Source organism: Brachyistius frenatus, unplaced genomic scaffold, assembly GCF_029030835.1.
Source record: "Brachyistius frenatus isolate BFR_SWC_R1_liver_20210118 unplaced genomic scaffold, ASM2903083v1 Contig_334, whole genome shotgun sequence".
Taxonomy (NCBI): Eukaryota; Metazoa; Chordata; class Actinopteri; family Embiotocidae; genus Brachyistius; species Brachyistius frenatus.
In genome coordinates this window covers 173,330-240,000 of record NW_027210933.1, presented here as the reverse complement: position 1 = coordinate 240,000, position 66,671 = coordinate 173,330, and the positions used below count along the sequence as shown (strand labels likewise).

At 41.9% G+C, this 66,671-nt stretch overlaps 3 protein-coding genes and 1 long non-coding RNA gene across 10 annotated transcripts in view; 1 reads left to right on the top strand and 3 right to left on the bottom strand.

Moving 5' to 3' along the window:
• The window catches only part of LOC138635873 (uncharacterized), a 3,374-nt gene extending 3,070 nt beyond the window's left edge, over positions 1–304 (bottom strand). The window contains exon 1 of the long non-coding RNA XR_011312187.1: positions 25–304. This is a non-coding gene — a long non-coding RNA (uncharacterized lncRNA). The remainder of the gene's footprint in view (positions 1–24) is intronic.
• Positions 305–7,035: 6,731 nt separating this feature from the next.
• Positions 7,036–12,100, bottom strand: aldh8a1 (aldehyde dehydrogenase 8 family, member A1). Its single transcript, XM_069723569.1, has 7 exons — positions 11,811–12,100; positions 10,883–11,030; positions 9,847–10,002; positions 9,595–9,744; positions 9,114–9,370; positions 8,336–8,497; positions 7,036–8,251 (listed from the first exon to the last, which is right to left on the bottom strand). The coding sequence occupies exons 1-7, from the start codon at positions 11,955–11,957 to the stop codon at positions 7,799–7,801; spliced, it is 1,473 nt and encodes a 490-aa protein (XP_069579670.1). The 5' UTR covers positions 11,958–12,100; the 3' UTR covers positions 7,036–7,798.
• A 1,557-nt stretch (positions 12,101–13,657) lies between these two features.
• hbs1l (HBS1-like translational GTPase) lies at positions 13,658–38,840 on the bottom strand. Of its 5 annotated transcripts, none has more exons than XM_069723550.1 (18): positions 38,674–38,840; positions 38,201–38,269; positions 37,776–37,907; positions 37,328–37,579; positions 26,610–26,721; positions 26,083–26,333; positions 25,001–25,166; positions 23,830–23,947; positions 20,636–20,782; positions 18,423–18,497; positions 18,175–18,292; positions 16,700–16,768; positions 16,487–16,591; positions 15,852–15,942; positions 15,492–15,600; positions 15,248–15,345; positions 14,584–14,728; positions 13,658–14,458 (listed from the first exon to the last, which is right to left on the bottom strand). In XM_069723550.1, exons 1-18 carry the CDS (start codon positions 38,714–38,716, stop codon positions 14,447–14,449), a joined length of 2,112 nt encoding a protein of 703 aa, XP_069579651.1. In that variant the 5' UTR covers positions 38,717–38,840; the 3' UTR covers positions 13,658–14,446. The 5 variants fall into 5 exon arrangements, with proteins under 5 accessions (XP_069579651.1, XP_069579655.1, XP_069579654.1 ...); XM_069723554.1 differs by lacking the exon at positions 38,674–38,840 and adding an exon at positions 38,345–38,425; XM_069723553.1 differs by lacking the exons at positions 37,328–37,579; positions 37,776–37,907; positions 38,201–38,269; positions 38,674–38,840 and adding an exon at positions 34,534–35,339.
• A 6,022-nt stretch (positions 38,841–44,862) lies between these two features.
• myb (v-myb avian myeloblastosis viral oncogene homolog) lies at positions 44,863–54,289 on the top strand. 3 transcript variants are annotated; one of them, XM_069723568.1, is made up of 16 exons: positions 44,892–44,975; positions 47,093–47,210; positions 47,467–47,538; positions 47,781–47,873; positions 48,747–48,967; positions 49,498–49,726; positions 49,824–49,889; positions 50,026–50,130; positions 50,658–50,921; positions 51,100–51,276; positions 51,516–51,634; positions 51,723–51,837; positions 51,945–52,040; positions 52,347–52,445; positions 52,685–52,768; positions 52,873–54,289. In XM_069723568.1, exons 1-16 carry the CDS (start codon positions 44,953–44,955, stop codon positions 52,984–52,986), a joined length of 1,995 nt encoding a protein of 664 aa, XP_069579669.1. In that variant the 5' UTR covers positions 44,892–44,952; the 3' UTR covers positions 52,987–54,289. The 3 variants fall into 3 exon arrangements, with proteins under 3 accessions (XP_069579667.1, XP_069579669.1, XP_069579668.1); XM_069723566.1 differs by lacking the exon at positions 51,100–51,276 and having other exon boundaries at positions 44,863–44,975; positions 52,876–54,289; XM_069723567.1 differs by lacking the exon at positions 51,100–51,276.
• The last annotated feature ends 12,382 nt before the right edge of the window (positions 54,290–66,671 follow it).

Below are 66,671 nucleotides of genomic sequence, written 5' to 3'. Positions count from 1 at the left end.
CCAAAACATCAGATCAAACTTAACTGCTGATGCAGAAACAACTTTGCTTCAGAGCCACTGCTCCTTCGCGTTGCAAGGAGCCAGTTGAGGTGGTGCAGACATCTGATTAAGATGCCTTCTGCGCGAATTCCATTGGAGGTTTTTCGGGCATGTCCAGCTGGTAGGAGACCCAAAACATGCTGGAGGGATTATATGTCTCATCTGGTCTGGGAACGCCTCGGGAAGGAGGAGCAGGAAAACATTGCTGGGGAGAGGAATGTCTGGGCTAACTTGCTCAGCCTGCTGCCACTGCCCGACTCCAGATAAGCGATAGAAAACAGTGAGATGGATTTAGTTTCAGAGTGAATAGCATTCATGAGTCAGAGGGAAATCAAAATGGAATGCTATGCTGACCTGACCGACGATGGTCCCGCTATTGGCATATTGTTTTGTACATTTTGGGGAAATCTTTATTAAAATCACTGCAACACTGAATCTTAATTGTGTTTTAGATCAGATCATGCTGACCAACACCTCTTTTACTCGTCGGTCTGAACAACTTCAAGATTTACAAGCCGTTTCGTAAGTACGATTAAGAGAAGGTAACCATGATACATACCTTCAAAAATTAATGCAATGAATCCAAAAACAAGCGATAGCATCCTGAGGCAGACAGAGTGAAAGTAAACATGACAAATGATTGATCAGTATTGATGTCTTCCAGATAAAGTATTGAAAAAAATTGTTAGCTTCTGCTTACCTGTTTTGCAATGTTGTCCTCATCTCTCTCTCTATCCTCATCGTCTTCACTGTCCCGGTCTGGCCACCACCATCATCATCATCATCATCAGCCACAGGAGCTGAAAAAGGTCTGAGCAAACACGTCAGTGATTTTTACGCAGCATCTGCCTGAAGAGCCCGTCTTTTTTGGCCCATAATTTCACTGTGCCCCCCATGCGTGTAGTTTAATACATTTTGTATTCATATATTTCTTAGATGTGCTGTTGAACATTAGTTGATTAATTACTGTTAATGTCCACACAATTATTGCAGTAATTTGAGTAATGATTTATCATGATTTATAATTTTTACAATGTGTAGAGAGTATAAAGCACATCGTTTTCATCTTCACTCAGTATCGGCATATCATGTCCGTGTAACCTGTACTCTGTGGCCTAAAAGCTGTGTCACACAAATACTTAAAGAACAAGGTACACTTCCTGACCCAGTTAACGCCACATCACTAAAAGCCAAAGAGAAGAAAAAAAAACTCTCAAACCTCCCGGCACTATTGGTGACACATTTGCAAGATTCAATAGGATTTTAAAAATCATTTAGTCCACTTCTTACTAACGCACAGTTATTAAAACACCCCCCAAAAAGCCAATACTGTGTAGAACAGGTTAGTTACAACATGTTTCAGCGTGCATTATAAGAAAGTGAAGCGTGGGATTATGTAAAAGACATTCAACAGGTCAAATATTGGAAGAGAAATTTAGGCCGGATCGTCCCACACTTTGCACACACATAGTTCCACTCCAAAATCAGTGATTACATGCAGGGCCTACATACTGTATAAGTGACAACATGTTCGGGTTTTTTTGCTCCCTGTTTGTGTCGAGAGCTATTAGGTAACTGAATGGAGAGGCAGCATGAGGCCTGTTGGCACGGATGACCTCTCACTCTGCTGCCTACCTTGTGCCGCTGTCCTTCAGCTGGAGAGCTGCACACGAAAACAAACACTGGGTAAACATGTTGATGTTGATATGACAACCTGAAGAGGCTATTTTAATTGCTTTTTTTTGGTGAAAAACGGTTTGTTTTTACCCGTCCTTCACCTCATCAGCAGGACAACTAGCACAACAGCCACTTGGGTTTGCCTCCTAAACCACCCCACAAATATTCAACATCCTCTCATCATCTCCACATGCATGTACACAACATAAATATACATCAGTACAAATACATAACTACTCAAATGTTTTGTGTGTACTGTCTCTAACAAATACTCTATTTTTGTAATCCTAGCACAACAAGTAAAGGCTGAAATCAGATATTATAACTGCATATCGAATGTATTCAAACCCAAAGCAACAATAGTATCTTAACTATAAGATTTTCTAAGTTTTCCCTGTGTTTCATAAAGGTTATCGTGTCTCTTCTTTTTATTACTCTTCTAGTATTTCAGGTAGTACATACAACAAACACCCTTGTGTAAACATATAGTGTTGCCGTGCTGACCTGGTTTCCTTTTATTGTTTGTTCTGCTTTGGTTGACCAAAACTGTTGTGTCCAAAATACTGGAAAGATAATGAGCAGGGAACTCCTTGAGGATAGTGAAACTAATCACTGTTGCCTGGGGACTTGAAATGCAGTGCCTAAAAGGTGCCAGCATTCGATGAGCATGTTTAGACATTTGTAATGCAAATTTCACACCCTGGATTAGTATTTTTTTTTTTTTTTCTGCCTATTTTTCCAATTTGTTCCGCCAAAGCCAAACTATGCCGTGATTCTTTTATTAACCTGTCAAGTTTTTTGGTGGGTGCCGTTTCATAGCTTTTTCTTGTTTCACTCTTCCTCAGCTATATTCCAGATGCAACACCACATTTGTAACATGATCCTCTTTAGCATTGCAAAATGTAACGCATTTATATAATTTGGCACCAAATACGCAGGCTGAGGAGCATTAACTGAAAAAGGAAGAGGGTTGCCTCACTGTAACAGTTTGTAGAGTGGAAGTAAAAAAGAGTCAAAGTCCTGCCCTACTTCTGAGCTTCTGTGTAAATGGCTTCCAATGAGTCTTTGGCAGACATACACTGCCAAACCCTTCCAGTGTTATCAAATATAATCCTGATTGTACCTGTGCTATAAATAACAAAGTGATCTAATTTAAGTATTTAAGCCAGTAGATACAAACCCATATCACTTTTCAACAAGATCAATGGAAAAACCTTGTGTCCCATGATGTATTTACACAATATGGTAAAGTGCATTGTTGAAGACTGGCCAGAGGTTAAATGAGACTCTGGCTCTCTGTTACCTCATTAGTGATTAAATATACAGTCCAGTTGGTGTAAATCATAATGCTGTAATTCGTTTCTAATCAGGAAAAACACATCATTCACTCCATTTGTCAGGAAGAATAGATCTAGGCCACTGTGTTCTGACAACTACAGTGTGGCAGTGTTGCTCAATATTACTCTGCAAGTGAAAAATGTATTGACATTATGGAAATCAAAGCACAACACGGAAAAGCAAAAGGACAAACTTCGTCCACTAGATTCAAAGACAGCACTCCATAGCATGTATTTCAAACCATACTGGGTGGTAGATACAGGTGAGTTACAGGTGATGATGTTTTAGCCAAAAGAAGTCTTTATGTCTGTCAGTTCTTGCAAATAACATTTAAAACTAGAAGGGTTCTCGGAGAGCATGGCCAGCCAATAGTCCACATTATGTAAATCTGCAACTGCAACCACTTCATACGTCTTGATATATTCCCAAAACTGTTGTCAAAATATGCATGTGCCTCGCTGCAGCCTCCTGTCAACTGTTGTACTGATATAAGTTCTCCCAAATGAAACCACCGAATGCTCCGTAAGAACTACTTGGTGTATTAAATTTGATCAAGTATATGTTGATTCCAAGGATTGCTGGTAACCGGTGAATGTGAACTTTATATTTCTAGGATGGCCAATGTTTTGTCACAGTTGCACTTTACTACCATCTAGTGGATTCTAAGATGTATGGTATTCAGCTGGCCAAATGCTGTATCTCACAATGTTGTAAAATGAAAATAAAAACATCATTCGAAGAGTCGCCCAAATATTTTCCTTGGTCCACGTGTCACCCTGGCATTATATAAAATAAAGTCTGTAGTTTTTCTGTAATCCAGCTGACAAACCGGCAAACAAACCACTCCAAAAACTTCAGCTCCTCAGCACAGGTACTGAATGCTACTTTCCAGAGGCAAACAAAGGTTTATTTATTAATATAATTTAGTATTAGAATCTATCTCGCTTAATAGTACATGATATTGTCTCTTGCACAAATGGCAGTGTTACATCGGTCAGGGGGACAATGAGTGTTGTTTTTTCCGCACAATTACAACCTCCTCAGTCAATGTCAAAGAAAATGTTTGCTTTATTTAAAAAAAGTTAATTTAAGAAGGTACATGTTTTTTAACTCAGGAATTGCTGCTCTTTTTAAATGAGTTCTTGGTAGGTACTGTAGGTGGTTCCAGTATGGGCTGTCATTTAACTTTTTCAGACTGGGGAATATGTTGCACCTCACAGAGATTGACATGCGGCTGCTAACATTTTGTCTTCTGTAGCCAAGTAACACTCTCCCACTCACCCCCCCTCCCCTCCCCCTCCGCACACACTCTAGGTTAGTTGGCCGAGTTTGCTTAACCTGCTTGAACCGCAGCATTTTCTCAGGACCCTGCTTGAACTATGGGCTTATCTACCACAAAACCCATGCTGCCCCACGGTGGAAAATTCCCTGAACCCAAATGTGACAGAAGGCCCTTGAGAGACGGGAGTGTGGTGAGAGAAGAAGAGGCTGGTGGTGCGAATGAGATCACTGTGTGTGACACATGACATTCAAAGTCAGGAGGGGAGAAAAGAAAATGCCACAGACAGGAAACAAAAAGGAGATAGGGGGACAGGAAACCACTGATCGCTGGTTTTGTCATTACTGTTTCGGAAGACCTGAGGCTGCAATTCAAAACTCAGATTTCACGTGTCATGAGGTTGTGTTGGTTTAAGTAACAAATGTAAACACAGCTTTCAATCTGCAAAATTTGGGACACAAGGAAAACTTATAATTCCAGGTCAAGTCAGGATTTGATTTCTCTCAACCTTTGTCTGTTGCTTTTTTTCTCGTGTTATCTGTCTCTATTTTTCAGCCTCTCTCTCACACACTCACACATTCAAATACCCCTCTCCAAATAGTGATTTGAATGTTCCTGTGTGCACATGCACAATGAAGACACAGAAAAATAACATTAATATATAATTTCACAGACTTATTGCATTCGGTTTATGCCAAAAGAAGCAATAATGCAGCTCTTGGCTATGACTGCTATTCCACTTACATACAATATCAATGAGAAGAGCTTCTGCAGGAGGCCTATCACATCCCTGCAGCCAGCATGGAAGCACATTGTTTATACACTCCCCCGGGCAAACTATTCCAGTTTCCTTGTAGATATAAAATGGTACGATGCTCTGCCTTCATTCCTCCGAGGGGCCAATAAGTAAGGTGAAAGTTACATGCTTGGTTTGGCTGAAGTCATGGGAGTGTCCTGAAAGTCACGTACAGCGGGGCGAGTCCTCCTTCAGTGAGGCTTTTCCTTCTCAATGAAACATCCACAAGAGAGGAGATGAAAGATAAATCGAGAAAAAGGGAGGAAATGAAGGAAAATGAAATCAAGTCTGAGTGTTTCCTTTCTGTTTTTATGACTATATCTTGGTGTGTGTGTGTGTGTGCGTGTGTGCTGGTGCAACAAAACACGTAGCCTAACCTCCCTACCTGATTTTTGGGTGGTATCCATTTCATCACGCTATGTTCTAGGTAGGCATATGTTTGTTTGTGTGTGTGTGTGTGTGTGTGTGTGTGTGTGTGTGTGTGTGTGTGTGTGTGTGTGTGTGTGTGTGTGTGTGTGTGTGTGTGTGTGTGTGTGTGTGTGTGTGTGTGTGTGTGCAGCCATGCAGCGTGACATAGCACAATACTTATTCCTGACAAACACAGCGGGTGGAACGCACACCTACCACGCTCTGTGGTAAATGTCACATACAATTCACTAGGGGACGTGCACTTTCCGCTCGGTGTGCCCTCTTTTTCGAAACATCTCATCTGCATGCATTGATGCACCGCTTACGTCAGTCTCATGTCACACTACATTAAGTAGTTCAGATGTTTAGCGAGGAGAGGAGACACGTTTAACACGGGGAAACAAAGCAGTGTGCCGAGAAAGAAACCAAAAAACTAGGTAAAAGTGATTGGAGGAAGATGAAATAAGCGGCCCAGGTGGTGGATCCGTTGTAGTGTAAACACTTTGATCGATATGTTAAATATTATTTCATAATTTTGCATGTATTGGATTAGATTCATGACCACCATTTTTAAGACAATGTTTTAAGTTTGTATTTTTGTTTTAAAGAGAAAGCCCTACATTATGCAATGCATGCAACAGATTTAACAGGCTTCAGATGGTAGCATACAGGCACATGTGGTTTTCATTTGTGAACTGGAAATTACTTACAGTATTTTCTTTGATTTGATTTCTTGTTGTTTATGTTTGTATTTCTTTTGGTTATTTTGGTGAGAGACAAATTTTACTTATATAATGGTTATGTCAAGTCTGTCGAAATAATGAAGCCATCTGACTTTGATAAACCTGACTTATCCTCTAATGTCCACTGGCATCCCCTTTTTGTCATTGATGGCATGTTAACATGCTGAAGTTAGCGCTTAGCTCAGAGCCCTGCTGTGCTTATATACAGGCTCAAAGAGTCACTGGCATGGTTGTAGACTCTTAGTGTTGCAACACATTCGCCACGTGATACATGCATTACCTTTACACGACATTGGCATGTTATCTTCCTCGATCAATCATGCTTACAACTTACTGTAGAGCACCAAGCTTTTTCTCAGAGAGTTTGTGTCACAAGGTTCACTTCTTTCCCTAAACATGTTGTCCAATCACAGTGCATCACTTATTCACCTTTCGTACGTCAGAGATGTCAAACAGTTACCCGAGTACATACTGCAAGGTTTACATGACGTAAAGAAACAAGGCAGACTTTGAACATGTGTCATCCTCTACTGTATAAAGGATTAGTGCATAACAGTAAAACAGTTACAAAGGGTGCTGATAGAAATTTAAAATTTTGACTTCTCTATTTTCAAATTGATTGTTAACCTGTAGGCAGAACTCATAACAGACGCAGAATTAACCACATCTCTCTCCTAAGATGCTATCAGGATTTGTTGCATTCCACAGATGACTATGACATAACCCAGACTCTGAAACATAAAAAACACATTGAATTGAAGCAATTTGTAGGTGTTTTAATTTAGGAGCAACAGTTGTGTTACAAAACAACTGAACATTTCCAATCACAATGTGTTGTTCTGAAGGAACTCAGCTACAGTGATTCAGTCCTTGGTCTGTTGAGCCTAAAATGGGCAAATTGTCTTTGCATTTACCTGCTTCACAAGAAACTTTTTTTTCACTTTTCTATTAGTATTACCAGAGTTGTCTGAACTGCCATGCAGGACACGTACATGCGCTATAAACTTTTCAAGGACGTTGGATTAAATTGCTGTTCCTAAAAATCACAAATTGGACTCTTGACATCTTCTCTTGAGGTGGGCAATGAGTCAGCTTTATCTGGTTTTACCTTGTCTGGTCTGTACTTGTTTAAATTTATAAACTCTAGCACACACTACTCCGACTGCTCAAGGATGATGGTACAAAATATTCAGCAAAGGAGGACTAAAAAAGGTGTAAAATTTACTGTGTTACGCATCATGGTATAATCCTCCTCACTAAACATTTATATTGGATCTCTGTGTGCTCCTCTGCGTTGTTCCAATGTGACTTTCTCTGACTTTTGTATTCTGCAAATGTGATTTAATTACAGGCTCCAATAATCTGAGTGAGGGAGGGAGGAAATTTGTTGTTTAAATTCCTAAAAGTTGCCAAAACGCGCTGATAAATGTCGAGATCAACTACAAAACTTGCCTGTGTACATTAAAATATCCATTTGATTAAGATTAAGACCACTATTACCATCTGGCTTTTACTACCTCAGTGCTTGATGGTGATACTCTTCACCTCCGTGAAGAAGTGATAGGAATCCTTCCCTCCCTCTCTGCCAACACCAGAGTTCTTCATCCCCCCAAATGGCAGGTTCAGATCTCTCACCAGCCAGCAGTTGGACCACACCATACCTGCTTGTAACCGCCTGGCCACCCGGTGAACCTTCCCCACGTCCCGCGACCACACGGTGGCCGCCAGCCCGTACCGCACGCCATTACCCTTGGAAACAGCTTCATCCTCGTTGTCAAAGGGGCTGACACACGTGACGGGGCCGAAGATCTCCTCCTGCATGACGCGGGAGCTGTCGGATATGCCCGAGATGACGGTTACCGGCATGAAGTAGCCAGACTTGTTGCGCTCGGGGAGGTCCAGCTGGTCGACACCCTCACCGCAGTGGATTATGCCGCCTTCTGATTTGGCGAGGGCTACAAAGCTACGAACCTATTGATAGAAACGGAGATATGCTTTCAGCACACGAGAAACTAAATGCACAGCTGCTCGTTCAGACCATTTGACGGTAACCACCTTCTCCAGGTGTTCTTTACTGATCAGTGCTCCATTGTTGTTGCTGGGGTCAGAGGGCACACCGGTCCTCCACTTCTTAGCTGCAGCAAGAAACCTCTCTAGGAACTCAGAGTAAATACTCCTCTCTACATAAATCCTGCTGGTGCATAAGCAGATTTCTCCCTGAGAGCAGAAAGAGAGAGGGGGAAAGAAAAAGGATTTTGACTGAAGCATGGTGGGTGCAGAAAGGTTTTTTTTCCTTCAACTCGCCTCATGATAAAAAGTGGACTATGATCTCCACCAGGTGGACAAACCACATCAGTACATCCTCATCACATTCACACATTCTTCATGCAGTCATTATAAATAAGGATGAGATAAAAAATGTATGTAACAAGCTTTTAAAAGATTTCAATAAGTTCTGATGAGCCCTATAAAAGTTCTCTTAAATATCAACTCTGATGAGGAAATCAAAGACTGTATAGGACACATCTCAACTTTGCGCTTTTTGACTGCATATTTCAAAACAAATTTTCATGTAAATTAATATTAAGTTGTTGATACACAATAATTCGGAGGAGTCCTGGGGCTCCAGGGCATTTGCCTGCTCAATAGGGTTGGTAATCCAGGCCTTACAATAGCCCTCATATTAGCATGTAAAATATATAATAAACATTAAAAAAAAAACAAAAAAAAAACACAATGATAGCGGACATCTAGAAGTGTAATTAAAAAAAAATATATAAAAATGTAACTTTTAAATAGAGTCTTTAAATACTCACCAACTCTCTTTTCTCACCTGATTGGAAAAGCTGGACCGAACAGTGGTCTCAATGCACCGCTCCAGGTCTGCATCAGCAAAAATAATGGCTGGATTTTTCCCTCCCAGCTCCAGCGAGAGCTTCTTGCAGTACGGGGCGCTCCGCTCTGTGATGTGCTGCGCAGTTGCCGTGGATCCAGTGAAGGAGATCAATGGAACGTCAGGGTGGCCAACGAGGGCATCACCTGCTCCGGGACCAGTCCCAAAAATGATGTTGACGACACCGGGAGGAACACCTGGAGAGGCAGACAGGTTTACACATCCGTCATTCACTTGTTATTACTCACTTCTCAACGCTGACGAATGTAATGGCGTCGAAATAAAACAAAAAAAATGGTGTTTTTTGTCATTTTGTCAGAACATCTTAAATTCATGCATATGGGTTTGCAAATTATTCACGTAAAAAATCCCTACAATTTGTATGTGGACTGCTAATGTAATGTGGGTACTGGAGTCCTACCAGCTTGCTGCATTAACTTGCACACCATCCAGGCAGTCACAGAGGTCATCTCGCTGGGTTTGGCCACCACCGTGTTGCCTGTAGCGATCGCAGGTGCAATCTTCCAGGTCAGCAGGTACAAGGGAAGATTCCAGGGGCTGATCAAACCAGCTACACACACACACACACACACACCGATCACAGTTTAAGAGCACTCGCAGCACAAAACAGAACATTTACCAGGTTTGACTGCGAACCACGCTGAGCTCTCACCCACTCCCACAGGGCAGCGGACGGTGTAGTTCAGGCAGCCTATGTGGTCCATCTGGCTGCAGTCGTTGGTGTGGTGGAGCACAGACGATGCAAAGAAGCGGAAGTTGTACGCCGAGCGGGGAATGTCCACAGTCCTTGCAAATGTCACTGTTTTACCTGCGATGTCACAACAAAGATGGCGATATGATGTTCAGCAGAGAATAAGACAGCACTTGCTACGTTTAATATTTGATGAAATATAAGCATTTGTGTTTAGCAAGGCAAGTAACAGAGATAACACTTGGCTCTTTTAATAGCACGATTTAACAAATGTAGGTTACAAGCATTCTCTTCAAAGTAGTGCCTTAGTTGGCCTGTTCATCTCCTGTAAAGGTACTTGCTCCATAAATAAGGTGAAATAGACAGACGTTGTTTGTCTGTTAAACAGCAGTACATCAAAACATGTAGACATGTAGTGTACAAATAATATTGACCTCCTGAGCACCATTTAATCCCTGTGTTAGTTTATATGAATGACAACAAGGTTCTTTGTCACTTTCTTGTATTCTGACAGCAGAAATAGAGCGCTTTTTTGGGGGGCTGCCATGTTGCCATGTTTGTTGTCCTCATTTGTACGCTCTCAACTGGGAGGTGAAAAGTTTCCAAATGGGAATTTTCCCAATTTGGCACCGGGCCCCACAACAAACTTTCCACTTTTGTGCCCATGTGGGTAGAACCTGAAAAATAACACGATCCTCAGTGTGTTGTTCAGTCTGTACATACAGCATATGCTATGGCAATCAGAAAAAAAAAAAAACCCTGCACATCACAGTTTTGAGAATAAATATCACTGACCAATACTGGTTGAATTCCATTAATATCATATTGTCAATGTGTTGTTGTTGTTGTTGTTGAACAGAAGCTGCATTTAGGGTTTTTAAAAATGTTTTTAACCAAATGATATCAAGTCCAAGGACTTGACAACCCACTGTGAATCAGTTGACTACCTGGCTGTTTAGCTGACTGACTGGTGGACTGATACAACAGTGTAAAACACCTTGGTCTCTGGACTCAGCTTGCGCAAACTCCTCCAGGTGGGCGTCGATCAGATCGGCCAGCTTGTTGAGGACCTCCGCTCGCTGCTCGGGGCTGCGGGCGGCCCAGTCAGGAAAGGCCTCTTTCGCAGCTGCCACGGCTGCTTCCACCTGCAGGCGTCAGACATTGTTGTGTGTGATTTAACAATGCAGTGTGTCTCTCTCCCACACATTACACCCCTCTTGAGTTAAATCTAGCGGTTCACTCAATAATTAAAGGGAATACGAGGAGGAGGTTTTTTTTTGCTGCGTGAGGCTTTGTATTTTTCTTTTGATGTATGGGAACATTTTCCGTCTTGGAACGACTAACAATCCTTCAAATAGAACTATTATGGAAGAAAAAAAAAAAAACTCCCTCTGACCAGTCGCACTCATTAAAGCTGCATTGCTGTGCGTTTAATGATTCGTTGACTATTGACTCTGCAGAGGGCAAAGGTGCTTCCTTCTGAAACAACGCTTCACATACGGGATCTGAATTCACCTGTACATACTCAACAAGAATGTATACGAGACACATATTCACTCTCCTGATCATTTGCTGGGTCATGTGCCAATATTGTAGATATTAAGAGGGAGAAATGCCAGAGGGGATTTCAAAAGAGCCTCAAAAGTTGCAACATATCAAACACGGGGCTGAAAAAGAAAGAAGCCTGTAGTAGACCCGATATAACTCTACAAAAAAACATTTCTTACCACTTGCAATTATTCAGAAATGACCTCAACATTCAAGCTGCATTATTGCAGGGCTACAGCAGCAAGGGAAGCGGGTCGACAATAATTCCAGCGCACCTGCATTAACTCTACGTTAAAAAAAATTGAACTATTGCAGAGAAAAATAACAAATGCACGCAACAGTGTAAATAATATTGTCTATGCTCGAGGATGCCCCACCTCCTCCTTGCCGCTGTCCGGTACTTTGCAGTAGACCTCGCCGGTGGACGGGTCGTAGGAGTCGATGTGACTCCGGCAGGAGACGAATTTCCCGCCGATGTAGTTCTCCAGAACCAGATGAGAGCGCTGATCCGATGTCTGCGACATGGCTGTCAACTAATCCAAACAAGCAAATTCGAACAAACAGGCTGCTGTCGTGCCAAACTACTGTCAAGACGAGGGCCGCTGGCCCTGCACCGATCCTCCCACCGGGGCCTCCTCCGTCACTCCAAACACGAGGGATTTCCTCATTGGTTAGGATTTACCGTTCTCACCGCTGACGGTGGATGCTCATGACAAAAGCTATACGTTTTCTAATTAAATGGCACAGACACGGTTTCTATTCTCCAACAGGTGTTCAAATAAAATGTTTTAAAAAAAGGTATGAGAACTCATTTCCTGCACTTGCACGTATTTCAAACGTTTTTTGTTAAGTCACTTTTTTGTTTTTGTTTCATCGAGCCCAGTAAACTGTGTTACTCTTATGATCTTGTCTATGTTGTTTAAAAAGTGGACATTTGAAGTTATTTTTCTTGACCTTGTAGAGAAGAGGTGACACTGCCCTCAAAAAGGCTCCCTAAAATGTTAAAGCCCTACAGCTACAATTAGGATACACAAAACTGTGAAATGCGTCTGTCGGTGACGGTTGCCATGAAGAGTTCTTCTCAAAAGTGGGATGTGTGTGGAAAAAAATAAAATAAATAATAAGAGAAGTGAACATGTTTTATTATTTGAAGTCTACTGAACTTCTGCTACTGCGCTTTTAGTCTAAAAGCCTACATTTACCTTGATGATAACAACAGAAAATAGTTTTGTCTCATTAGCAGTTTGGGGCACTTTTCTTATTTCTTTATGTTTTTGTTGATGTATTACTGCACCGTACTTTTGTGAAATATGTCCGAGTGGGTCAAATGTAAATAAATTGTAGGGTCGTGACTTAAGGACTTCATAAAAATGATGATAATCAGGTACATTCCTGAGTACAAAGTGACATGCAAGGCAAAAGTCACCTTTCCATGTCATGTAAACGAATAAGTAAATTACATCTTGTTCCTGCCAAACAGGCGGTTTTTAACAGACACTTCATTTGTCTTTAATGGAAAAAAATGAAATGTATTTAGGGTTTTCTGAATTTATCAGGGTCAAAATGGTGAATAACCAAAATATAATAAAGCTTGTGGACACAGTTCTTGTTTTTTTCAGTATTCACTTATTATGACCCAGAAAAACAACAGTTCTGCGAGATCATTGGAAGCCCAATATCGCCGTGGCATTCATGTCCAACATGAGTGTCTGTAAACTTCTGACCACAAACATACTTCATATAGAAGACTGGAAGACTGATTCTGTGTTCATGGTGATGTGCTCGTACACCTGTCTCGAGGTGTTTGAACGATTTTCTCGGGTGGATTCGTTTTGACAGAAAGGGACACTTGAAAGCAAAACTCAAAACCACAAGCTACTGATCTATAAAGTCTTTCACGTGTCTCCAAACAGCAGGGCAGACAATGTTAATGGTTTACGAAGCATGAGAGAGAAATATTTCAAGGTTGGATTATTTTAGTACACGTGCACCATTCTGTACAAGAAGGTCCAGAAGAGGACGCAAGTCATTTCACATCATTTGTTTCCACACAGCAGTACAGCTCTGCAGCTGTACTGCTGACAGCTCTTTCACTGCCAAACTGCACTCGGTTGAAGATGCTGTTAAAGGAAAGAAGAAAAAAAAAAAAAAAAAAAAAAGATCAGCCCTCCAAATCAGCACGTAGCTGCTTTACTGGAAACCACCCGCCCCCCACCCCACCCCACCCCCGTTGTGCAAGCCTCCCTTTCTTGTTCATAAATTACTCTACATTAGTTAGAGTAAACATTAATTATTTGTAGACCTCGTCCCCTTAGCTGTTGAACTTGAGGTGCAAACGTATGTATCTGCAAGTCCGAAGTGGCACAACGCCTTGTTCTTTCATACTTTTGATTAGCCGAGCCATTTTATGGATACAAGTTTTGATGTAAACAGGATGTTCAATTTTCATGTTAGCTTTTACATACAGTAAGAGAGAAATGTGGACTTGTTCTTTCAATTCTTTAAATAAAGCGGATAGTAAATGTAATCTTAGGTCAAGATTTACTCCTTCAAGGGGAATACAGCGAAATAAATCAGTGGAAAATGTCAGCATAGAAGGAAAGTCTTTCACAGCTGGATTAAAGTATTGATTTGGCTCGATCAAACAGAGATTTGAGAGCAACAAGAATTAACTACCGACAAGACAAACGGTCAGACGGGCGGGGGGGTGAAAGCGGGCAGTAGCCGGGTTGTGCGCTTGTTCGAGAGAGGAGGCGGCGGCTCAGTGCCACCGAGTCAAGATGTCAGCGCTGAGTGAGTTTGTTTTGTGGCATCTCGCCAGATGGTTGGCGTCTGTGCAGTTAGTGTTGATCAGAGCAGTCAGCTGCTACGGCGGGTGGAGAAATGGATGGATGAATGTGACGCTCTGACAGCATGAGTGGCATAGCTCTTAGAGGAAGTTCACTTTAAGTCAGTGGCCGCGTGCAGTCTCCAGAGCGCTGCCCGGCTGGCCCTGCGTCGATGGAAATGCTGTTCATACTTTAATCTGCAGAGAAGTCAAATCGAAAGGAAACGGGACTGAGGACAAGATGGTAGTTTTAAACATCAGCCTATTTTTCCACAGGCTCCACGTGTAGTTTGGACTTTGTTCCAACAATAGCGGCACTTTACCTCGGTGACAATCCCTGCAGCAATGGTGGAGCCTACGTATCGCAGCATGAAGCGGCCCAGTTCCTTGAAGTCCTTGTACAGCTCCAGTGAGACCGGCCTCTGGGTCTGGATCTCCACAATAGCACTCATATTCTTAGTCAAACACCTAAACAGTAATGACAAACAGGAAATAAACATATCATACCCACACGTCCTTCAATGTTCTAACAAGAATTGTGATTACAAAGCATTATTTCTTTTGGAATGATGACTCATATTTCAGAAAGTAGACAAATATTTAAAGCATATGGTATCAGAGAAATCCCTGTTAGGAAACACATACATGTTCTATTGTATGTGGTTTTTTTTTCCATTTGGCTCTTTATTATAATTATTATTATTATAAATGTATAAAATGCTGCTTTTGTAATGTTTTTGAAAAACAGAAAACTGCAACTTGATTTCCTAAACACACAACTTTCTTTTTCCACATACAGACATTAAACACTGTAAAGCAGAACTTCAACATTTTGATGTTGTTGAAGGACAAAACAGAAGAGTTTCAGAGCTCCTCTCTCTCTGCTCACGTTTAATCCAGGAAAAAATAACTACTGATTAACTCTTTGTAACTGGATAGGACAAAATAATAAAAAATACAATTTGATGAAACCGTTCCCGAACTTACTTTGGTTTCTTCTTCAAGACCTCGCCATTCTTGTGTAGAATGCTAATTAGTTTCCTAATGGTGGCTGGCTCACTGACTGTATGGTAATGCAACAATACCTGCAAGGAAACACAAACAGCCACAATTAACAAGAACGCACAAACTGTGCAAAGAGCTGCACAAATTTCAAATAGACACACGGTTGTAAGGTTGCAAATAGTGTGTGTGTGTGTATGTGTGTGTGCGTGTGCTTGCTGGCACTTACTGGGAAGCCTTGTGTGACAGGGACCTCGATATTGAAGAGGAGGATTCGGGCTCTGAATCGAGTACAGACTCGGATTGGCTCTTTGGGATCACAGAACACGCAGCCCACACTGGAAGGAAGCAGTAATCATCAAACGTATGGAAAATAAAATCAATAAACAATCAGTCGTGCAGCATTTAAGGGCAAAGCAGGTCTCACTGCCATTATTAGATTCATATGTCGCATAACCTACAGGGACCGCAACTGCTGTCGTTTCACTCAGTTCTGTAGTAACGTCTACAAAAACTGTAATCCAGCATTAAATACTTGGTAATGAAAGCATGTAACACACTGTGGTTTGTCATATTGTCATTGGTTTACTTGATCTTGATGATGTCCATGCCGGTGACTGTCAGGCTGACATGGTCGCCTGCTGCAGCCCAGTCAAGAGCCTCATCGTGAAGAGTAATTCCTGCAGTGCAGAGACAGAGCGCATTTCACCGAGTGGCCACAGGATGGCAGTGTTCATCATCACTAACACAGAAGTCATGCACAGTCACAGGTGCACCCAGATGACTGAGTACACAGAGACTGACGTGTCTCCTGTACTTTTTTTTAGACTGATGAATAATAACACATTACATGTATGTGTATTTTACTACTTTTATTCTGATTATAACTACTGTTGATGTACAATTTCCTCCTTTGGTTACAGAAATAATGAATAAATTGCAAACAAAAACAAAAACAAAAAAAACTTTATTGTGCAGTGCGTGTTTGAGTAAGCTTCGTGGTATTCTTTAAGACGATGAAAAAAAACCCCGTATTTATAAAGTTAAGATATTCTTCTGAAACTGCAGAGGTACAGTACAATAGTAAAAATGATGAGGATTTTATTTTCTCACCTGTTTAAATAATATTAATTTAAAACTAAAAAAGAAAAAAAAGAAAAAACAAGGCAATACTACAAGTCAGCCACCATCCAAGTTTGGCAGTGAACACACATGAATGCATACCTTTAACAGTGCAGGTCTCATTGGGCGGCATTGCCAGTAGTTTGTCTCCTGTCTGAATATAACCTGCCTCAATCTTCCCTGTAACACAGAAGCCCGAGCCCTGGTCTGGAAGGAGGAAATGCAACCTCAGCAATCTCTCAGCATTTACAACATACAGAAAAAGAACATTGACAATATTTCAGAGAGTATGTAAGTGTGCATCAGTGACTTTACCTTTGAACACGTCTGAGACACACAGTCTGAAGGGTTTGTCTACAGATCTCTGTGGGGCCTTGAATGCATCTTTAGAAGAAACCAGAAAAAGACAAAGTAAACAGTAATTGTCAGGAAAGGCTAGTTATTATTAGAAGGAGTCTGGAGACCAGTGGTGATGAATCATTTTCTTTGGTACTGGACTGAATCTGGATGATCAGCACTATGACAGTAAGAGCAGTGTGTGAAATCCAAAACTCTGCAGAAACTGTAATTCAACTTCTCCTAGTTGTACGTCAATCATAGTGGCGGTGACTCATATTGAAGTAATATTCCACTCAAAACTGAAACATTCACACTGTCAGGCTATAAAAAGTTTTCTGACAACATGATTTCATTCAGGTTAAAATCTTACATTATATCTCACGAGTTTGCTTTTTTTTTTTTATGAAAAAAAAAAAAAAAACTAAAATATGAGATTGGACATTCCTCCATGTCAAACAATAGAACCAGACTGACGCTGCAGCTGCACAATATAAAACCAGCTAAATTATTGCCATTCAGTGCTATCAATATTTAAACAATGGAGGATGCAGTTAAGCATCTTAGTTCACCCGCCTGCTGTTTTGACACCCTGCCAACAAGCTTTTCCAAAAATATTTTCAGTCCTTCTCCTGTCAGGCCGTTCTGAAGAAAGGCAGTTTGGATCATTCATCATTAAATAATTACAGACAAGACTCATAGTGCCCCTGCAAGATAGGGCAAAGTATTCTAACACAAATGCGCTGTGTGCATTCATTTGAGCAAACATACAACAGCTGCAAATATTGTGATTTTCTCTGTCACTGGGGAAACTACAATGATTTTTTTTTTAGCCACCTCAGATTTTACTAACTTTCTTAGATCAACTGATCACTTCCTGGCAGAGTGAAAAATCTTCTCTAGAATGAGTTTAAGAAGCATTTAAATGTTCAATACTAGTCAGTTTGACTACAGCTGGACATTAACAGCACAATATATGACTCATCATGTCTATTCACACATTTGCATGAGGAAAGCGTGAAAGTGCAGCTTGGGACCTTATATTTCAGGGCTGAAACGAACAATGTTCATAATCAATTGTTCCGTTGATCATTCTTTGGGTATTTGGTCTTTAAATGTCAGACAATGGGGAGAAATGTTAGGCAGTGTTTCCATAAGCCTAAAGGTGCTGTCTAAAAGGTTTTGTTTTGTCCCGACCAACAGTCCACTACCAAAAGATGTTCAGTTTATTATCATGGAGGACCAAAGGAACCAGAAAATATTCACATATAAGACGCTGAAATCCGAAACGTTTTTCCTTTTTCATTTAAAAAAAAAAAAAAAAAAGGACTCAATTTAATTGTCATTGTATATGACGTTTATAATGTATATATTTGTGTAACTTTTAAACAGAGAACTCCAGGTCTAAGTGTCAGAATGCTTTGGGCAGCTTAATATATACAAGTGTGCATTACCTATCTGCTCCAGCAGGCTGGATCTCGAGTACCAAGAGGTGAGTTGTGACACTGAACTCTTGGCAACCAGGTTTTCCCCCGACAGGCCGCTGGTGGGGATGTAGAAAACATCTGACTCCTGGAAAACAGATCAACAGAATGAGAGCTAGGAAGTATTTCTTCAAAGCCAAATATGTGAAACAGCACTTGATAGACTGATATTGAAAAGGAATTATCTTAAGATGTTAAGTGACTTAATGCCAACTTGCCTTGAATCCTGCCTGTTTGAGAAAATGACCAAGTTTTGAGGTGATTTCTTGGAAACGCTCCTGTTGCCAGTTCACCTGATTTGCAAACACACGAAAAGGCAAACGGAAAAACACAGAGAAAGTTTCCCCTTCAGCACAGCTTTGAAATGGAAATGTGTCAGCAACATGCCAGATAAGCGCACATACACACACACACGCACGCACACACGCACACGCACACACACACAGAGACACACAGCTCCCTAAGACCTCACTCTCCTGACAGAAACAGTAGAGGTGTTAAGGCTTCAATGTTCAGAAAGTCTGACAAGCAACAACAAATATTTGAACTATAAAATACAGTGGTGTGAAAAAGTGTTTGCCCCCTTTCTGATTTCTTTTTTTTTTTGCATGTCTGTCACACTTAATGTTTCAGATCATCAAACAAATTTAAATATTAGTCAAAGATAACACAAGTAAACACAAAATGCTGTTTTTAAATGAAGGTTTTTATTATTAAGGGAGAAAAGAAATCCAAACCCACATGGCCCTGTGTGAAAAAGTGTTTGCCCCCTCCTGTTAAAACATAACTGTGGTTTATCACACCTGAGTTCAATTTCTCTATCCACACCCAGGCCTGATTACTGCCACACCTGTTCTCAATCAAGAAATCACTGAAATAGGACCTGCCTGACAAAGTGAAGTAGACCAAAAGATCCTTAAAAGCTAGACATCATGCCGAGAGCCAAAGAAATTCAGGAACAAATGAGAAAGAAATGAATTGAGCTCTATCAGTCTGGAAAAGGTTCTAAAGCCATTTCTAAAGCTTTGGGACTCCAGCGAACCACAGTGAGAATCATTATCCACAAATGGAGAAAACATGGAACAGTGGTGAACCTTCCCAGGAGTGGCCAGCTGACCAAAATTACCCCAAGAGCGCAACGATGACTCATCCGAGAGGTCACAAAAGACCCCACAACAACATCCAAAGAACTGCAGGCCTCACTTGCCTCAGTTAAGATCAGTGTTCATGACTCCACCATAAGAAAGAGACTCGGCAAAAATGGCCTGCATGGCAGAGTTCCAAGACGAAAACCACCGCTGAGCAAAAAGAACATTAAGGCTCGTCTCATTTTTGCCAGAAAACATCTTGATGATCCCCAAGACTTTTGGGAAAATACTCTGTGGACTGAACTTTTTGGAAGGTGTGTGTCCCATTACATCTGGCGTAAAAGTAACACCGCATTTCAGAAAAAGAACATCATACCAACAGTAAAATATGGTGGTGGTAGTGTGATGGTCTGGGGCTGTTTTGCTGCTTCAGGACCTGGAAGACTTGCTGTGATAAATGGAACCATGAATTCTGTCGACCAAAACATCCTGAAGGAGAATGTCCGGCCATCTGTTCGTGACCTCAAGCTGAAGCCAACTTGGGTTCTGCAGCAGGACAATGATCCAAAACACACCAGCAAGTCCACCTCTGAATGGCTGAAGAAAAACAAAATGAAGACTTTGGAGTGGCCAAGTCAAAGTCCTGACCTGAATCCTATTGAGATGCTGCGGCATGACCTTAAAAAGGCGGTTTGTGCTGGAAAACCCTCCAATGTGGCTGAATTACAACTCTGCAAAGATGAGTTGGCCAACATTCCTCCACAGCGCTGTAAAAGACTCATCGCAAGTTATCGCAAACACTTGATTGCAGTTGTTGCTGCTAAGGGTGGCCCAACCAGTTATTAGGTTTAGGGGGCAAACACTTTTTCACACAGGGCCATGTGGGTTTTTTTTTTTTTTTTTCTCCCTTAATAATAAAAACCTTCATTTAAAAACTGTATTTTGTGTTTACTTGTGTTATCTTTGACTGATATTTAAATTTGTTTGATGATCTGAAACATTTAAGTGTGACAAACATGCAAAAAAATAAGAAATCGGGAAGGGGGCAAACACTTTTTCACACCACTGTATATACATGAGAAAGAACAATAAATCCTGCTGCATTCCTAATTTAACCAGAATGTGTTTGGGAATGTTAATTTGGATCTTCCCTGCAGAAAAACACATTTTTGTGGCTTTCTCTTGTTTTGTGTTTTCAAGATTTTCACCCAGAAAATATCTTAATTTTTCAAAAGGTACCGATTCGTTAGCGGTGTGCTCATGTTGGAATATGTATAAACTTCACAATGTGTGATTCTAAAAATATCCCCACAGTGTGTTGGTGTATGGTGAAGCGCTCTCACCTGGTCCATCTTGTTGACAGCTACAGCCAGCTGAGTGACACCGAGCGAGCGCACCAGCAGGGCATGCTCTCTGGTCTGACCGCCGGCCTCGAAACCTGCCTCAAACTCTCCTCTGCTGGCATCCACCACAAGAACCGCCACATCGGCCTGGAGAGAGGACCAAGGCAGGAGATGAAAAGGCAGATGTGAGCATTAAAATCATACACACTTTAAAAAAAAAAAAAAAAAAAAAAATCACCCAAACTCTTCAGTCTGGAATTTAACAGCTGCATTTTAAAGATGCTTTAAAGCAAATTCCAAGATTTGCTTCTCGGTACATTATATACGTGTGAAATGAGCCGCTGAAAGCATGTGCAAAGCTTTTAAACTTTGTCGCACTGAAATGTGGAGTTAGACCGTTAAACAGTTTCTCACCTGTCTTCAGCTCAGGTTTTTTTTAGGCGGGGCTAAAACCTAACCTATCTACGTCACAACAGCCTATCTACATCACAACAGTCTATCTACGTCAGATCACAGCCGGTTTATATAACCTTCTGCATGGCTCCTCCTCTCACACGGTGAAACGCTATAAAAGCCTGGAGCTCATTTGCATAAGAGGTCATCCCACTGGACTTCAGTTCTACTCCTGCCGTAGTCAGATTGTTATTGTACATCAGCTAGCTGCTACAGGACGTCTCCCTCCACCCGCAAGTGCATCTTTCCTGGAAGCAAGAACCTCCAAAGCAGCGCTGCGTCGCTATTTAAATTCCCTACTGATGAAGGAAAAAGAGTCGGATTGATTTCGTGAGGAGCCCGGCTAAAGGAGATCGTAGGATTAACACCGAAGTCGGCCTCTGCAGGGACCATTTCACGGCGGATAGTTTCAACTTGGGACCGGAGACGGACCGGGTTCACAGACGCTCCGCTTCTCCTGCAGCGCGGAGCCGATCCGAGTTTCACCCTCACGGGCGTTCATCTTCCGCTCGCACCGGCACCGTCCACCGCGCCGCCGGCAGTCTCCGCCGCTACCATCGGCAGTCTCGTCCACCACTCAGCGTAAGTTCGTGTGTGCTTGTTATAATTATACTAGATAACTTTTCCACAGTAGCTCTGCTATATTTAGTCCGCGGTGCAAACCGCTAACATGATTTTACTCGGTGTAGAATAACTTTATTTTGGTGAAATGGGAGCTAATGTGCTAATGTGCTTCTATTGAGCTTGTAGCAGAGTTCAGAGGAAAATGCTCCGATAACCGCAGATTTTGTTTTGTGCCCGTCCATCTAGCTACGATAAGGAACTATAATATATGTTACTGTGTATTTTACATGTCAGGGTGATGGTAAACATGGACCAGAGGATATCTTGTCCTGACTGTCGGCTCGACCTGAGCAGGTTCAAAGTTTGAATTGACACGTGATGTAATGAATGATGTAATGCAGCGTTGTGCATGTTGCAGTCCTTACAGAACTAAATCAACTCCTCCTCTCTTATTATCTCCACTGTTGTAATGCAGGTGTGTTAGAAGTAGTTGGAGACTCACTGTCTGCTGTCTCTGGTGTCCAGTTTTACTCCTGTGTTACAGCTCAGGGGGACAAGCTGGATTTGATTGCATCTGTATGTTTCACTCATTGGACAATTCAATTCTGATTCTATCGTGTTTTCATAAAGCAGGGAGACATAGTGCCAGTGGGACATCATGCATAAAGTCACCGAGAGGTTGGATGTCAGACGGACCGCTTAGTGGGGAAAAGAACTGCAGCCACAGGACTGTCACACAGAACACTGAACACCTTCCAGGGAGTGGGCAGAGCTTCAGCTCCTTCAGGACATGCCCCCCCCCCAGTCTCAGAGCAGAGGAGACTGATGATTTTCTCACAATTTCAAACCCTAATTTAACAAACTTGTCCGTGATTTATTTTTTTTTTTTTTCATTTCATTTGGGTGGGTAGTTAACAACCCATACTTCTGTGGTTTGATGAACTTAAAACTCATTTTCATTTGTACTTTACAGCATCTTTAACACATTTGGTGCTGCTTTAACTCTTCACAGAGACGAATTCAGGCATGAAAAACTTCTAGCCACTAGAACACAACATACACAATTCCTATAATTTACCGTTTATCGGAATGCATTTGAATTCTATTTTTTACATGTACTCGATCTAAATGGGGACAACAGGTCAATTCAGCAGTTGCTGTTCTTGTACGGCAGGTATTTTAAATTGAAGTACTGTGTTAGAAAGTATTTTTTTTCTTTTGAATTAATGAACAGGTGTTTTATTGGTGACGATAACAGACAGAGAAACACCCTCTGAAACTTTATGATACGTGACAGACTGACATCTAGACTTACTTCAAACAGAAACCCTTTAGTCACATGAATAGGTTAAACATGAGGACAGTCATATGGCTAAAAGATAAATTACTAGAGATCCCCAAAACGGAGACAGACGAGCACACCCATAACTACAAAAACACCTTGACACCAACACCCAAAACCACCAGGGTTTCTACAGATCATCCTGACGGGTGTGGCAACATGTCAGAGGGCCATTTTAATCAAGAGGTCTGCAAAGTCAGACAGATGCTGGGGGATCAATTTAGACCATCTTAGACAGTTGAACTGAACTTTTAGATTCGGAGGAGTTGAAAATATCTCATGATATTACATTAGTGTTGGGCGATCAATAAACAGTTTACTTTTTTTTTTTTTTCATGAATGTGTCTGAATATATAATATACATCAATGTTGCAGTATATAACAGATTTTTATCCATATCACCCACTCCTATACTGCATCACATTTATCATTAACCATGTAAATTTTAGATATATTTAATCTGGCTCTTTGCTCAGGAGTATAACTGTAAATTTACATTAGTACTACTTTTATGAATATATATTTACAAGTATTGAACCGTACATATATTTAGCTCTCAAACTTTGATTTCTTTGCATTTTTGTAACAATAAGGGTAACTAAAATCCTGAATAAAAACAAAATGCAGTTTCAAAAAGTAATCTTAACTCAAACTTGCTGAGCCTGCACCCCCATTGTGCTTTTGAGCCTCGCTCCCAATGGCCATTTCTATCACTGAAATACTGACTGTTCCTCATCCTCTGTCATTACAGCACATTGATACCTGAGAGATCCCTCATTCACTGGCTTGATATGAATCATAGTTCAGGCGGTTCCAATAATTTTGTCTGGTATACCTGTGCAGCTCCTGTGATCATGTTGGGAATGAAATCTTTGTGGCCTGGTGCATCCATCAGAGTCACCACTTTAGAGTTCGTCTCAAACTTCGTCATGCCTACGTCCATCGTCACACCTCTGGGACAGAACACAAATAATTGATAGTTGATTTCATATAACCATTACGAAAAAAAACCCACCTGAAATGGAGAAAAACATTTGTATAAAAGTGTGAAACTTGTGCAGACAAAAAAGTCCCGAGTAGCTGGATACCCTCAAATGGAAATACAGTTTTAAAGCTCTGATACATTCCTGATCACTGGCAACATCTTGTGGAGGGCGAGGCTCTGAAATATTACACATTTGCTTCAGAAGTTACTGATAAGTGAATATGGATTCCCACCCAAGTCACTTTCTGTTTCTGCCGTATTTCACTTCCGTTTCACTCTGGTAATAAGAGGGCAAGTCGGAACCAACTCGCAACAACAACAACATATAGTCCTCATTGTTAAAAGCTGTACTCTAACCGAGTTGCCAGACTCTGTATGTTCATAATCGTTTTGTTTTGATTTGTTCCTTACGGTCATTTTTACTAGTGATATCAAAGTTTTAGCAAGAAGACATAAAAAATAATAATAATAATAATAATTTACCTGGTGCTAACATCAGTCTGTACCTTATCTAGCTTACAATGTTAAAACAGAGTACAAATCAATGACGACACTATTTTAATTAAAAAAAAAAAAAAAAAATTTAAAAATGGTCTAAAAAATTAATTGTCCTTCCAATAAACAAGCTTTGTTTTACCAGATCCCAGATCCTCAGGACAAGGTGATGTTTTGTTGCCATCAACTGCCAGTACCAGTTATCTCAGTAACTTAGTAATCAGTTAGTGGACACAAGATTTGGTTTTTATCAACAAGAAGCACACAGACGGACAAGATTGCATTGAGGTAAGCATTCACACCACATGTCTTTGAGCAAGACAGTCGATCCCTATCAGCTGGAGGGACGTCATGTGGACAAACCAGATGTCTGCCTTTAAAGTGGCGGAGACATGTAGGGAATAGTGGCATGTTTATATTATATAACAAAAGCACATAATCAGAAATAATGTGTGTAGGGTTTCTGCACAAATACATGTTTACTTTGACTTTGTAACTACAAGGACCATGTAGGTAGTTTCATTACCTGTCCCTCTCCTCGCCGGTTTCATCCAGAACCCAAGCATAGGCAAAGGAGGCTTTTCCCACCTTCTTCGACTCCTGCTCGTACTTGTGCATGGTGCGCTTGTTGACGTTGCCGAGTAGATAAAGCAAGTGGCCCATCAGTGTGCTCTTACCTGCATCCACGTGACCTGCAGAGAAAAAGAGAAAAATTTAATAACGCTAAAGAGTAATGGGGACACAAAATGGGCTCGGAGCTTGTTAAGAGGATGCCGAGGAGGGATGGAGCAAGGGAAAGATAAAGAAAAGAGGAAGAATGTGCTCAGAAAGATAAGACAGGTAGAGGACGAGAGAAGATAAAAAAAACATGGCAAAGGGAAACCACAGACGGGAGCAGGAAATGACTAGAATTGCACAAGTGCAGGGAGGCCGACAGAAGAGGGAACAAGGATTGATGTTGGGGGAGGAGGAAGGGAGAGGACCGTGGTAAAAACGAAAGGTTTCATAGGCTGTGGGAAACTAGAATCATCTGCACTTCTGAAACTACCAAGTCACTTTTTCTGGTGTAACTGAGAATGAGAAAATATGATTGCGCAACTGTGCTGGCCTGAAGCTCGACTCATTTACTTTGACATGTAAGCACTAAACAAAGTCACCAGAAAGGGGGAACTTCAAAATGATCAACTGACCCAAATGTAAACGGAAACATCAGACAGCCGAGACCAATTCAAGATTATGGAGGGAAACCCTGCTCTGCTTTTTATCATATTCTCTCAGCTATATTTTGAGACTGACAAGTATAAAAATGTAACTCCAAGTAAAAATACTGTGAAATGCTGACATGAAATGCTTCTGATCTTCCACATAACAACTTGTTTTTAATGTATACGTCTAAAAAGGATACAGTATTACTGTATATCTTAAAGCAAGCAGTGCTTCTGCGTGTATTGAACTATAGACCAAATGAGGATGGAAGTGAGCATAATTCTTCCATAAGTTTGTACATCCCTGTTAATTGTGCTGATCCATTAATATGCTTTAAAGTGTAATAACATCTTATGTTAGTTGTTATGTGTAGTTTTGTGTACTCGTGTACTTTCATCCTACCTATAACTACCAGATTTAACAGAGGTTTGCCCCCCTGTCTCTTCTCCAGCTCGGCTTTGACATTGATGGCCTGCCGAGCCTTCCCCGATGAACGGCTTGGGGTGGGACCTGTGGAGGGTTCGTCCCCATTCGTCCCTTTCAGCGGCGTCTCCGGACGTTTGGAGGCGGCCTCGGCGGCAGGTGTCACGGTGGCGTTTTCAGGGCTGCCGCCTCGGCGCACTGAAGTAGCGACGACGCCGTTCTCCCCTGTGCTGAAGACAGAATGTGAAGTTTAATCACATTATAAGACAACACGTGTCCAAAACACACGGAAATGATGTCTCGAAGTACTGATGTATACAGAAATAGAGAGCTCAGCTTCACCAAGACTTGAACACACCGTTAGATGAAAAGCAATGCTCACCAACAACTAAACGAAAAAAATTGTTAGCACCTACTACTTTTCATAGTAAATAATACCGGATTTGAAATATCATTTCACAGTTTTAAGAGCAGTGTGTAGATGAGAGCAGAGGGGTTTTAGATACCTGGGAACATCGAAGCCCATGGTCTGCTTCTTGCCAGAGATGGTCATGCGGGCCACTTTGGCTACAACTTCAGTTGAGTCCAGTTTATTGTGAGATGCATCTCTGCTTTTAGCTGCGAAACAAAGGAACGACAACAAAAAAAAGAAGAAAATAATGGCATCCATGACTCAACGTCATCAACACTGACATGAGAATAATACGGCTTTTCCATTCTATGGTTTTCCTGGATCACTTTAACTCTGCAAAGCGTCTTTGACCACCATGACATAAATATATAAATAAAACACAAAAAACACTTTTGACATGAGAAAACTACTTTTTTCTCAGAGGACTTAGAAATGGTCTTCACTGCATGATAAATAGGTCGTCTGCTTGCACTCAACAGTGCTCCTTCTTCCAACCGGGACAAGACAGAAGCATTCGTTCCACAGATTTGTCCGACCAAAGTAACTGTATATAAGATCATCCAGGTGCAAATGTTCACACTTTCAATAACTTTATAGTTACAGTTAATAGAGCCTCAGATTCACCACTTGTGTAAGCGTGGAGACCCACAACATAATCATTTAAGCTTAATGTTGTTGTTTTTTTACCCTTTATATTGTTTAATAACATAATGGTTTTTTTTTTTAAACATACATAGCTTATTTAGCTATGTACACCCCTATGATGTTAACGCAAATACAGCTGATGAGTATTTACTGGTCATAGTAGGGCGCTGGCATGTAAAGTGTACAGTGCATCCGGAAAGTATTCACAGCGCTTCACTTTTTCCACATTTTGTTATATTACAGCCTTATTCCAAAATGGATTAAATTATTTTTTTCCCTCAAAATTCGACACACAATACCCCATAATGACGTGAAATACATTTTTTTTTTAATTTTTGCAAATAAGGTCCCACAGTTGACAGTGCATGTCAGAGAACAAACCAAGCCATGAAGTCCAAAGAATTGTCTGTAGACCTCCGAGACAGGATTGTATCGAGGAACAGATCTGGGGAAGAGTACAGAAAAATTTCTGCAGCATTGAAGGTCCCAATGAGCACAGTGGCCTCCATCATCCGTAAATGGAAGAAGTTTGGAACCACCAGGACTCTTCCTAGAGTCGACCGCCCGGCCAAACTGAGCGATCGGGGGAGAAGGGCCTTAGTCAGGGAGGTGACCAAGAACCCGATGGTCACTCTGACAGAGCTCCAACGTTGCTCTGTGAAGAGAGGAGAACCTTCCAGAAAGACAACCACCTCTGCAGCACTCCACCAAGCAGGTCTGTGTGGTAGAGCGGCCAGACGGAAGCCACTCCTCAGTAAAAGGCACATGACAGCCCACCTGGAGTTTACCAAAAGGCACCTGAAGGACTCTCAGACCATGAGAAACTAAATTCTCTGGTCTGATGAAACAAAGATTGAACTCTTTGGCCTGAATGCCAAGCGTCATGTTTGGAGGAAACCAGGCACCGCTCATCACCTGGCCAATACCATCTCTACGGTGAAGCATGGCGGTGGCAGCATCATGCTGTGGGGATGTTTTTCAGCGGCAGGAACTGGGAGACTAGTCAGGATGGAGGGAAAGATGAATGCAGCAATGTACAGAGACATCCTTGATGAAAACCTTCTCCAGAGCGCTCTGGACCTCAGACTGGGGCGAAGGTTCATCTTCCAACAGGATAACGACCCGAAGCACACAGCCAAGATAACAAAGGAGTGGATCGGGACAACTCTGTGAATGTCTTTGAGAGGCCCAGACAGAGCCCAGACTTGAACCCGATTGAACATCTCTGGAGAGATCTGAAAATGGCTGTGCACCGACGCTCCCCATCCAACTTGATGGAGCTTGAGAGGTCCTGCAAAGAAGAATGGGAGAAACTGCCCAAGAATAGGTGTGCCAAGCTTATAGCATCATACTCAAAAAGACTTGAGGCTGTAATTTCTGCCAAAGGTGCTTCAACAAAGTATTGAGCAAAGGCTGTGAATACTTATGTACACGTTATATTTTCGTTCTTTATTTTTAATAGATTTGCAAACATTTTAAACAAACTATTTTCACTTTGTCATTATGGGATATTGCATGTAGAATTTTGAGGAAAAAAATGAATTTAATCCATTTTGGAATAAGGCTGTAACATAAAATGTGTAAAAAGTGAAGCGCTGTGAATACTTTCCGGATGCATTGTATATTTTTGAGAGCAGAGAGAGTGCACTCTCAGTCAGTTGCATACTGAGCCTCCTATCTATCTGATTGGTAGCCCATATTCTGTAGCAGCGAGACATGCTGAGGTCATTGCTTTGTCATCCCAGTCCCAAATGGCCACCAGTCCCAGTCATATCAACCTGTTACTGATTCATTTAGACTGGGCTGCACAGCTGCACACTATGAATGCATCTGTACGTGTCAATGACATCCTGGTAAAGAAAGGGTTAATTTCAGAAGTGGCCGTTGCCCCCTGTCTCCACATAAATAGAGCAGCGTGACACAGCGTTTCGCAGAATGAATCTTGTGAAAAAGAAAAAAAAGTGTCACATCAGCAAGTGCAGGGCTGGAGGTGAATGGATGTGTGATCACACACACGAACGTCCACATTTGCTCAAGAATCGATATGTTACAACTTTAAAAAGTGATGTTGGTTGCAAAAAAAAAAAAATGCCCACAAAATATCCACATTTATTTATTTTGTAACATTTTAGCTATTGCACGTTAATTGCTTGAGTGTTTGCTTTTCTTTGACATTAGTCAGCCAAGACTTCTTTACAAAAATATCTTTTTCAGTTTGCAGCTTTAATCAAACCCCTTTCATAAATTATACTAACACTTTGTATGTCCCCTATGTGTTTTATGCAGTTTATTCATCACAAAAAAAATACCCTGAGAGAAAATGAGAGGAAAGAGGTGTGATTCAACAGAATTATTAATGGACTTTCTCGAGCAAAGCATTCTCCGAATGACTCCTCCTGCATTACAGAAAAAGTCCCCTTCACTCTAACACACTGATGCACATGAGACAGCTCACTGCACTTTGATACGGCTTTTTCCCTTTGTAAAGTGGTGCCATCTGCATGCTGTTTATTCCCACACAGTGATCCATATCTTCTCAAAATGGGGGAAATGGGGAAAACCAAGGCAGAGCTGCATAAAATCTTCTCATTAAAAAAAACCAACAACTTGAAACTACAAACTGCAAGCTGTACTTAAGAAATGACAATAGATAGATCTAATCTACCCATGCTAGTATCATCACTGAAATCAGCATAGATCAAGTTTTATCTGTCCTGCAGTGAGCAGCAACATGAGACGGAAAAAGTAGTCACTGGGGAATTTTGGTTCTTCCTGCAGCTGGGGGCTTTTCTTGCCCCTAAACAGTGACGTGGAGTTTTTCTACCAGCTGCTTCAAACGGGACACCGGCCGGCGTGCACTTCACACTGGGAAACACATGATTTCATTAGGGCAATCATAATAAGGCCTTTCGGGATCAGCTAAGAAATTTACATTTTCAAAAACCTCAAAAAACCCAACAACATTAAAACAAAAGTATCTCAAGGGTTTCTTTAGATCGCCACTTCTATATTTTAACCTAGGGTTAAACATATACACAGACACACCCATGCGCCCTTAAGGTCTTAAGCAATATACAACCCCCTATTTAACTACCGAACATGTTGCTCTGTCAAAACACTGTAATACCCTTTGCAAACAACCGAGTTGAAAGCTGATTTTTTTTTTTTTTTTTTTTTTTTTTTCTTGCTAGCTAGCCTCAGGGCAGCTTTAAGACGAGGACGCCACGAGAACAACTATTCAGTGCAAGCAGGCTCCAAAGCAGGATCTCTTCAACACTGTTTGGACTAGCAGGCAAACAACTGGCATCTTCCCATCCAGGATTTCTCCAGCACAGGGGTCCCTTGTAGTCACTAAGAATGAGTGAGTCATCTGTACACTTTGGCCCAAGGGCCCAACCGAGCACAGGATAAGAGGAGTACGCCCAGGATATGCAAATAGTAAACCCGCCCTCCCCCATCCAAATACAAACACGCACGCACATGTACACGCACACGCAGGCATTAGTAAAATAACAAAAACGAAAGATTAAGTAATGGGGTGATTGACAGGACCAGGTGGGGCGTTATAGACCCAAGAGCGGGAGACCTACTCGGGTGCTGTATTCATATTATAAATAAGGCATAAATATTAGTACCTTTAATGTTTTTATGCAAGTTTAATAACATCTATATATTGTATTATAAATGATTTTCTGGATTCAAGCAGAAGTATTTCAAAAATATTTAACTAATAATTTATTTATTTTTTAAGATAATTATGTGAAGAAAAAAGTGGATTATGAGACTCCCTACCACTTGAGGACGCTAAAGGCTGTGGAAGACAAGAGTTATGTTCACCTTCCACATCTTCTGAGGTGGCGGGGAAACTAGGGGAAACACATTGAGTGAGTCAAATATTTTTATCCGAGTCTGGTTTAATGTGGCTGTTTAAAAGGTTAGCTATCTCAGATTCATACTGTTAAACACATGTCATCAGGGAGAGGGACCATGTGCCACCAACAATGAAGGCTCAATTTAAGTTTTAAATCTGGGAACCATGATATGATGAAATCAAATTCCCTGCTATAGTCTATGTTTGGGTTAAAAATGCACAATTTGGCACTCGTTTGCACATCGAAGCCAAATGGATATATTGGTGAGCCAAACTGGGAGTTCAAACTTCATTCAGATTTGAAAGACACTTAAAGACATGAATGAAAATGACTATGAAAAAAAGATGAGACTGTGCCATCTGACCCCTTTCAGGATGAGTCACACACACACATTCAGTAACACCACTGAACATTTCATTAAAGATAACCGAGTAGGTGGGAGAAGTCAACCTCGAGTCATACCGCTCCCTTAAAACTCTCACCTACTGTGCGTGTTTTTAGATTTCAAAACAGAACTATATATTGAGAGTTATGTGTATGTCAAGGCAAATTCAGATTTAGGTTATTCCCCCCCAAAAAATTCAATAACTTCACCTATTCTCAGGGACATTTTGTACATCCAGTTTGTCACCAGGTCTCTGCTGTTTAACTTAATTATACAATGACTGACAGTATTCCCATTAGGTATGGAGATGATTCTCATGGATAATAAGGCTGAAAGATAACTCCTATGGAAATTTCCATTTTGAGTCACAATTCAATGATTTCATGACAATGACTCAGCTGCACGTAAACAGCAGAAAATCACTGATGTCAGGGAAATCTTTGGAGTTCAGGGAAGCAGCGGCCTTTTAGTTTTACAGGATGCTTCAATATAATAGATTTTTGGGGGTTTGGGTTTTGTCAAAAACACCATGTTTGTACACTATGTGCTACATGGTGCCAAATAAATCAGCAAACATTATGGGACACAACCTGCAACTTACTGAGTTTTGTGAAATAAACAAGAGTGTGATTTTACACACAGCCCTACAGAGGCAGAGCACGAGATTGAATTTGAATTCAAATCTTTGTAGTAACTTTAAAACATCCCTATTCACTTCCAACTTGACCAAACAAAGGTACAAACGAGTGATTCTACCTTCCAGATCTGTATCATATTAACATAAATATAGGCAAGAAGCATCGGCGGCTAACCAATGAGGCTCGACAAGAAGCTCGGGTTGGAGGACCATCAAAATCAGACATTTGAAATGTGCCATTGTTATTAAAGCACATGAAAAAAAACAATCAGGCCACAACAGGACAAAATGTAGATGATGAACAAACCACTAATTTCTGAAGTCACTGCATGTGCCCTTAAAACCTCCAGATTAAACTTGCCTTTAGCCACAGAACAAAAGGTCAATTCTTGATTTTCTTGCTACGTGAGTGCAGCTTTTTTCCATTTAAAGTCAGGAGTCCTATTTCCTTCTAAGCCTGTTGTGTTTTAACATACTGCACCACAAGAAAGCAGCGGCACTCATGACATGGAAGTCCAAATGGGCCTGCTTTCTTTTGACCATTTGCTGTGAGTAAAATGGTAGTTTCCAGTGCTGGCACCACATCACAACAATACAATGTTTGTGCAACATGTACGCCTTGCAGAGATGCAGAGCCTGTCAAAGATTTGATGTCACGGCCTTTGACAAAGCTGTGAAAGTTGAGAGACGTGATCAGATTTTCCTACGTAGGTGGTGCGAGAGACAGAGTGAAAAAAAAAACACACACTCAGACACACGCAGAGTAAGATGATCGGCTGCTGAGGCAAGTCGACGTGTGGTCGGTATGACATTTTCTCCAAGAGTGCCGCTTCCTGCTCAAACCCACACAATGGCTCGCCTTAAAAGAAAAAGGACAAAACAGCTGCTGGACAAAATTATTTGTCAATAAGCCACTTGCTTATTTCTTGGTTTGAAAGCACAATCTAAAAACACTGTGGAGCTCATCTTCACTCACTAAACAGACCACAGCATCCCTAATACTCCTAACCTTTTCCAAACACGATGCTCCCTGGACCACACGCATTGCACACCGAAAAACCTGTTAAGACTTCCAATGTTTGACTTGTCGTTATTATCACTATCTGCCCTTTTATTATTTATCATGTCCTTCAGGCTCACCAGTTTATGTTTGACACCTTGAGGGTCCAGTTCGCTCAGCTTTCTGCACCTGTATAACGTTTTCACACATCCAACCCAAACCGCACCTCTTCTTCACCCAAAGAGAACAATGACGAAACCAGAAGGAAAGTTTGACATTATCCCTCATCTTCCTCCCTTGTCTCATGAGCACAGACCGGCGTGCTGGCGGCAACCTCAAGGAGAATTTTGGGGTTAAAAGACTGCAAACGATTGGTCTAATAAAGTTGTGGCTGTTAGTATGTGGTATTTTCTACCGAGTTTTGAAGTTATTTGCATTCAGCCTAAAGTCTTAAACAGTCATTTCTTTAATGGCAATGTTCTTCATTCAAACCAACTACTCAGTCACTCAGAGTAAAAATATAAAATACTATTACAATCTTTGGCCTAGCTCTTTAAAAAAAAAAAAAAAAAAAAAAACGTAAATATTGTAACAAACACCAAATGCAGTTCTCTACCCAAAAACATTACTTTATAAATGGACGCACGCTAATCTCTACCCTCATTACCCCTTTATTACAGTAATGCCAGTCGTTCATAATTAAGAATTGGCTTTTTACTATACAACCATAATGTACATACTACTGGGGCTTGACAATATGGTCCTAAAATCATATCCTATTTCTGTGGATTTCTGCGACGATACTCTCGACAAAATACTGAAAAATATTTTCTCATTCATTCAAAATCAAAATTAACACATTACCATGGTTTGTTTTACATCTGATATTTTGTAACAACACCACTTCCACACTACTGAAGTCTCTCTCCTTATTGGAACTAACTCCTCCAATGTGGAGCCGCTTTCAGCCATGTGTGTCGTTGCTATTTGGACATTACATACGTCATACCGTTACGCTCTGTAACAGTATGATGTCATACCATTAGGCTGTGCAACAGTATGATGCCATAACGGCAATAAGGATTGGCTTTGTCCCTATTTGATTTTCTTTATCATATTTAAAATGATGCTAATACTATCATGAAAGATATGATATGGCATAGTCCTACAAACCATACTCATATTTATGGTTTTACATATATAAGCAAACACAAACTGAAGGGCACACCTTGACAGAGGCGCATTCAGAGTACATAAATTCAGTCATCTTTATTTCAAAATTGGCAAATTAAGCTGTGGCAGTGTGTGAAGACACCCCCACTATAAATCAATCCCATGTGTACCATCATCATATTAAACTCTTTGACTAAATATTTAAAGGCATTTATTTAGTCTCATTCTGTACACTTTCCTTTCATGGCGCTTGCATTCAAATGAAACAATTGTTTTTTTTTTATATTAAATAGAAAAAGCATTAACTTCTCTGTGTGTCTGTATGCACGTGCACGACTGTGTTCTTGTTCCTTCATGGGAAAATCTCCAGGTGTCCTCCAAACCAAAAAGTCAACCTCATGATCTCAAACACAGGCAGCAGTAAACCAGCACAATGGTTAACTGATCCATATTCCAATAGCTGCGGCGCACACCTGCAAACAAAGTCAACCTCTTTTTTTTTTCTTTTTTTTCTAGTTTTTCGTTTTTGAGAGTTCATGCAGCTCAGACTAGAAAAGACACCTTACCAAAAGAGATATACTTGAATTGTCCTTACTTTGTGGTCATACAAAAATTAAAAAGCCATCGGCCATTGAAGCATACCAAAATAAAGATTCAAATTCTAAAATGTAGGGAAAGAAAGCTAATCACCAAAAAAAAAAAAAAAAGTGTTCTAAAAGTTCTTAAAATACTAAGTTTCTTGAAAATTTACTTCGCTTTTCAAGTTGCCAGAGAGATTGAAGATTTTCTATCCTGCTTAACTCAACCATCATTGTCATTTTATGTTTTTGCTATAAAAAAGAAATACATTAATACTGCTCCTAAGTAGCGATTAGCTGCTATCAGAGGGAATGTGTCATTCTGTTATACTGTTGGTCCCAAAGGTTTCTTTACTCCACTTGACTGATTGCAGGACAGCTAAAATAACTCGGAAGGACTGGCCGCCCCGAGTGCTGCATCCTTTTGAGTTTAGTTCAGTTGGAGGAGCAAAGGCCCCCAGAAAGTTCTGAGGTTTTCATCCAGACAGTCAGATTAGCACCAACCTGCACGCAGCTGAATTCAGTGCTTTCCGTAGTTCTACCTTGTGAAAGCTTTCTTCTGATTAGTGCGAACAATGTCGTCAGGTGAAGGTGTGTCGAAGCGGAAAGGTGCAATCGGTAGGAGCGGGGTGAGCTGCTCTTTGGGTTGGTCCTGGGATTTACAGAGGAAGGCCTGGTAACCACTTCCTGTCCTCAGACCGTTGATTTTTCCCTTCAATACGTTTCTCGTCCTCTTCTGTGGTCTGCGGCTCCGAAATGACAAAGTGATCGCAAATACTGAAGGTCGTGCAAAAACAGGAGGTGGAGACGATGGTGAAGGGAGGTCGCTGTCGAGCTGACCGGGGCCTCCTCCATGTGACTGGGCCATGAGTGAACTCAAATCAATAGTCTGGCACGGCTTAGGCGGCCTGGAGATTCGGTGGTATGGTTTGTGGTTGAGTTTACACTTTGTCCCACCCTCCGTAGTGCTTCCTGACAGCACAACAACCCTCTCTGGTTTTGCTGGTGAAAGGAGCGAGGTGAGGGAGTACTCTGACCCATTTGAGGTGGTTGAGGTTTTGCCTTTGTGTTCAGACGCAAAATGTGACAAAGAGAGCAGCTCAGAGAAGCCAGGTGGTGGTTGCTTCAGTGCATTTGCTGGAGATTCAGTGCTGACAGCTTGTTGGGAGGTTGAGGAACTGTTGGTTTGATGCTGCAGGGCGAGCTGAGACAATGAGACAGTCCCACCCAAGTATGGGGGAGTAATGTTGGTTATTTTAGAAAAGGAGAGTGTGTTTGCAGGTGTTTCAGTGCTTTGTGGCTGAGAGTGAATCCTCCGGTTTTGATGCTGTGACGCAAGCTCAGACAGAGAGAGTGTTTGAGCTGAGGAAGCCATTCTGGGACTCGTTACAGAAGGTATACTGCCTTGGAGAGTGGGGAGGGAGTTACTGAAAGTTGGGCTGCAGTTTGAGTGCTCCTGGATTAAATCAGCCAATGATGTGCTTCCTATAGGATCACCCACTGTGGCTTTGCCTCTTGCCTCAGCTGCCACTGAGTGCTGACTGTTCTGCAGGACAGAACTGAGACTCCCAAACCCAGCAGGAGGAGCCACAGAAGAGCTTGCAGTTGTTATCCTGGGGTTGCTTAGTGACAGATCACTCAGTGAAACTGAAAGGATGGAGGGAGCCGAGGTGCGAGATGCTGCAGACATAGTTAAAGATGCCAATGTTCCCAGTGAAAGACTATTCTGGCTAGATATGATGGACGGCGGTGAATTAGCTCCTATGGTAAAAGCGCTTAATGAGGTAACAGCCGAACCTCGCCATGCGTCAGCTACTCCTGTCCCCTTACGTTGTTGTTCAGACATGAGCTGCGCCAGACTGGTACCACTACTAAAGTCTGGATTAATACTTTTAAGGTTAAAATGTTGATTTTCATAGCCGCTAAATACCGGGTCTGCCCTAGATTGACATAATTTCGGTGCACTTGGTTGTGTGTGCAGGTCAATCTGGGGTTTATGTGCCTTGGATGAAATGCCTGTGTGAGAAGCGGACAGGCAGGCTCCTTACCTTACGAAAGCCAAGTGCAGTTGTCGAAGAGGAGCGACCACAGGACCACAGAGCAAAAGTCAGATGAATCGTACCAAGAACCAGAGGGAAAAAAAACAAACACAAGAAGGCACTTTGTTAAATATTTTCATTTGCATAACTTAAACGTGTCACCGCATATGATAAATGTCCTTGTCTGTTAGGCATTCGTGTATACAACACTACTTAAAATGATGTTTTGTTCAAGTATCTTCTGAAGTAACAGTGTTAGACTGGGAACTTCGGTTTATACTATTAATTGATGAACAGGTAATACACATGCAGAGAACTTTATTGGTTGCACAATAATATTCATATGTTAATAATTTTTAGTTATAGTTCAAAACTGGAGAAACCCTTTGAATGCCAAGAATAAACATCCTCCTAAAATGATCCATCAAGGGGGAAAATTGTTGACCAGGATAATGATGATATTTTGATCCACTCCAGGCGTACCTTTTTCAGCTGTGGCCTCTTGTCTGGTTCTTTGTGGAAGCGGCGGTTTGTCCTGGTTGACTCTTGCTACTGAAGCCGTCTCCTCAGCGGTGCTTCTGGTAACCGGGGCTGTTTTGGTGTCTTCAGACAGAACTGCATCCAGTGCCTTCTGGGGGTCGAATCCACTTTTTATAGCGGCCTGGGTCAGGACGGAGTCTGGCACTGCGTCTCCCAGCACAGTCCGCATATGGTCCAGACAGGAGTAGAGCTTGGCTACAGAGTACAATATGCAGGTTAGATGAACACTGTATTTGACGTCCAGACAAAATTACAGATTAAACAAGGAATAATGTATCAGTAACATAAAAATAAAACTTCCAATTTAAAAAAATTTCAAACACAAAAATCAAAAAGGTAAAAGTCACAAATTTCTATCATCTGTAACGAGTGTACAGTTGCCTGAACTTACCTTGATCAAGAGGGTCAAGGGTGTGATTGATGGTAGGTGACATGGGAACATCCTCTTCTTCATATTCTTCCTCCTCTAAGCGCTCCTCTTTTGGTGCTTGCCTCTCTTGACGAGAGTAAATGAACTGATTTGCTGGAAAAGGCAAAAATCATCTTTACTCAATGGATAAACAAACTATAAGATGTGATATCTGGTTTATGTTGGTGTCATGCAAGTGAGCATTTGATCTCACCAATTCCTTACTAGACATTTAACTTGAAAGACAACAATTATCCCTTTTTTTAAATTATTATTATTATTATTATTAGCGAATTGCAGGTAGCTATTGTTTCGTTTGTGAGAATAAACACCCAGTACACAGTTGATGCAACTTCTAATTGCTTCCAATTAGGGAACCGTGAATTCTGCATTCACCGTCAACCAACCTGTTGCTGGGGATATGCAGCTGTAGTCATCATCCACCGACTGTCCATATATGTCATCATCGTCAAAGTCTATGAAAACAAAAAGAACAAAAGGTCCAAATGCATTCCTGGTCTTCCTTTTGCTTTGCCTCACAGAAAACATACCGGTGGTACAAAAATGCAGCTGTAGTGCAGCCCCTTCGTGGCAGCTGTCACTCTGCCTTGTCAGCAACTTTGCGATGAAAATAAACTAAGACAGGGAGACATGTTATTTTCTATAAATATTTAACTTGCATTATTTTTATTTTTTTTGGACCGATTTAGTGAGTGACTTAACACGTCTATAAGGTCAGAGGGTGGGAAATATACCGTATATAACAATAGCTGTACGTTGTTTTTTTTTTTTTTTTTTTTTTTAGCTTAGCGGCTAGCGCTTTGGGGCCTTGGCCTAACGTTTTATCCGGCGCTAAACAACCACGTTTTAAGTCGCTCACCTTCATCGTAGTTGTAGCCTCGAACATTTCTGTGGCGAGACATTTTGCTTATGTGTCCTCTCTCTGCTCCAGAGTGACTGTTTTTCGGCTCACTCTTGACTGTCGGGACATGTGTCTCACTGCCCGGCTGCCATTTGCTGCTGCTGCTGTGTGTATTAGCATGTAGCCGCAGTAGGCAGGTCGCATTTGATTCTGGAGCAAAGGGAAAAAAAAAAAAAAAAACTAAATCATGGGTATTTAATTTTGACGTATCTGCGTCTTTTTTTTTTTTTGCTGAATAATCAAGTCAATAAAGTAAAAAAATAAATAAAAATAAAAACAAAGTTATTTGTTTTTGCTGACGTAATTTCCGGTTGCTGCAACGCGGCTTGGAAAAATCAGATCACTTAAACAAGCTTAGCAATGTGCACGCTGTTTAAGAAAGACAAACTGACTATCAGTCAGTTTATGTTTGCGGAGCTGCTATTCATCAGCAGTTGAACTAAAACACGTGCCGTACCATCGGAATGACTGCAGGGGAATAACCTGAGACCAAAATACTATACACAGGTATCAGCAGTTATTAGGGGCATCATGGTAAGTCTTCAGAGCAGAAAAGTGATCTGGGCAAGTTTGTAGTTAAACAGTGAGTCGGGGCATTAGGGTCTGAACTTAAGCAACAGTTAAGGTTTTATGGCAGAATAAGTCACTAGTCCTGTTCTTGAAAAACCCAGCGACCCTCATCAAGGTGATGATGATGGCTGCGGTGATGTAAATAATAAAGGTGATAAATATGGTTGCATATGACCTATAGTCGAGTAGAGAAAATAAAGTTTACTCTCAAACTTTTTTTCTTCTTTTTTTTCCCATGAGGGGAAATATGTCTTGGACCCAATGTTAGGATTTGTTGCTTTTCATAAAAAGAACATGATAAACACAAGAATAATTTCTCCTGATGATCCTGGAAACCTAAAAGAGACATATGACCATACATTTGACTCTAATTCCCAAGTCCTAAAGTGCCTGTGTATTGTGTTGCACATTGATTCAGTTGCATAGAGTTACACAGCTTGACAGAAGCTGAAAAGCTGCAAGTGGTTTGTGTTTAGAAAAGAGGGGGATGTGAGAGGGTCCGCAATGATTTTTTTTGTTGTTGTTGCTATCATGACTGCTTGATTGCCCCGGCTCTGTATGAGCCGTAGTTTTTCCTCCTCTATCTTCATAGCCGTTTTGTTCACATTGGTGACCCTGTTTCTCGTGTGTTTCTCTAATGCTGTAATTCCCTAACTAATGATGCTCTCCAGTGTTTCCCAATAGAACATCAGCATGAACTGGCTGCTCGCTCCACACTGCTGCAGCCTTTTGCACAAGGAATTAATGTGTGTTTTTCAGCAAAGAAGGTTGTCAAGGTGGACACTTAAGTATTTTTAGGACACGAGTGATCGTCTGTTTTTTGTTTTTTTGATGACCACTATTTAACACTTATATCAATGATTAATTCTCGTTAATGAGAAAGAGAAAGCACAATATGACAAATGAACACCAACAAAAGGGTTAAGAGCTTTTTCCTCTCTGCACTACCTTAAAAAATGATATCAGTTAAGAGGTCATGAACAGTGCACAGATAAAACATGAGAGTCTTCTTGCTTGAAATACAACTTTCACTTATGATGTTGGGGTGTGAATGTCTAAACCATTTTTTTATCAAAGGTTATGCCCTATGGTTAAAGACCAACCCATCTGAGCCCACACTCAACACCTCGCACAAACACGCCCAAAAAAGTGACATAATTTTTTCCTCCTATCTTTGTTTGCACCACAAGAAACCTATAGCCTGTCTACCACAAAGAGGAAAGAAATGAGATGTGTGTACTTGTGTTTGTGCTTTTACAAGCATCTGTACGCACTTGTGTATCTGTCAATTGGTCTGCAAGATGCCCTTCATAGTCACAAATATGTGTGTGGAGGTATGCATGTTTTTTTGTTTTTCAGACACTTCTTCTTTTAGGCTTCTTCTTGAGCTCATCTCAATGATGAAAATGTCAAACAACAATCTGATACTCCGGTGATGCAGGTGAAATATACACTTGCACATCTGCATGGGGAAATGAAATATGAGGTTTGGTGTGTCTCCCCAAACTAAAAATAGAACAGAATAAAGAAAGATTTCTGCTTAGGTAATTGTAAAGACCTTTTCACAATGAATGGCTCATATTGCAACTGGCAGTTTGATGAAGAGCAGATTTAATTGACATAGGTGAGTGAGAACAGGAGGGGGATATTCATATCAGGAGGGGAGTCAAAGAGTTAAGTATTTTATTGTGTGCAAAGTTTGTATGTGGATTTGTTTACGAGTGTGACTATATGTGTGCGTGTGCACGTGGGTCTCTGAGTGGGTGGAGGTTTCCCTTCTAAAATTCCACTTCCTGTGTTTTGAAGTCTTAGTTGCACATCTACATGTCAAAATAAACAACTGCACATGCACACATGGAATACATGCATACAAATAAACAGACAAAGCTCAGTTTCCAGGGTCACACAGGTGACAGAGGGAACTCTTCCTTTGCATCACTAAAAATGTTTCTAGGGCATTTTAAAACCAAACAGCACCTGATATGAAATGGAAATGGAACATATTGCCAAAGTGAAGAGACATGCAGTCTTGACATTAAAATGACAAAAGTTTTTGCAGCTCTTGTCTTGCGTAACCTTCTGTGGTTCAAAAAACACAGACCTGGCAAAGAAAACACAGCAAAAGCTTTAACCAAATCAGGTCTTTAGTACAGTGCGATAGCAATTTTTGTTGTTGTTGTTGTTGTTGTTGTTTTTTGGGGGTTTTTTTTTAGCATTCACTGTTTTCAGTCTTTCAGCTGCCTTTGTGCAGTCAAATATCGAGATGAGCTGAATATGCATTTAAGATGCAACAAAATGTTATTTTTCACACCTTTACACAGGATTGGAACATTTGTGTCCTTTGAATGTCTTTTAAGCACTCTCTCGTCAAATTTGTGTTGCCGACGCCACAGAGTTCACAGAAAGCCTGATCAATGAATCAGCAGCAGGCGAGAAGGCTCTCAGAGAATTAATGTCGAGCCGATTAGATGGATTGAACAGATGGATGCACAGATTGCTAGAAGAATGAGGGGATCAGTGGATGGGTGCTTTGTTTAAAGAATGTATAAATTGTATTATTTATTAGCAAAAGAATTCATGGTTTGCATCCATCACATTTTTTTATGTAATTGAATTCCACTCAATTCGACGTGCTACACATAATGGTTGGTAACAAATGGACGACAGTGTTATCTATGGAGACAAGTGAAAGCAAAAGACTGCAAATCCGTCGACAACAGCATGTAAATTCGTAAACAGATTAATCCTGGTGTAATTGTAGCGACAAAGCCTTTGTGCATGTGGATGAGGGGGTGAAGTCCATCCTAAAAGTTGGCCGTGGGTATGAGGTAATGCTTTCCATAATCTACCAAGGGCATCAAAGGAAAGAGTCTTTCAGTGGAACTCATCCCCAGGGAAAATGCAAAACGTACACCCTTGGCCAACTTTGAGAGGTAGTCCAAACAACTAAAGTCAATACAGAAAGACATCCCTGAAGTAGAAAGTTGTAAACTTAAAGCATGATCAAGACTGAACTCCTAAAGTTATATTAATATAAATTTTATTTTAAAAGGTTTTGATGTATTTTTTTTAGATTGTATCTATTTATAAGCATGTATTTGTGATAAAAGATTGGTTTAAAAATTATGAACTCAAAAATCCTGACAAATTCTTGCTGGTTTGTACAACAATAATGATGTTTACATACATGTATTAACAGTGAACATATTAAGCCACATAACCATACAGAATCACTTTCTCCACTTGTTTGACTTAGGATCAGCCCTTCCCCAATGCACGCCTTTACATAGTCGCAAACACTCTTACACATGCACAAACAACTAACAATGCACTTGTGTTTGGCCTTCCCAACACTGGATTTGAAAGCCTGGTAGGATGATACCTCAGGCCCAGGAGCCATCATTAAAATCATTCAAATGAACCAACCTGTGCACACAATGCTTTGCAAAGGGGGCAGCGAACAACAATACCTGCCCTTAACCTGTCCAATCGTGCCCATGCAAATGTATGCAGCTAAAGAGTCAATGGGTCTCAGGCTTCCTGCTCAACCTACTGTAGGAGACTTTGCATACCCTGGCTCCCTTCTTTCAATTTGGTTTCAGATAACAACATGTAGTTTTTAATACTACCCTCGAGGGAAAACACATATTTGGGGCTTGTGCAGCAAACAGCTTGAGACACATCCTTACGACATACAATTTAATGGTTGTTTATACATGGAGTCTGAACCAGTTTGCTTTGTTTCCTTTTTCTAAAAATGATGTAAAAAATATGTAAAGACTCGGTTTTGTTGATGTTTGAATGACTTTTTGTGCTGTGTCTCTTTTATTCACCTACTTTTCTTTTTATGTGGGGCATTTTGTATTGCAATCTTGCATGATAGCTGCTATATAATTAAAGTTTGATTTGAATAGATTAGAAATACACCTCCTCTAGGCAAAAATGACTGCGACAAAGAATTGTGTACACAGGTGTGTATAAGTTTTGAAGCCTACATTGCAACCAGGTAACCATCTGGTACATTTGACCACAGGCCTGTAATTAGATGTAATGGCAATTAAAGTTAACACAAATGTATTTGTGATGTTACAAATGTGTAACCTGGCTGTTTTTATCTCTAAGTAATGACTGATGAGGTACATGTGATAAGTTTAAAAATATCTTTCGTGTTACACTTCATTTAACCCATGTCCAATCCTACAAATCAGAGTATTTGTAAGTGCTTCACCTCACTGAGCACTACAGTATGTGCTGTTGCATCAAATAGTGAAATTTTCAGTCCATGGCCATGTGTGTACGCACATGTGTGTAGCCCTGTATCAGCCCACTATTATGATGACTGCCCTGGGACAATAGGCTGGCCTGGGCTGATGGTAATTACAAGTGAGCAGGACAATACGGTCGCGTATGGAGGAACTAATACAATGAGAAGACACATTTATACAAATAAAGCATTAGTCACCCACCCCCTTCCTCCTCCTCCAGACTGAAATGAATGGTTGAGCGAAGGCAGCCCTGGTGCAGAGAATAGAGAACTCACCCAAAACAAAATAATCCTAATACAGGACGAGTCTTAATACAAAATAATGTTATGCAATATAAGTAAGAAAGGAGCATGATGTTATTATAAAAGAGGGTTGCTGAAAAACAGGCTGAACTTGCTGCTGTAGATTATTTTGCATAAATCCAATAACAGGAACTCAATAAACTCTAAGCCTCTGCTTTTAAGGCAGTTGTCCTGTGAGTTATGTGCAGTAAAGTCCCATAAAAAGCTTCAGTTCTACCAATTTTCTTTATTTATGTTTGCGAGCACAAAGCTCATTTTATCGGTTTTGTGGCATGTTTTATCACTGGGAAACATCTGTAGCACAGGCAGCCAGCAGACACCCTACAAACAGGTAGCACTGAAAGGAATTGTAGCTTCACTTTCAAAAACATATTCCTATTGTTTACGTCGTCCAGACACATTGGTTTCCTTCTCCTTTTCGCCAGAGAAGGAGGTCACGAAAATTGTTGACCAATACAGCGTTTAGCGCGGACGGCGGGGCAAAACGCGCCTCTGACAAGCCTTGTGCAGCAGTGTGGTGAGTTCAATAACACTTCGTAAATCTCGAACACATCTACTTGGCACTCATTCGACCTGTGCAGTACAGTCCTTGAGACACCAAAATTATCCCTACAGCTTTCAGCTTTCTCGTTTTTAGTTTTCAGTATATTATCTAGTGTTATTTTTGTGTTTTATCATGTAATTCTATGACGGTTTTGTTAAGTAGTGCAAAAGCGATTTTGGTTTAAACACTACTGGGTTCTCTCAGTTAAACAGCATAATGTATTTTTATTTTATTTTTTAATATCTGCAAGTTTCCTTGTAGTTTAAAACGCTTCTCGATATCCATTAAAAACTCTTTTAACGGACTTATCCGTTAGATCAAATTGTAACACGGAGAAGTCGGATTGCAAGTGAAGTACACTCCTAAGGGCATGCGCAGTATGGCGCATTGGCCAGGAGCGCCAAATTTACCGGGATGCGAAGGAAGGGAGGAGCAGTAGTGGAGGCTGCTGCAGTTTAAATTAATGTCAACCTGCCTCCTCGCCGGGAGAACAAACTCAGCACAGACAGCGAAAGTACGTGCTCAGCAACCTGCAAGCCGCTGTCCAGACTTTAACATGACTCGGCGGCCGAGAAACAGGTAAGCTTAAACAGAATAAGGACTCTAACTTTTTTGGGGGGCTTAGTTATTTTTGTGTGTGTATGTGTTCGGCTTATAAATGCGTAGTTATTGTTTTCTTACCATGTTGACCATTATTTCTGTTATACACCGCGCGAGGTTGAGTGGAGACGGGTGCATCTTATCGGCAAGAACCTTATCGGTGTGTCATTTATTTATTTACATTTTGTGCTCTTTTTGTGTTTGTGATCGTTTTGTTTTCTTGGCCGTTAAAAACGAGTGCAGGTGTTTCGCTCGCGCCAATGACAGGTGGTGGTCATCTGGCATGTGCGCTGCTGTCAGTCGCACGCACTCATGCGCGCGCGCGCTTTAATGCCACGCTGTGCGCAACACGGTGCGAGTAACAGCGAGGGTTTTTAGATACTAAATACAAAATTAAAAAAAAAAAAAAACAATGTATCTATTTCTGTCTAAACGCTACAGGCAACTTCAGAGCCCGAATTTACTTCAAAGGTTTGGAAAATGTTTCTATTCCGTTGCATCGCGTTCTGGTGACCATAACCCAAGTCAGCCACTCAGACTGATGCTTTCATTTTTCGCTTACCTGCAGATCGGGTAGTTTAGACAAGTCAAGCTGATATAAAGGTCATTTCATACCCGCTTTGATGTAACTTTCACAGCATCTCTGAAGGCGAGGGGCTCTCACTGTTATTCTGTAAACTTTACTGCGCTATCACATCGTCCTCTGCACTTGTCTCGAGAACAGGTTAAAATGTTGTATATCTCCCAAGTCGCCACAACATGAGCCTTCATTCACGATCACTCTCACTGGGGGTTTTTGGGTTTTTTTTTTTTTCTTAATAGCATTGATCTGCACCACGTTACCCTGAAAAAGATCTGGTTACTGACGTTAAGCTGCCGTGTCAAGTTCTAAGTCGAGTTTTTACTAGCCATTGATTTTAGTGCGTGTTGTTGGTTTATTCGTGGTTTCACACCGATAACCAGAAGAAATCCGAACAAAACCATCCCTATGATTGAACAAATGGACCTATTTCATGAAGCAGCTTTGAGTTTATTGAACATTTTCAGCATGAATGGTAAATTATGTGGTCCTTCTCTTTTGTTTGATTGTGTACAAAATATATTTACATTTGTTTTATTCGTCTTTTTTTTTTTCTTTTTTTCGTTTTTAATTGCATGTGGATTTTTTTTAATGCTTGAAATAGAACATTTGACCTAAATTTATTATTTTATTAGGTGTTTTTATTTTAAAGATAAATGTCTGCGGTACATCAGTTTAGTTGCATAATTCTCTTCTTTGTCATGAATCCATTTTAGTAAGTGGGAAAACAAATATAGAAGACCATTGTACACGCACTTGCACTTGCACACACACACACACACACACACACACACACACACACACACACACACACACACACACACACACACACACACACACACACACACACACACACACACACACAAACACAGTGGGGCTCCTGTTCACCTGTTGCTCTGTACAACTCCACAGTACCCTACCTGGCTTCTACGTTGTTCGATCTCTACATTGTGATTGGTTAACTACTTAGTATCATTGTAGTGTGTGCGTGCGTGCGTGCGTGCGTGCGTGCGTGCGTGCGTGCGTGCGTGCGTGCGTGCGTGCGTGCGTGTGTGTGTGTGTGTGCGTGTGTGTGTGTGTGTGTGTGTGTGTGTGTGTGTGTGCATGCATGCAATGGCTGTGCTGCACAATGCCACTGCAGGTCTGAACAGGCCGGGGTCATAAAATTATGATCACATGTGCCAATCCCAGTATCTGTGGAAACCAAAAACACTGGAACCTGTTCATCCTCCCTCCCTCCCTTCCTCCAAGTGGCTGTTCTTTCTCTCTCTTTCTCTTTCTTTCGTTCTCACTCCCCTTGTGGGTGTCTTGGCTAAAAGCCTGCACCCAAACCTTCAAGAATGACTGGTTTTCTGTCTGTGTTGACACCTGATGAGTAAAAGAGTGGGATGAGTTCTATATACGCTCTGCAAAGAGATGATTAGGGAGTAGTTTATTATTGACCTTTTTTATCTTTTTCACACAGGGTCCACCTCATTTTTTTTTTAAACTTTGCTTTCTCTGTGTGTGTCTGCAGTGTTTACAGTAGTGAGGAGGATGAGGAGGAAACCGAGATGTATGAACATGATTACGACGGATCACTGGTCAAGGCGGGGAAACGCCACCTCGGAAAAACACGCTGGACACGAGAAGAGGTACGCACACCGACATGTGTCTGAACTGTTCAAAACCTGGGGCTCAATACAAAATATGTAACACTGTTTACATGTAAAATAGAAATCACCTCAGCTAAGATCACTCCCCAGGAACTTGAATCCTACTTTTTATCATCTGATATGAACCTATTCACTGAGCATTATGCTAAATTGAAATTGCTTGGGATGGTGTTTTTGCAGTGACATCTTAAATATCTGACAAACATGTATTTTGTTTTTGTTTTTTTTGTTCCAGGATGAGAAGTTAAAGAAACTTGTTGAACTTCATGGATCAGAAGACTGGAAAGTTATCGCAAGCCTGTTAACTGTAAGTAGCTGGACTTTGCGTAAATACATGCATATGTCCGAAAACACAAACAGGGACACAGAAACAGAGCTAGACATAAACAACAGTGCGTAGCACAGTCTCGTGGTAACAAGCCAGGTGTGATGTTATTTCTGCTATTTCTTGTACAGTGCCGAGGTCCTTCTAATTCACAGCTGCAGGTTCATAAACTTCCTGTAACGTAAGGATGATAACAAAACGTGTTTTGCTTCCACACCGACCAGAATCGTACAGATGTGCAGTGCCAACACAGGTGGCAGAAGGTCCTCAACCCAGAACTCATTAAAGGACCTTGGACCAAAGAGGAGGACCAGAGGGTAAGGACACACTCTTAAAAGGCCACATGAGAAACTGTGAATAGCAATGCAAGATAAACTTGACTTTGTATTGTATTTTGCACAGTAGGCGCTTCACATTTAGAAAGACGTTACATGAGTTAAAACACTCTAATAGGTACATCTTTCTGCCCGGAGAGCGATCAATGATGACCCCTGTCGCCGCGATGGCTTTGTTGCATTAGTGAACATAGATGGATACCACTCGCAAGAAACAGGCACTCAGGTTAAAAAAAAAAAAAAGACTTGATGTTCCTGTCTGATTAAAGCAACTACTCTGTAGCAACTCCCTGACAGATGTTGCACATTTTTAGTTTCCCAAAAAGGTGCCGTTACACAACCTTTACCATGTTCGAGTGTCTTACAACCTGTGAAGTATTTGTTCAAGCTAATCCGAAGGAGTTATATTTCCACCCAGATGTCACTAATGATTAGCGGAGCGGCTAACGTTCCACTGGAAACTCCCTCACTGCTCACCAGCAGGTGTTCCCAATCACCTTTTTCTAGTTAAAAGATAAAGAAAAAGAGAGAAGGAAGGAAGCGTTCAGTAATAATGTGTGAGCGTCTGAGATTTTTCTTCATAACAATTTTCTCATGTCATATCTCTCTCTCTTTTGTTTGGTCTATTCTTCTTCCTCTTTGCCTGTTGTCTTTGTATGCCTCTACTTCTCCCTCTCCTCCCTGTTATTACTCCTTCCTTCCTCTTTCTGCGTGCCCATCTACAACCATTCACTTCCTTTTCAACGCTCCTTCTTCTTCCTCCTCTCTTCGCCTTTCCTCTTTCCCCACAAACTCAACCCCCTCCCTCCCCTCCCCCCTACTCCCCCCTCCCCTCTCCCTCCCCCCCCTCCCCAGGTGATCGAGCTGGTCCAGAAGTACGGCGCCAAGCGCTGGTCGGTGATCGCCAAACACCTGAAGGGGCGAATCGGCAAGCAGTGCCGCGAGCGCTGGCACAACCACCTGAACCCAGAGGTTAAGAAGACATCGTGGACCGAGGAGGAGGACAGGATCATCTACCAGGCACATGAGAAGCTGGGCAACCGCTGGGCGGAGATCGCTAAGCTGCTCCCTGGCAGGTGAGACCAGAGAGTGAAGAAGAGAGGGAGGAAAAGATGAGCTCCATGAATCACTGAGTCCTTGTTGGTTAGCTGCGCAATGTTGCGGTTGAGAGGCTAAAACAGAGAATACCTAGAAGAAAGGATGACAATGAAGTGAGCGCGCACGGCAGGAGAGAAAATGTTTGTACGCAGAGGGGAAAAAAAGAAGGTTAAAAGGCAATTTTAGGAGAAGGTTGTCTGAATAGAGAAAGTGTTCGGAGCAGAATGAACAAAGAAGACGTCAGTTTGAGATTACTGTCATTGCTTTGTTCTGATAACCTCATCAATAGTGCGCATGCGTAAGTCTGTGTGTGTGTGTGTGTGTGTGTGTGTGTGTGTGTGTGTGTGTGTGTGTGTGTGTGTGTGTGTGTGTGTGTGTGTGTGTGTGTGTGCGCGCGCCTGTATTGATGATGCTGTCCGGGCTGTCGCGTCACGGTGTCACGAGCGTGTGAACATTTGTCCTGCGTCACATAACCTCTAAATTAACACGTGACACTCGTGACTTGCAGGACTGACAACGCTATAAAGAACCACTGGAACTCCACCATGAGGCGAAAGGTGGAACAAGAGGGTTACCTCCAGAACCAGGCGAAGAACGGCAACTCCTCACTCGCCATCAGCCAGGGCTACGGCAAGGCCGCCAATCACATCATGGGTTTTGCCCACCACTCGCCCAGCCACGCACAGCTGCCTCCCGTGTCGCTGCTCAACTACACCTACATATCCGACACACACAGAGTAAGTTGCGATGTCCGCAGGGAGACTGAACGACGTGGATTACGTACTCGCAGGAGATTCACTCATTTACGTGGACGTGTTTCTGATTGGTTGCCAGGTTCCCTTCACCATGGCTTCGCATTTGAACATCTTGAACCCCCAACATGGAACCGCTGCTATACAGGTAAAAAAAAATAAAAAAATAAACAAATAAAATCTCATTTCAGACGCTCGCTACACGCAGACGACAGCAGTTGTTGCAAGACAGAAAAGCTGAACCGGATTAAATGAACGCTAACGTGCGCTCTCTCTTCTCTCAGAGACACTATAGTGAGGAAGACCCTGAGAAGGAACAGAGGGTGAAAGAGATCGAACTGCTGCTCATGTCAACAGAAAATGAGCTGAGGGGCCAGCCATCACTACCAGTGAGTCACAACGTGTGTGCTTCTGTGTCTGGGTTTGGGCGAGCTCTGACATGAAATTGTGACAGCACAATTTATGTGCCCGTGTTTTTGACACTGACTTTAAGGACATTGGTGTGTGCTTGTGTGAATAAGGAGGAGGAAACATCTGGGGGGTCTGTTTCTGCAAAAGTGATGAAATAGGACCTTATCACCATCCTGTGTGTGTGTGTGTGTGTGTGTGTGTGTGTGTGTGTGTGTGTGTGTGTGTGTGTGTGTGTGTGTGTGTGTGTGTGTGTGTGTGTGTGTGTGTGTGTGTGTGTGTGTGTGTGTGTGTGTGTGTGTGTGTGTGTGTGTGTGTGTGTGACCCTTGTGCAACCTTCTACTCAATAATTCTGTCACTCTTCTTTACTCTTCTCTTTTCTTTTTGGCCCAAATGTTTGCACCTCTTCTCTTGCCCTTCCGCTCACCCTGCTTTACTCTCGTGTTTTTAGATGAATATTCTGACGGTTATTTCTGGCCTTCACCCCCCCCCCAACCTCCTCCTCCAGATGAATTTGTCCTATTCAAGCTGGGTCGGCCCGAGCTCCTTGACGAACAGCTCGGACAGCGTGGCCATGTCGGTACCCCACCACCAGACAGCCGCACCGGCCCTGCCTCTCGACCAGAGCTGCCTACCCGAGGAGAGCGCCTCTGCGACTCGCGCCCACAGCAATAATGGCAACAGCAATAACAACAACAACAGCAACAGCCATCACACCGGTCCGTCGTTCTCAAATACAATGCCAGAGTTCATGGAATCTGTCATCGATTTGGTGAGTATCTGCATTGCAATTTATGTTTTCAGGTTGTCCTTAGTGGGCTCTGTTTTTTTGTTGTTGTTGTTTTTTTGAGCCCATGACCAGCTGTAGCCACAGCAAAAAGTAGAAAATTAGAAGCGTAGATTTTACCCACGAGCGGGCCTTGACCCATATTTTCCCGCCCTTTTCCCAGAGCCTCTCCTCAGTGGGCGAGGCCGTTACCAGTCGGTTCTCGGATAGGAGCATTCCCAAAACAGACAGGGTCTTGTCCAATCAGGGCTCAAGAACAGCTCGCGGAGCATGGGCTGGTTTCATCTGCTCAACTCCCAAGCCTTCACCAGTCAGAAATCTGCCCTTTTCACCCTCACAGGTAGTTAAAAAAATAGCCGAGTGTGGTCAGAATCCATCCAATCATCAGCCTGCCATCCGATGACATCGACGACCAACCATTCAGAACTAGTGTTTCTCCTGTTGTTTTAACTATAACTCATCCTCCTTGCTCCTGTCCTCTCCATATCTGTGTTGCCGTGATCTGCCAGATTGTTGCTGCCTCAAACTCAACCTGTCGAGCCTCTTTCATTAAATGTTTTTCTTTCTTTTGTTCCGTAGCTTCTCAACCAGTCTATGAGCCCAGAACACTCTGACAACGACAGTTTACCAATGAGCTCGCCTGTGGACTCCAAGCCTCTGATCAACCACTCCGTCAGGCCCCAGAAAGAAAATGAAATGTGAGTGTCTTTGTCTCTCGTCGGTTTATTGATGCAGATTTGTCACATCGGACGCTTTCCAAACAGCCATTATTTTGTTCTTTCTCAGGTTCCGAACACCAAACATCCGACGATCAATCCTGGACTCAACGCCTCGTACCCCCACGCCGTTCAGATCAACCCTGGCCCTTCAGGAGGCCAAGTATGGACCTCTCAAACTACTGGTGAGACAACGAACACATATCTTCGAGTCTTGAATCTGCCATTTCGACGACCGTTGTGCATGTGATGGCGTCCTCGGGACTCACTTGGAGACTTGTGTCTTTTCCAGAACACCACTTTGGAGCAGCAGATGGTTGAGTCCATCAAGCAGGAGCCGATGGAGTGTGCCATTGAGCAGCCTCCTCTCAAGAAGATAAAACAAGAGGTACTTTACGCTCAACGTGAGCAGACTGACATCTGAAGTTTTAGTCTGTCTGTTGAGAAAGAAACAGGGAGGGTGAAAAGCGGAGTCTACTTTCATTTCGCAGTCGCAGTAGCGAATGCGGGCAAACGATACGAGGTTTTTTTTTTCAGTTTTGCAACACGTTCTTCAACCACTTAAGGAATACTTGGGAGCCTCTGCAGTCAGGAGGAATCAGGAGGATTGTTTGTGGCTATTAGATGCAGCCGAATTTGTGTGAACCTTCATAATTCTGCGCGTTGAATGACCTCGATGCGTTTTTGGTCGTAGGTGGAGTCCCCATGCGAGAGAAGCCCGTGCATGCAGTGGGAAGGACAGGAACTTCACACGCAGCTCTTCTCCCCCAACGGCCCGGCCCAGGAAGTACCTGTAAGTTGACCTTTGACCTGACCAACGTAAATCCATCCTTGACGACTCACACCTCAATCTTCGCCTTAAATTGCACATTTACCTTATTTTACGCTTCGGAATACACGGAGGACGTTCCTGCCACTTCTCCCTGTGCCACTCTCAGCACTATTGTACTATTGGATGGGACGGTGACCATATAAATCAGCTCCATGTCGTTGTTGACGTAGGCTTTTGCATTTTTTTTTTTTTTTATTCAGGACCTACTCACTAGCTCATTACTGAGGGAGGACGGACACAAAACCTACCACCTTCCTCACAGAGGCGTGAACAGCCCACTACAGGTGAGCGCACGTTTTGTAACGTACTTCTGTACCGTTCACGTAAACGGCTCGGCGTCGCGCGTCGACCCCAGAAACTCACCGTCCTCTTTCTCTCCCGCCAACAGCAGCTCAGCTCCTGGGAGCAGGTGACCTGCGGCAAAACAGAGGAGTACATTTCAGCTTTGGAACCGAGCCACAAGTACATCAACACGTACCCTACGAGGACGCTGGTGATGTAGACGGACGGGGACGTCCATCTGGAAACATCGACACTGCCTGCGCCGCACGAGGCGCCGCGGGTTTCATATTTGTTGTGGTACAACAGTTGGGAGAGGCTTCATGCCACCGGTGTTTTTACACTCACACTTGTTGGATTTCAACCAACCAAAGACTATACTTTTTTTTTTGTTGTTGTTCTTTTTGAAATCTTTTATACAGAATTAGCTTTGGGTTTTTTATAAATGTACGTTCTATCTCCTTTGGTATTGTCTGTGTATTATTATCAATGTTGTATTATAAATGGGATACGGTAACTATGTTTGCATTGGGCTGTATTAGTAATTACGAATTTTGATATTAATATAAAGAACAAGTTGATTAATTTATTTTTTTTTAATTTTTTTTTTAAGATGACTTTGTTGTTATTGTTTTACAATTGGCCAATGGAGCAGTGTTGTAATTATAAGTATTTAAGCCCTATTAGCATTATCATATATCCAAAGGCATATTAATTATTTCAAAACTGACCTCTGTATTTCACTCATGAAACTCTTCTGTTTCATTTTTCTTGTTCTTTTTTTTTTTTTTTTTTATAGGCTATAATGGGTCTACTGAGAATTTCAAATGTTTGGTCTGTGCCACCATGTAAACACTGAGAACCGCTGAGTCTGTTCGAAAAAAATCTTTTTTTTTTTTTTTACTATGAATTATCATGTTTCCACACAACAGCAAGGGGGACAGCCTTATTAGTATTACCTGATTACCAAATTGGCACCTCTATTTCAAAACAATCGCGTTTTCATTTCAATTTTTAATGCATTTCTGGCCTTCACGGTATCCTGCATCGGGAAACGTTAAATAAACAACTATATTTGTTGACATAAATATATATGCAGAGTATATTAATACGTTTACAAATCTTAAATGATCTTCGTTTGAAAACACGAGCTTCACCCAGTAAAAGTACGACAAAGCTGCACTCATATTTTCCATTAAAGAATGGAGGGTATTAAACACTGATATTTTATATTATGCTACAGACAAAAGCCCAATCGAAACTTTTGTATCATCTTTTAAAAACATTTCTTGTAATAGTTTGATATTGTTTTGTAAATCATCAGCATTTTGTTTTCTTACTACTACTGCGGTAGCCCACGGCAAACACTTAGCAGACAATCGTTTTGTATGTTTGAATGCCTTTTTTTTGATACTAGCTTTTGAGCTAAAACATTTTTTTTATAAATGCATTTATACATGCCAAGTTTTCATGTTTTTATACGTTTCTATACTGCCTAGTAAATAAAGTGTGCTGTTTTTTTTTAATTACAACCCTTGTGTTCAGTGGTATTGAAGAGGTATTATTTCGCAGCGTGGCGACATCGCTCAGCATCTTTAAGCTGACGATGTCGCGGCGTCGGCTCGGCAACATTTACATACGTTTAAGCTGTAAAGTACAAACGTTCAGTACAAACAGCCCGCAGTGTGCCGTCGGTGGAAATTACACCGAAGCCACATAATTATTGCCGAGAGTGTCTCCTCTGTTTAAAGTAAATGATCTACTCCGTAGTTTATCGCTAATATTGAAATTTAAGTGGAGGCTGTGGTGTTCAAATACTCTCCCCCGCTCACATTAACGCGCAGTCTTGCCGACACAAAGGTTTGTTATCGTAAACTTGCGTTGAGCGTGTCGTAAAACTTTCCCTCCATTTGCCATTTACTAAAGTGACTGGCGAGTTTATTACCCAGCGAGGGAAATAAGCAAATGTTTCCAACCGTTGCTTCTTTTTCTGAGGAGGAGGAGGAGGGACCGGCCGCTCGTCCGCATGTTCCACGGATACGAATACGAAGCAGAAGTTTTATTTCATCCTTTAAACAAACGCTGCTCACGTTGACTGGAAGCAATATGAATGAGAAATTGTAGTGTGTAGAATTACAGTATGTAACACTGCACCTCTGATTGTTCTCCAAAGACACGCGCACGCACGCACACACACGCACACACACACACACACACACACACACACACACACACACACACACACACACACACACACACACACACACACACACACAAGTATGAGCTTCGCATTCAGTCTCTTGAGGAGACTTGTTTTCCTGTGAGGGCTGGTGGGCCATGGGGCCCGCACTCAGACCAGGAGCTATATTTACACCCCCTCCCCTCCAAGTTCTCACATCCCCCCGCAGCTCCCTGCAGCCACCTGCACCCCCCACCCCCTCCACATCACCCTGATCCACCGCACTGCCCTCAAATATAGTTTCCCATCTCAGGCCGATGTCTCAGAGGGACCCTTAAACACAAATGGCAATCGTCAACACTGTGATATTTAAAGCCGGGCCAAATAGATCTAGTTTCTCCGTGGGTGTAAGCGTGCTGAGTGCAGGTTTAAGTAACACAAGCATATTTTATAACGATGTGGTTTTGAAATATAATGGTGTGAATACAACCAAAAGATGACAAAGAAGTTTTGACGGGGGTTGTTTAAATTCAAAAGATGGGTTTGAAATCCCCTGTCAGCAATTGTCGTAGCGTGTGTGTGTGTGTGTGTGTGTGTGTGTGTGTGTGTTGTGTGTGTGTGTTTCCGTGTGTTTGAATGCGTGGGTGGGGGTGTGTTGTGGAAAGAGGCCAGAACAAGAAGCAGACTTTCACATTGGGAATTTCACCATCTTCTACTACACCCAAAAGAAAAAAAGAAAAAAAGCCCCCAAACCCCACGAGATTCACAGACACCTGCTTCCACTGACTGAGAAGGCAGCTGCCTGTGTGTGTGTGTGTGTGTGTGTGTGTGTGTGTGTGTGTGTGTGTGTGTGTGTGTGTGTGTGTGTGTGTGTGTGTGTGTGTGTGTGTGTGTGTGTGTGTGTGTGTGTGCGCGCGCGCAGGGGTGGTGGTTTATTGACAAAAACAGACTCGACCTCGATGGATATTGCAAGAAATACTGTAGTGCAGCGCTTCTCAAGTTGATCTTCAACCACTCTCAGCGTTCAGCACGTGACCGGAGAATTTAAAACGGCGCCTGTAAAACCTCCGAGCTCTTCCACGTCTGCTCCTCTCATCAGGAGAAAAACTGAGTGTGCGAGGAATGTGAACGCGTTGTCACAACAGCGAAGTGTAGTAATCATTTGAGGAGGCTTTGATGATGCACAAGATAATCAAAACATCAAGGATACGATGCCCTCCTACTGGTATCCTAATTTGATTATTATTATTATTTACGGGGTTGTTTTTTTTACGCAAAGTTCATTTCAGTTCGGATGAGTGTTGCTTTCCCAAAGGAGCCGAACATACACACACTAAAGAATACATTTTTTTTTTTAAAAAAGAACACAGAAAGCTGTTTATATCAAAGGCCTTTACACACCGGGGGCATTTTCTTTAGCGCTATTAAATTGCACTTCAATGTTTTCTTTATCGAATTGTTATTGTCACGAGTACTTTCACACAGGACACGAATATTACGCGACTAATAGCTACGTTTTTTTAATTTTTATTTTGGTGGTCCATTGAATAAAAGCATCATCCAATCACAGTGGAACAAAGATCACGTCACACCTCCTCCTGACAATGTTGATTGTTTGTGTCTCCGGCGGTGTTACGCAGCAAACGGCACCAGAGTGACAAAGATTCCGATCTCGAGGACGACGTATGGAATAGCATCACGAGCTGTCAAGTTTGTGAGCAGTTCATATCGTTTATTTTGGGATGTAAGAGAGTTGGTAGTAAGCGGGCAGTAGCGTCGCACCGAAAGGTCTTGTTTTGGAGTTGGGCTCTGGTTTGCTTTTTGGTCACCAAAACATCAGTCGAAGAGACTTTGATGGCGACAATATGTAACCTCTGGATGTGCAGTTATGACTTTCAGACTTTTTTTTCCCTTGTTCGATTTTATTGGGCTGCAGTTCATGTTTTTTAATACAAAATAAAGGAGTTGCAGGAAAATATTTAAAGAAGAGATTCTTGTTCGTTGTTTTCCTCTATCACACGGTCTTATTGCTTGGATTTTTACTAAACTTTCAGCTCCAAAAGTCAAAGCAGAAGTTCACGCTCACCACTAGTTTGTTTTTTTGTTTTTTTTGTAGATTCCATCCTCCTTTCCCTTTTCAAATCAAACATGTCTGTCGCAAGCAGATTGGCTCATAAATTCAGTTTGCGTGTCACAATAGATTTATAGCCGGATGTTGCAGAATTGGCGGGCTCCTGAGCGTGCGCGTGCGTTACTCACAAAGCACACACATGCCACAAACTCACATGATGGCCGGCGTGCTCTGGGTCTGCATAGATTACTCTAGCCTGATTTCCTCATTCCCTGGTTGCTGTTGTGGTCGGAGATATTCAGGCGAGAGCGGCCCCTCCCTGCTGGCAGCGGTCAGGTAGGAGGGCTGGGCTGGGCTGGCCGAGCCTGATAACTTACCCTCCCCATCCATGGTACAGAGAGGAGGAGAGAAGTGTGGGTGTGTGTGTGTGTGTGTGTGTGTGTGTGTGTGTGTGTGAGGAGGGGGGGTTGGGGGGTGAGGGGAGGGGTCAGCAGAGAAGAAGAAAAGTGACGAGGAGACAAGGAGACAAGGAGAGAGGGAAAGAATGAACAACAAGGGGGTTCAGAGAAGTTGAAACAGTTAGAAGTTTTTTTTTCTGTTTCAATTCTGCATTAAAACTTGAAGCGAAGACATGTTTTAACTCGTGCAAATAATTCATCTGTTCATAAAAGATGAATAGAAAATAGACTTATTCACATTTGTGCAGAGAGTCAGATGATCAAACTTTCAGCAAGAAAGCAAATACCATTATGTTTACTAATCAAAATGTCACACCTTTTCTCTTTAACCCTGTCTCACATCCAAATTTGTAATAAGTCACGCTGGTCCACAGCCATAAGTATTACTTTTACAATTATGGCTCACAATGTGAAAGGCCCACGTTTTTCTTAGACTATTCTTTTCTATTGGCCTGCGACCACGTCCCAACAGAATCCACTGGTGTCTCAGACATTAGCCCAGCTCGCTTAGGTTTAGGCTTAAAAACCATGTGGTTAGGTTTAGGAAAAGGTCGTGGTTTGGGGTGAAGTAAGTGGATTACTCACATATTTAATATTACATACGAAAGTTAGATACTTTATGTAAGTTTGCATCCTTACGTTGCTTAAAATAAATCCCAATTTTTTTTATTTTTTTTATTTCTCACGTCTGTCCTGGGTGACGGTCCTGCTTTTGATTTTTTTTGACAATCCAGTCAATAGACTGTATCTAAACTGGGAAGTAACTTTCAGGTCCAAAAAGTGAAGCCAGTGTGAAAGTGTTTTAAAGTGCAATACCACTGATGGCCGCTAGGGGCTGGCTGCAAAAAGCTTCTGCCTCCGTAGACCCCCATTCAACTTCTCTGGTGAAATCATGGAGTCATTAGATATTTGGCCTCAAAGAGCAGCACACTTGGGGGTGTTTCTGGTTGAATTAACATAACCAGGATACAGTCAGGTTTCAGGTGGGGCGGTGCAGAGTCCCCGGGTTCTCAGATGGAGTCAGATCCAGAGCTCGAACATCCCAAACTGCTCTAAATATGGTCACTTCCAGCCCCCAAAAAACAAGATATCGACAGCTGAATTGGAGGTTTTTAAATGACAGCTCACAAAGCACCGGGTGACGTAAGGGTAGGTTGCAGCCGGCATCACGGATCATTATTACAAAACTAGTATGCACTGTGGATCGAAGTAGCTATCATAAATTTAAAGTGAGACTGAGCTGTTCTGTATATTTATCAACACGAAAAAAAATCAACAGTATGAAAAAGAAGCGCTAATATAAAGTCCTGCTAAGTATCCTGTCGACACACATTTCTGAAAATTATTTCTACAATAAAAGAACTAGAATTTGTGACTTGTATGCCCAGGTTTTGCTCATAATTAATGTCAGCTCCTTTCCATTCAAGAAACCCATGACAGTGAGCAGCCAGCATACAAAAGACCTGAAACTGAAAATGAAACTCTTGTCAAAAATTTGTTTCATTATTAATATCTATGCTTTTCTTTCTAATAATGTCTTTTGTGAAAAAGGCATCCAGAGAATGTTACTGGGATGTATCTGTGGTTGGACACACTGACGGAGCTCCACCGAAGTCTGAATCAACACAATACAAATGTGATGTTTATTGCCCCGCATCATACACAACAAGTGTTGAAACAATATAAGTTGACTACGTTAGAATTCCCATGTGTGCATAGGAATGGCCACAAAAAAAAAATAGAGGAACTTTTAGTTTGAAGATGAAACGAAGTTTAATGATGTATTTTTTTTTTTTTTTTTTTTCTGACGCTACTTAGCAGGTTTAAAGGTTACGGAGCATGGCTTATTTAGTGTTCACTGGGACAAAGGTCAAAAGGTCAAATGTTGGTACAGTGACCTTACCTTGTGACCAATTGCTTCATCATTCTAAAAAGTTATGATTTTACCTCTTTGATATAATAAACAACTCTCTTTTTAATTCTGTGCTTGAAAAAAACGTCCGAGTCTGGCTGCCAGAACACACGGAGAGTAAACTCTGTGGGATTCACCAAGCACACACACAATCAACACAATCACTAAATGCACACACAAGCAGCACACACAGATTGAGCAGATAGACTGCAGTGTGGAAAGAGACACAGAGGGTGGACAGATAGGGGACTTACAGAGGGGAAGACACAGAGAAGGGGAGAGAGAGACAGAGAGAAAGAGAAACAGACAGACAGAGAGAGAGAGAGACAGAGAAAGACAGAGAGACAGAAAGAGAAAGACAGAGAGAGAAAGAGAGACAGAGAGAGAGAGAGACAGACAGAGAGACAGACAGAGAGAGAGAGAGAGAGATGGAGACTGCTGCTGAGGTGATTAAACTCCTCTGTAACAGTTACTGTCTTCCCAGATTTGGCTGCCTTTTCGTTTGGCCGTTTGTTTGTTGTTGTTCAGGACCAAAAAATGTATAGACCAATGTGCCTGCTGCAGATAGCCCAAAACAATAACTGTAAACATCTCAGCCAAAAACAGACGTTAGACCATCAGACCAAACGCTAACCAAGAGCTGAATAAATATGAAAATAATAGAGGAGATCTGCAGAGAGGAAAGTATGACAGATGATGAGCTGAACATGATTGACTTACTGGATCCTTGGTGATTCAAAATAAGGCCGTGACACATGAATGCTTTCTACATCAACAGTCCAAATGTTTGGTCTGAAAAAATGTGAGAAATGTGAAAATGTCAGAATGTATGGGCTTGGGAAAAAAAGAAATACTCAAATGATTCATAAATGATCAAAATCGATAGTTGGTTAGTTAACCTGTTTCATGAAATGTGTCTTTACTGTAATTTTATTGTGGAAAAAGATGAGAAATTCTGCAAGAAACTCAATAGATTTAACACTTCATAAAAATATTCACGCATAAATAAAGCAAAAATGCAACTTTAGTAATGCAATATCTGGGATATTATATATCTGGGATTAATATGCAGCCAATATTTTGACTACTTTCTTTGCCATGTTCATGTATATCATTGTGATTTTCTCAGCAGTCCGGCCTGAGTTCACATAACTTATAAATTTGGAGATAAATGGTGTCACGCTTCTCAAAATGTCTTTACAGTAACAGCAAACACAGAAATGGACACACGTACGCAGACATCCTCATAGCCTTCTGGTGCTGAGTGTGTGGTCAAGGTTGTCATCAGACAGGTTTCAAGCCACCACCACCACCCCCACCCCCCCTCTCCCACACCCACACACACACACACACACACACACACACACACACACACACACACACACACACACACACACACACACACACACACACACACACACACACACACACACACACACACACACACACACACACACACACACACATTTGGCAGACACTTCCTCTGAGACCTCATTTTGTCTACTTTCACACTGTCACACTCCTTCTGGGTTTCCTCCATCACGCAGACAAACACTAAGGCAACAGAGAGAAATATATATTATAAAAAGCTGTGGGAATTTTTAGGTCGTTTTCTGACATGAATCCAATAATTTACAGGAAGTGTTTGTGCCTGTGTCTGTGCTCATGTTTGTCTCAGTCTATTTGGACTGGGGCAGAAGGGTCATGTGGCTAACTTTTTGTCTTGAGAACTTGTGCTTATGTACAGTCACAAGTGCCTGCCCCCCCCCCCCACCACACACACACACACACACACACACACACACACACACACACACACACACACACACACACACACACACACACACACACACACACACACACACACACACACACACACACACACACACACACACACACACACACACACACACACACACACACACACACACACACACATTTGACTGGCGCAAAATGACATGTTTTCCCGCTCAGGCTTGGTCCAGCTTCCCTATTCACCTGGGTAAATAGAGCAGAAGGAAGGGCCTTTCAATGGAGCCCACCACATAGACACCCACACCCACACACACACACACACACACACACACACACACACACACACACACACACACACACACACACACACACACACACACACACACACACACACACACACACACACACAATCACCATAACCCCACCTCTTCTGCCATCACTTCCCAACACTGCCAACTGCACACACATTTCAATTCTTGTACAATCTAACTTCCAATAACACACACACACACACACACACACACACACACACACACACACACACACACACACACACACACACACACACACACACACACACACACACACACACACACACACACAGACATTAGTCTCCTCAAAAACTCTCCTCTTCTTTCCTTCCCTTTCCTTCTCCTCTCCTCTGTCAGCTCTATTGTTGCCTCTAAGTGATCCTGACAAGTCGATTCACATGGCATGATCATGCCTGACCACTCCGATTTAGGACACTTGTCACGGGGGTGCCTCAGCAGTATATAAATCTGGCCTCCATCCACCCTCCACCCCTCCAAAACACACTCATACGCCCCCTTCAGATACACCCCCTACTGCCCTTAAACTCATTTGGAGAGTGGGTGTGGTTGGAGGCAATGGGGTGAAAATTGTGTGTGTGTGTGTGTGTGTGTGTGTGTGTGTGTGTGTGTGTGTGTGTGTGTGTGTGTGTGTGTGTGTGTGTGTGTGTGTGTGTGAGTGTGTTTGTGCCTGTCAGCCAGCAGGAGTGAGCATAATTGCTCCAATGAGATAACAATGCTCAGACCTCAGGCTTGTTTGTGGTCTGCAGCCCCAAACACAGCCAGGCTGAAAAGGCAAACACACACATTCACTGGGAGGCACACACACTTTCTCTTTGTACAGTGTGTATGACACCTGTTACGAAACAAACTGGTGAATAGAGCGATGACTGCCACGTTCTGACATCATCATCATCATCATCATCGGTTCAAAGTTAGACAGCTGAAGCAAGCAAATGTTCTGCTGGACAGCAAAGTGTCTTTTTTTCCCCTCTGTTTGTGAGTAAGTGTGTGTGTGTGTGTGTGTGTGTGTGTGTGTGTGTGTGTGTGTGTGTGCGTGCGTGCGTGCGTGCGTGCGTGCGTGCGTGCGTGTGTGTGTGTGTGTGTGTGTGTGATACAACTGTTGGCGAGGACATATGGGAGGAAAGTGCATGGCGAGAGAAACAAAACAGAAAAACAACAGTACAGCTGGCAGTGAATGCATCACAGCTACAGTATATAGGACAGTAGTGTAGTGTTGTGAAAGATGGTCATTATGAATATCAATCTGCCGTGGACACACACTTTGTAACACAAGCACAAAAAAAACCCCATGATACTCATATATATAGTACATTTACAAGTTCTATTATGTCAGATATCCGTGACATATTACAATCCATGACCGCACGACTATCAATCACTGTGAAGCCCCAGACTGCTACCGGTATTTTCACTGCAGGCACAAAACAATAACGACCCTTTCCAAATGAACTTGGACAGCGGCGAACCAGAACATATGTTTGTAAAGACTGAAAAAAAGCCTGCAAGTGAACCTTGAGTGAGGATTTTTCTACCACCGAGGAAGCCAACTTTCTATACACTACAGACAGTTTGTATGCCGTCAGCTTTGTTTGCAGGCCAGCGGCGGGCGGGAGATTGAAGGTCCGTCACAAAATTCAATCATCTGTACGTCACAGAATATGTAAACAAACATGTTAGTACAGAAAGAAACTGGTAGTTCAGGGTTTCTGATTAGCTGGTTAGCTGATTGCAGTAGTAGAAAAACAACAGGAGCGAATCATTGCATGAGTTGTGAGCAATGATTTACTGATTACCTTGGGTACTGCTTCATTTTATAATAAAATTCATACAATTGTGTTTCAACCTTGGCCCACTGGTCTACTAGATTGCCTTTGTATGCCTGTATTTCTATTGGGTCTGTATATTAGATGGTATGGACCACATAAACAAAGAAAGTGAGAGAGAGAGGGGGAAACCGTGACCTGCTTTTCATCATTTCTCATGATGAATGCTGATGTAATTTCCTTTCCTCTCATTTCTATGGACGCTAACAGGAAGAGGAGTGAATGCTGACAAATTACACTCTAAACACAATGTCTCAGAGTGTGTGTGAGGATGTATGCTCAGTGTGTACAAATGGCACATGCTAATATGGTCCTCCTTTGACCTTTAGTGTCAAAAAAAAAAAGTTGTAAAAGGCCTGTGGGCTCAAAAGTCCCTTTGACAGACGAGGCACAAAGGCAAAAAAAAGGAGGAAAAAGAGGGACAGTTTTCAGATGAGCAGGTAGAAGCTAAGAAGATGGTAAAAGAAAAAAAAAAAAGATTGCTGCAAATCTGATTGTCCAAATGTTGTTGTAATATACTTGAAATCTCGTTTTATATTAAAATATTGCAAGAAATAAAGCATTTGATCTGCGATGAAGATGATTCAACAACAGATATTCTTCTCCAGCATTGTTCCCTGAGTGGGTGATCCCCGATGGCTGCAAAGAAATGATGTTATCAATGGCGGGAAATACTAAGCAAACAATGCATGTGTTAGTGTGTGTGAGAGTGTGTGTGTGTGTGTGTGGGCGTGTGTGTAATAAATGTACTCAGCGATGCGGACGGCAGGTTTTGAGCCACCTGTCCGCCGAAAGATAAGAGCTGCAGATACCAGAGAGAATGAAAGGTGTGTTTCAGCGCTCTTATCCGAGCTGATGTATAATGAAAGTTCAGAGGCGCAGCAACATAGTGCTGACACACACACTGGTACACACACTTCACGGAAAATTATGCAATATGGGGCTCTGACTATATATGCATTGTCTTCTTTTATATTGTCCTTCCGGGAAAAAAATAATTACCAATGCATCAAGTATGGGTGAGAGTTCAGACTTAGCCTGTGTTAATACGTGATTAAATCCATTATTCTAGGCAAATATATGAGAAGTATGTCAAAGAGTGAGATGTTTTAGGACAACTACACAGCAATGTTTTCTTTTATCTTCTATCAATGCAACACCACAAATGTTATCAAAAGACATATGAGTCATGTCTGTTACGGTAATAAATCATGCAATGTATGAAGTTGATCTAGTTCCACTTTTGCAAACTACTGTAATGAAAATGTGCATCAGTACCAAGCAGCAACCCAGCAAGACGTCAGCCACTGGTTTGTGAACGGCTGTATCGAAGCCTCAAGTTTGGAATTTTTGCCGTCTTAGTTTTTCTGAGCCAAAAGACAATTTTTTTGGTTTGAGTTGGGGAGAAGCGAGCAGTGGATCTGACTGGGAACTGGAGGACATTACGCCCATCCACCTATACCGGAAACCTGAATGCACCCCCGGCCTGTCAATAAAACCAGAATTCATTCCTGAAGGAGAACCAGAACACTGATCAATAGGAGTGAATTTAGCGAATGACACCATAATGACTCGTGGAAAAAAATGTATGAAAGTTGTAAGGAGTCAGAGGTTTTTTGGAGCCCGCCCCTTGTGGTGGCCAGCGGTATCGCACCTTAAGACATTTCCGCATTGGCTTCACTTTTCAAACTTTGAGACCACTTCCAATTTTATACGTAGCCTATGGTCAGTGTGCAGTGTCAGCAGAGTGACCTGATGTCGGGACGGTTAAGGAGCACTAAAACACTCAAATTCCCCTCTAGCAGTAGAGTCCCTGGTTCGACTCCCTGTCAGCAGGAACTTTACTGCGCATCATTCTCCTGCTCTCTTTCTCCACATTTCATGTCTATATTCAATGTCACTACCCAATAGAGGCACTCCCACCCAGCCCCCCAAAAAGTGCATCATCAGCATAAAGATTGTTGAACCAGCAGCCAAGGATACGGTAATGTGTTCTTGAGAATGAGCATGAAAGCCCATGAGCTTGTTGTGTGACACCGATGAAATGAATTTCTTAAGTGCAGCAAATTAGAGATTAAAAATGTAGCTGAGGTACAGCCTTAACGTTTTTTACATTGTGAACTGATCAATATATTTTAGTTTGATCACAAATATGCTAATAATATAAAGATTTCAAACATTTACCTGCAAAGATTTTTGAATGGGTAAAAAAACCAAACTTGACAGAGTTTCATATTCAAATCGCTTTATTCATGTGTTACACGAACAAGAACAAGAGTGCAGCAGGAATTATTATACACACCTTGAAAACTTGGTTCATACACACACCTTCACAGACAAAACCACAGGCTTCACAGTGTAGTTATCTGGATGCAACACTGGGCTCGTGTGACCAAGCAGAGGCGCTTTAGCTCATCAGCAGAATAGGCAGGGAGGGGGGTTGAGGTGTGAGTGTGAGGATGTGGAGTGAGTTGTGAGTGTGTGTGAGTGTGTGAGTGTGTGTGTGTGTGTGTGTGTGTGTGTGTGTGTGTGTGTGTGTGTGTGTGTGTGTGTGTGTGTGTGTGTGTGTGTGTGTGTGTGTGTGTGTGTGTGTGTGTGTGTGTGTGTGTGAGAAAGGGGGGCAGGATTCAGGGTGGTGGGAGCACAGCCGTGCAGAGAGATAAGAAGTTGTGGGATTGTCGAGACGAAAGGGAGAAAAAAAGCAGAGAAGGCAGATAAATATAGTGTGTGTGTGTGTGTGTGTGTGTGTGTGTGTGTGTGTGTGTGTGTGTGTGTGTGTGTGTGTGTGTGTGTGTGTGTGTGTGTGTGTGTGTGTATGTGTGAGATAGAGAAAGAGACCGTATCTAAACTACAACATCAGAGGTCACATTTGTATTTGAAGCACTTCAAAATACTAACAAGCTTATTCCTTCTTACTGAAAACATGTATTGCGGGATGCAGTTACCCTCCTGTCACACAAACCTTTAATAATCATCAAGATGTTGCTTTTATAAACAGGAAACATTGTTTATAGTCAACATGAAACTCACAGATGATTTTTGTTGCATAAACAGAAGGTCATCATTGTCCAGGCAGCTGTAGAGATACAGAACAGAGTCATATTTTGGACTGCGTGTTGGTTCTAGTTCACGCACAATGTTCTGACAGTTTAACCCGCAGTTCATGCCAGTCCAATAAATGTTTAACGCCTCTTTTATTCTGCAGAAAATTAGTTAATTATGTACATCTGTCACGTTCAGCCCTTATCCACTCACCACGTACCATCTGCTGGGTGCAGCTCTCTACCTTACTTTTATCAAAGAAGCCGTTTGCAGGGGATTCCCGATTCCTCCCAGAGTCGTATTCCTGCGCTTCGGGGGATGTGAAGTCCAGTAAAA

What these genes read in the sequence shown, in the direction of transcription:
- aldh8a1 (XM_069723569.1), bottom strand. Translation starts at nt 11,957, where the DNA reads ATGTCGCAGACATCGGATCAGCGCTCTCATCTGGTTCTGGAGAACTAC. An exon ending in AGCTGAGTCCAGAGACCAAG is followed by an intron (nt 10,003 to 10,882) that starts GTGTTTTACACT and finishes GTGACATCGCAG; the next exon opens with GTAAAACAGTGACATTTGCA. An exon ending in GGTCCAGCTTTTCCAATCAG is followed by an intron (nt 8,498 to 9,113) that starts GTGAGAAAAGAG and finishes TTCTGCTCTCAG; the next exon opens with GGAGAAATCTGCTTATGCAC.
- hbs1l (XM_069723550.1), bottom strand. Translation starts at nt 38,716, where the DNA reads ATGTCTCGCCACAGAAATGTTCGAGGCTACAACTACGATGAAG. An exon ending in CAGCCTGCTGGAGCAGATAG is followed by an intron (nt 16,769 to 18,174) that starts GTAATGCACACT and finishes TTTCTTCTAAAG; the next exon opens with ATGCATTCAAGGCCCCACAG. An exon ending in GTCTTGAAGAAGAAACCAAA is followed by an intron (nt 14,729 to 15,247) that starts GTAAGTTCGGGA and finishes ATTACTGTTTAG; the next exon opens with GTGTTTGACTAAGAATATGA.
- myb (XM_069723568.1), top strand. Translation starts at nt 44,953, where the DNA reads ATGACTCGGCGGCCGAGAAACAG. An exon ending in ACTCGGCGGCCGAGAAACAG is followed by an intron (nt 44,976 to 47,092) that starts GTAAGCTTAAAC and finishes GTGTGTCTGCAG; the next exon opens with TGTTTACAGTAGTGAGGAGG. An exon ending in GGGGCCAGCCATCACTACCA is followed by an intron (nt 50,131 to 50,657) that starts GTGAGTCACAAC and finishes CTCCTCCTCCAG; the next exon opens with ATGAATTTGTCCTATTCAAG.